Source organism: Triticum aestivum, chromosome 3A (genome assembly GCF_018294505.1).
Source record: "Triticum aestivum cultivar Chinese Spring chromosome 3A, IWGSC CS RefSeq v2.1, whole genome shotgun sequence".
Lineage (NCBI taxonomy): Eukaryota > Viridiplantae > Streptophyta > Magnoliopsida > Poales > Poaceae > Triticum > Triticum aestivum.
In genome coordinates this window covers 464,758,693-464,830,781 of record NC_057800.1, presented here as the reverse complement: position 1 = coordinate 464,830,781, position 72,089 = coordinate 464,758,693, and the positions used below count along the sequence as shown (strand labels likewise).

Below are 72,089 nucleotides of genomic sequence, written 5' to 3'. Positions count from 1 at the left end.
TTGATCTACCATGAGATCAGAGAGGCTAAACCCTAGAAGCTAGCCTATGGTATGATTGTATGTTGTCCTACGGACTAAAACCCTCCGGTTTATATAGACACCGGAGGGGGCTAGGGTTACACAAAGTCGGTTACAAGGAAGAAAATCTACATATTCGTACTGCCAAACGTGCCTTCCACGCCAAGGAGAGTCCCATCCAGACACAGGACGAAGTCTTCAATCTTGTATCTTCAAAGTCCAACAGTCCGGCCAAAGGATATAGTCCGGCTGTCCAGATACCCCCAAATCCAGGACTCCCTCAAGTTGGCTTACAATCGCCACTTCACACAATACAAGTTAAATATACATCATCCAGAATACAATCAAGGCACGACTACGGAACCAAAATAAAAGAAGAAAACCCCTAATGCTAGATCCCCGATTGCCCCAACTGGGCTCCACTACTGATCAACGGGAAACGAAACAAAACAACGATCAAGATCTTCATCGAGCTCCCACTTGAGCAGGGTTGCATCACCTGCACTAGTATCATCGGCACCTGCAACTGCTTGGAAGTATCTGTGAGCCACGAGGACTCAACAATCTCACACCTGCGAGATCAAGACTATTTAAGCTTATGAGTAGGAAAAGGGAGTGAGGTGGAGCTGCAGCACTAAGCATATATGGTGGCTAACATACGCAAATAAGAGCGAGAAGAGAAGCAACGCAACGGTCGTGAACTAGAAATGATCAAGAAGTGATCATGTGACTACTTAGTTTCAACCATAACACAAGAACCGTGTTCACTTCCCGGACTCCGCCGGAAAGAGACCATCACGGCTACACACGTGGTTGATGTATTTTAATTAAGTTAAGTGTCAAGTTTTCTACAACCGGATATTAACAAATTCCCATCTGCCCATAACTGCGAGCACGACTTTCAAAAGTTCAAAACCCTGCAGGGGTGTCCCAACTTAGCCCATCACAAGCTCTCACGGTCAATGAAGGATATTCCTTCTCCCAGGAAGACCCAATCAGACTCGGAATCCCGGTTACAAGACATTTCGACAATGGTAAAACAAGACCAGCAAAGCCGCCCGAATGTGCTGACAAATCCCGATAGGAGCTGCACATATCTCATTCTCAGGGCACACCGGATTGTCCAAGATTCCGGTAGGCCAACCCAGAGTTGCCCCTGGTGGCCACCGGCTGCTGACAGGTATGACCAACACTCAGAGGAGCATTAGCCCGGGGGTTTAAAATAAAGATGACCCTCGGGCTCCGGAAACCTATGGGAAAAGGCTTAGGTGGAAAATGGTAAAACCAAGGTTGGGCCTTGCTGGAGGAGTTTTATTCAAAGCGAACTGTCAAGGGGGTCCCACTCCCCCAACCGCGTAAGGAACGCAAAATCAAGGAACATAACACTGGTATGACGGAAACTAGGGCGGCAAGAGTGGAACAAAACACCAGGCATAAGGCCGAGCCTTCCACCCTTTACCAAGTATATAGATACATTAATTAAATAAGAGCTATTGTGATATCCCAACATATCCATGTTCCAACATGGAACAAACTTCATCTTCACCTGCAACTAGCAACGCTATAAGAGGGGCTGAGCAAAAGCGGTAACATAGCCAAACAACGGTTTGCTAGGAAAGGTGGGTTGGAGGCTTGACATGGCAATATGGGAGGCATGATATAGCAAGTGGTAGGTAGCGCGACATAGCAATAGAGTGAACAACTAGCAAGCAAAGATAGAAGTGATTTTGAGGGTATGGTCATCTTGCCTGAGATCCCGCAACGAAGAAGAACGAGTCCATGAAGAAGACAAACGGACATAGTCGAACGAATCCTCACAACTCCGAAACAACACCGAAGCTAACGAGAGAAGCAAGCAACATAGTAAACAACCATCACATAAACATAGCATGATGCATGTCCGGTTTAATGAGGTATGGCATGGCAAAGAGCACAAACAATACTACAAATTAAGTGGAGCTCAATATGCAACGAGTTGCATATTGATGAAACGCCACGTGACTTATTTAGTTCTCTCCCGTTTAAGTACTCAACAATATTAAATATTGGTTAGCATGGCAAGAGGTGAAGCATAATAAAACTATACTATCTAAGCAATTTAAATGAGGCTGGAACAAAAAAACAACAATTTCGGTAAATCCCCATAGGCATTTAGCAATTTAAAGCAACAACAATTTTAAAGATTTTAAATGTTATTATCATGATGCGGATGACATGTTCAAGTTTATGAAATTTTATGAAAATGTTGACATGAGCAGGTTAAGAGGCATTTGTCATCGTGGCAGAATCGAAAGGGGTGCCACGGCAACAAATCCGAAAATGATGTCACAGCAACATATCGGTTCCGATAGCTCATGGAGATACCGGTGCAAAAGGAAAAATGACGGGAGCGTGTTGAGCAAGACAGTGGGGTGCTCCTGACTGCCAGGTGTCCCACATGACGGTGGCAAGGAAACGAGGAACGTGCAAGGATCAAATCGGGCATGGTGCAAACACGGGGTTCATCTCATACATCACACAACATACGTTCACGGGCGTTGTCTCGGGTTATACCTTCAAAGCGTGCAAACAGGACAGTTCGAGTTCATCGAGGGAAGTAGAGGAAGTAGTCATTCCGCGATGGTAGTAGAAGTAGTGGTACTATTGGTCCTCGCCGGTAGTGGTACACGTTCGTTTTAAAGAGGTACTTGACGCATCTAAGGTTTTCGAAGGCGACGGTAGTGGAACTTGCTGAATCCGAGTTCTTCGAAGGTCGTCATCGAACTTGGTCAAAAAAACACGGCATGGGTAGACGTTCACTCGACAGTCTTTGGCAACGGTCATCGTACATGGTTCGTAGACGTTCGGGTCTTCCGTAGAGGTACTCAACACACTCCGGATGTGTAGTCGTACACGTACGTAGATGAACTTGGCGGGTCCTCAACGTCCTGGTACTTGGCGTTCGGTGCGGTACTTGTCGAGCAAGAGGCGAAGTCATTGTACTTGGCATATCCAAAGGGTACTTGGTCTTTGGTCATAGGTACTTAAAGGTCATCAATGTTACATGTGTGTACATTGGAGCGGGGACTTGGCGAAAAACCCCGAAGGCGCTGCTGGAGATGGTGGTGGAGCGCCCTACTCGTCCTTCGGGTCACCGGTGGCGGGGCCTGCTTGCCGAGGTCCGTCAACCGACGCGCGGGCGCATGGCGTGCTGCTGGTGATGCTTGTTGCATGCACACGCGAGGAGGAAGGAGAGGAGACCGGTTCAGTAGTGAGGAGGATGGAGGGGAGGCCCGGGCAGCGCATGGGGCTACTGTTGCTGCTCCGGCAAGCAGGCAGCGGGTTGAGGCACTCGGGATCCAGCGTCCAGATCAAGCGGGGCGAGGGAGCTGCAGCCGGGAGGCTTAGGCGATGGGCAGAGAGGCGTGACGAGGCGGAGCAAGGGCCGGCGACGAGGCAAGGCGACGAAGGGAGCCTGCGAGGGAGGAGAGGGAGACGAGCGCAGGGAGATGGGCGGCTCTGGTCCGTCGTCCGAGTCGCGGAGGACGGTGGGGAGGCATCACAGGCGTGCTGGTCAGGAGCTCGAGGTGACCGGGTTGGAGAAGGAGGGCAAGGTAGGGAGGACGAGGGGGAGAGGGAAAGAGGTGGCGGCGCTATGGACCAGGGAGGACGACGGCTGCGGGCGCGGGGCCTCGCTTCTCCCCCAGGCGATGCAAGGAAGAAGGAGGGGATCGAGGGAGCTGCGAGCGAGAGAGGTGGGGATCGAGCGTGGTGGCGGCGCTGGGACTGGGAGAAAGAGGCTGCGAGGGAGAGATGAGTGATCGGGCTAGGGTTAAGGTTAGGTGGGCCTGGTGCGGGAGGTTGGGTGGCCCAGGTGCAGATGGCCTAGGGATTAGGCAGGGGCACAGCTGGGCCTAGGGATGGGCCTTAGAGGCCGGCCTGCTGGGCTCTCTCCTCTCTCTCTCATTTACTTATTAAGCAGAAAGGAATTAGAGAGAAGAAGAAAAAACAGAGGATTACTGAAAGAATTTGGACATGCGGGTAATTTTCCTGGACTCACAAAAATGAGCTTGATCCCGGAAAAATAGAAGTGGGCACACGTGAGAAGTTGAATTCACACTCATTTGAATTTAATTCAAATGGTTTGAACTAGGACAAGGTTTAAGAGTGGCCAAAATATTGAGATTTTTGATGGAGCTCCGAAAAGTGAAGAAAGAATTTATGGGCAAAGTTTGGAGACCAAGAATTGAGATAACAAAGGCATGGGATATTTTGCAAGTGTGTTATGGTTAATTCCAAATAAATGGAATAATTTTATTATAGCTCCCTAATAGTATTGAGAGGCTTTAATATGTTATAAAGAGAAATCACAAGTGAATTCCCTTGATTTAAATGGACCAAAGATCCATGCAATTTATTTAGTTGAGTTTTAAAAAAATTAAACGACATGATGGCATGATGCAATGCAAAAAAATAGAGCAAGCAAAAAGAAACAAACGGTGATCACGAAATATATGGAAGGCAATTGGAGCATCGGTCTTGGGGCGTTACAACTCTCCTCCACTACAAGAGGATCTCGTCCCGAGATCTATGATGGCACCGGAGAGAAACGAAAGAGGAAGATAAGAGGTACAACTAAGTTTCTTCTTTGACAAATGAGTGAAACCAAAGAACCTTGAGAGGTTGAACACATTGAAAGAAAGAAAAATGACGATGATGAACAAAGGTGAAAACACTCCGTTAGAAAATAGGAACAAGGAACATTATGGGGACCTTGTAGGTTGAAAGACATAAGAAAAGGGTTGCAATGGACGAGAAGTACACGCAAGCACTCCGGTAGAAACGAGATGTACAAGGAACGATATGGATCAATTACAACAACACTCCGGTTGGAAATAGAAGGAATTGAACATGAACTTGGGAAGATTGGATGGTACTTGATGAAATCAACAACACACTGCCTCCGGAACTATTGAAAGAATGGCACAATGGGTAAGAAAGATTTCAGACAACACTCCGGTTGAGAAGGGAGGCAAAAACTTGACAGAATGGGAAGAACTTGAAAAGAGGGCACGACACTTCGATTGAATGGATAAGCAAAAGGAAAGAACATGATCTTGGCAAAATGAGATGATGGGACGAAAAGAGCAACGTCACCATGCCTCCGGAACGAATGAATGGAAAACTAGATGGTTGGAAAGAAAAAGAATGGAGAAGATGAATGACAACTCTCGCAAATAAAATTGAAAGAGCATGCTTACAAAGAAAAGGTTGAACAGAGTTGTTGGAAAACCAACAACGAAAAGAGTACGCTTGTTGTGGGCTTATGGAAAACATCTCAAAATCTTGAGGTAAAATTCTGCCACTGACGAAAACAATAGATTGGATTGATATGAACAAGAAGACGAGAAACTTAATTCACTGGGAGGATAAATGAAGAACTTGGGTCATTTATAAGCACCATAAATAGCAACAATCCTTGGGAAAGCTTTAGGTGAAATATAACCCAAGATAACTAAAAAGAAGAGATAGATGGGTGAAAGTGCAACTATCCCTAGGTGGTTTTGGTAATTCATAACAACATATATCTCATTGAGCTAATGCTATTCCAAGATGACTATTTCAGGAAAGCTCAATGATTGGCATGGCATGGATGTGAAAGTGGAACCCTCAAAATGCTAAGGACAAAGGATTGGCTCAAGCTCAAAAGCTCAAGACTCTTCATTTTATATTTTAGTGATCCAAGATCACATTGAGTCTTTAGGAAAAGCCAATACTATCAAGGAGGGATGAGGTGTTGCTTAATGAGCCTCTTGCTTCATGTGCTTAGTGATATGCTCCAAAACCCTCAACTACTTTCCCATATCCACATATGACCTAAACCCTAAGCCAAACTCGGTCCTACCGATTCTTTCTATCCGGCGCCACCGAGTTTCACTTGTCATAAGCCACTGCCAAACCCTAGCAATTCGGTTCTACCGATAGGGATCTCGGTCTCACCGAGATGGGATTGCAAACTCTCTGTTTCCCTTTCGTAACTTTTCGGTCTCACCGAAAGAGCGAATCGGTCCCACCGAGATTGCAGTGTAAACTCTTTGTTTCCTTTTTGTAACTTTTCGGTCTCACCGAAAGAGCAAATCGGTCCCACTGAGTTTACCTGACCAACTCTCTGGTTAGCTTATTACCAAACTCGGTCTCACCGAGTTTGTGTAATCGGTCTCACCGAGATTACGTTATACCCAAACCCTAACCATATCGGTCCTACCGAGTTGCATTTCAGTCCCACCGAAAATCTCTAACGGTCACTAGGTTTACCTTTTCGGTCCGACTGAGTTTGTTGATTCGGTCCCACCGAGATTGGAAAACTGTGTGTAAAGGTTGGATTTTGTGTGGAGGCTATATATACCCCTCCACCTCCCCTTCATTCGTGGAGAGAGCCATCAGACTAAGCCTACACTTCCAGCATCCTATTTCTGAGAGAGAACTACCTACTCATGTGTTGAGGCCAAGATATTCCATTCCTACCATATGAATCTTGATCTCTAGCTTTCCCCAAGTTGCTTTCCACTCAAACCTTCTTTCCACCAGATCCAAATCCTATGAGAGAGAGTTGAGTGTTGGGGAGACTATCATTTGAAGCACAAGAGCAAGGAGTTCATTACCTACACACCATTTGTTACTTCTTGGAGAGTGGTGTCTCCTAGATTGGCTAGGTGTCACTTGGGAGCCTCCGACAAGATTGTGGAGTTGAACCAAGGAGTTTGTAAGGGCGAGGAGATCGCCTACTTCGTGAAGATCTACCGCTAGTGAGGCATGTCCTTCGTGGGCGATGGCCATGGTGGGATAGACAAGGTTGCTTCTTCGTGGACCCTTCGTGGGTGGTTGCTTCTTCGTGGACCCTTCGTGGGTGGAGCCCTCCGTGGACTCGCGCAACCGTTACCCTTCGTGGGTGGAGCCCTCCATGGACTCACACAACCGTTACCATTCGTGGGTTGAAGTCTCCATCAACGTGGATGTAGGATAGCACCACCTATCCGAACCACGGGAAAAACATCCGTGTCTCCAATTGCGTTTGAATTCTCCAAACCCTTCCCTTTACATTCTTGCAAGTTGCATGCTTTACTTTCCGCTGCCAATATACTCTTTGCATGCTTGCTTGAATTGTGTGATGATTGCTTGACTTGTCCTACAATAGCTAAAATCTGCCAAGAACTAAAATTGGGAAAAGGTTAACTTTTTATTTGGTCAAGTAGTCTAATCACCCCCCCTCTAGACATACTTTCGATTCTACAAGTGGTATCAGAGCTTTGGTCTCCATTTGCTTTGATCTCCATAGCTTTTGGTGGTCATAGCCTTGGTTTCACAACCTAGGAGAGTATGGCGTCTAGCGAGGGAAATTATCACCGTAGAGGTCCTTACTTTGATGGTACTAATTTTGCTAGTTGGAAGCATAAAATGAAAATGCATATTCTTGGACATAACCCCGCCGTTTGGGCTACTGTGTGTGTTGGTTTGCAAGGTGACTTATTTGATGGGAAAGAACCAAACCGTGAAGCTACCGCGGATGAGTTGAAGATGTTGCAATACAATGCTCAAGCTTGTGATATTCTCTTCAACGGATTGTGCCCCGAAGAATTTAACAAAATCAGCCATCTTGAGAATGCAAAGGAAATTTGGGACACTTTGATTGATATGCACGAAGGTACCGACTCCGTCAAGGAATCCAAGTTGGATGTGCTTCAAAGTCAACTTGACAAGTTCAAAATGAAGGATGGTGAAGGTGTCGCTGAAATGTACTCTAGGCTTGCTCTCATCACAAATGAGATTGCCGGCTTAGGAAGTGAAGAGATGACCGATAGATTCATCATCAAGAAGATTCTAAGAGCCTTGGATGGAAAATATGATACCGTGTGCACATTGATCCAAATGATGCCCAATTACAAAGATCTCAAGCCAATGGAGGTGATTGGAAGAATTGTTGCTCATGAGATGTCACTTAAGGATAAAGAGGAACTTCACAACAAATCAAGTGGTGCCTACAAAGCCTCATGTGAAGCCCCTACATCATCAAGTGAGAAACAAAACTTCAATGAAGAATTGAGCTTAATGGTGAAGAACTTCAACAATTTCTACAAGAGTAGAAGCAAAGATAGAAGCTTCAAGTCAAGGTCCTACAATGACAAAAGATCTTCTAGTCGAGAGCGAAACTGCTACAGTTGTGGAAGACCCGGACACTATTCCAATGAGTGTACGGCTCCCTACAAGAGAAGAGAAGATTCTCCAAAAAGAAGAAGCAAAGAATCACCACCAAGAGAGAGAAGGAGTAGAGATGATCGTTATGAACGAAGATACTCACAGAGAAGCAAGGATTTGGAAAGGAAGGAAAAATCATCAAGGAGCTACACAAAACGAAGACATCAAGCTCATGTTGGTGAATGGGTATCCGGCTCCGACTCCGACAGCCACTCCGAGAGAAGTTATCACTCCGACTCCGAAGATACACAAGATGAAGGTGTTGCCGGTCTAGCACTTGTGTCAACCAACTCCTACAACATATTTGACTCACCAAATGAAGGAATTGGAAGATGCTTCATGGCCAAAGGTCCTAAGGTAACACACCCCGAGTATGTTGATTTCAATAGTGATGAAGATGACTTGTTAGGTGATGATTTGCTTGTTGACAACTCTAGTGATGAATACTATGATGAAACGTCAATTAATCATGCTAATCAAGATAAAACGAATGACAATGATAAGGAGAAGATTGAGGCTCTAACTAAAGAACTAAACACTCTTAAGTTAGCTCATGAAACTATCTTCGAAGATCATCGAGAACTTTTAAGAGCTCATGAGAAATTACGCTTTGAAAAGCTCAATCTTGAGCAAGAGCATGAGTTCTTAAAAGCAATCAATGATGATCTCCGCAAGAAAAGTTCTTCTTACATTGCCAAGCGTTTACTCTTGTCCACTTACATGCCTCAAGTCAAGTCTAGTAACAAGAACAAGAAAGATTCTTCCTCTAGCAGTAACAATGATCATGCTAAATCCAATATTGTTGCTTCTAGTAGTTCTCTTGATTCCACTAATGATTCTCTTAGCCAAGTTACACTTGAGCAAGAAAATAGCTTATTGAAGGGAATTATAGAGAAAGGAGTGTACAAAAGCCTTGCCGGGAGTAAGAAATTCGAGGAAATTGTGCGCAAGCAAGGAATGCACCGGAAGAATCAAGGTGTTGGTTTTGAACGAAAGTTCAATGCCAATGGAGTTGAGTGGGAAGAAGATCAATACCCCAAGACAAAGTTTGTTCCTCAACAAGAGAAGTATGATACTTCTTTCAAGGGGACACAAGCTCAAGATGATCTTCCACCACAAGACTACAAGCAAAAAGGCAAGGACAAGCTTCAAGAGGAAATTGATGCATTTGAAGAAGCTCCTAAGACCTTAGTCAAGTGGATTCCCAAGACTACTTCAAGTTCCACTTCATCAAGTACGACTACAACTCCAAGGATTCCCATCAAGATGGTGTGGATCCAAAAGAAGAAGAACTAGAGAGATCTTAAGGGTGACTCCGCCAACATACTTCACTCTTATCATTTTGGCAAGAACAAGTGCAATCAACTTCCACATCTTGCACTAGTTCAAGGAGTCACAAACCCTCTTGTTGGTAAGACAAGGGACAAGGTAACCTAAAAGTTTTCATGGACATCATCTTGTGTGTGCATCACTCTATGTCTATGGATATCCCTGTTTGTTCCTTGTGGGACTAACCCATGTAGGTATTGAAAGTGCAATTCACTCAAATGGATAGCTCCAAGTGATCTACATCAACATTGAGCATCCACATCTTCAACATCTACATGAAGTCATCATCGACAAAACCCGAGGTTAGTTCATCCCTCTAAGGGGGGATATCACATCTAGGGGGAGCTTTACTCTAAGACTTGAGCTAAAGCAACTCTAAAGATGTGAACACAACAATGCTTTATGTAAAAGTGGTAACCCCACTTGAGCTTAAACGATGAGTATGACCTATGATGAAGTGTTCTCACTTGACTCCTAAGTCAATATACTCATATATAGATGACCTTGTCATCGCAAATTGCTTGATAGATACTAGAATTGGTTGTGCATGCCTTGTCACATATTTCATTTGCCATCTTATTGTGTGAGCATGCTGGTTGCATATTTTACTCATTCGAGGACATCCACTTGTTGTTTTGATTGTTTGGTTTTATTTCCTTTTGCCAAGTGGATGGACAAGAATGCCTAAGAACCTCCTCTAGCTATCTATGCTTTTCTCGTCTCAAACTCTATTCATGCTACATCACAAAATTTGATCGTCAGATTCGAACCACTCTGTGTGAGGTGCGCTCGAAGTCCTCGATTCGTCATAGACTTAAACTTCCAAAACCTCTTTATGATTCTCGGTCTGACCGATACCCTACTTTCGGTCCTACCGAGATCATTAAGTTGATCTAGGTTTTCGATCTCGGTGCAACCGATTGAACCATTCGGTCACACTGAGTTGCAACAACTGTATACAGTTTTGCATCTCGGTGCCACTGAGTTGTTCCACTCGGTCACACCGACAGGGTCGGGCTATATATAGTCACGGGCAAAAATTTGGAAATTTCTCCGAACCCATTCGCCCGCGCGATAGCCTGCCCTGCCAACTTGGTCTCCGGATCCTCTCCTCACCGCCAGCCGCCTCCAGTCGCTGGTCTCCGTCGCCGTCAACGGAAATTCAACCCCGCCGTTGCCGCCGTAGCGAGTCTCCGCCGAACTAGGGTATGGACTCGATCTTTGTGCTATTCCCCAATCCGATTCTTAGCACATTGTGATCATCATGATTCTTGCCAGGTTTGTTAAACTTCTATCCAGTCAATGAACTCGTAGATTAGGTTTAATTCGAAAATTTTAGGGTTAGGTTTCCGCCGAAACCATCTCGGACCCACCGAGTTGAAAAACTTGGTTCCACCGATTTGGCTTATGCCATTGCACAAGTGAGACTCGGTCTGACCAAGAATTACTTATCGGTGTGACCGATTTTGGAACTCTGTGAAACCCTAGCAGTCTCGGTGCCACCAAACTGTGACTCGGTCTGACCGAGTTCACTAGTTTAGGTGCCAAAACTGCTTCGGTATTACCGAGTTTAGAAATCGGTAGATCCGAGATGCTTTCAGTGGGAAACTAAAACTAAGTTTTTGAATTATTCTTTTGCAAAAATCTCTGCATTTTGTGATGCTTATCCACTCTATCTCATCTATAACCTATTCACAGGGTCAGCAGTCAGAGTTTGCATCATGTCAGACCAAAGTGATAGCCAGAACTTGTCAGAGCAGCAAGTGCAGATGAGTGAGGGCACTAGTCCCTCAAGTTCCTCAGATGATGGCAGCAGGAGCACCCCTAGCAATCTGCCTAAAGCTGCCACAAGACAGAGAAAGAAGAGAACCTCAGACTCAGAAGATGAGGATTGTGTGGCAGAAGAGGAAGCAACTTCCAAGAGAGTTGAGCCAGCACAGGGCATAAAACCAGGGATGAAGATCAAAAGGCCAGCAAGCAGGCAGCCTATGTCAAAGGCCAGAGCTTCAACTGAGAAGCCCAGTCCCATTGAGCCAGTTGCTGCTGAAGGCAAGAAGAGGAAAGAAAGGGTGAAGAAAACTATAGCCAGAGTGCTTGGCAAGGCTTTCATCATGGAAGATGAGGAGGAAGAAGAAGAGGTAGCTGCACCAGCACCTAAGGCACCCAAGCTGATGGGTGATGCCATAAGAACAGGGGCAGCTGCTTCCAAGGCCAAGCCAGCTCCAAAGCCAAAGCCAAAGAGGAACACAAGAAGCATCCCAGCTACTGAGAAGAACAAGGCCCCAGTGCCTGAATCTGCAGAAGAAGAAGAAGAAGAGAATGTTCTTAGAAAGCTCAAGCCCAAGATCCCAGACCACAATGATGCTCATCCTGTGGCTAAGGATATGAAACTCAGGAGAGATTCAGGGCTCCGGAAGTGGAGAGAAGCAGACCCGTATGCTTCAAGGAGAAGGACTGCAGTTGACTACAGGTTTCACACCAAGGAGCAGCAAGACTTTTATGAGACAGTGCTGCTAGACAAGAAGCCAATTGTCTGTGATATGAGATGGGTTGATTGGCAATACATCAAGGACAACGAAGAGTACTACCCTGGAGTGCAGGACAGCTTCAAGGCATGTGGAGTAGAGGACTTTGTTGGGCAGAAGCTCACAAAGTGGAACGAGGAACTCATCATGCAGTTCTACTCCACAGCCCATTTCTATCCAGATGGCAAGATTGTATGGATGTCAGAGGGTACGAGGTACCAGTCTACAGTTGCTGAATGGGCTCAGCTGATTAATGCCCCAGAAGAGCATGACGATGACTTGGACATTTATGCCAAGAAGAAGATGGACCACAACTCAATGTCAAACATGTACAAGGAGATTCCAAATGAAGCACTTGATACGTTCAAGTTTGGCTCAGTACACTATCTTCTGTCAGGGCTGCCAACCATCAACTGGATTCTTAGGCACACCCTATTGCCCAAGTCTGGAGATCACAAGATGATCAGGGGCCACGCGATCAACTTGCTTCATATCTTTGACATGCCACAGAAATTCAAAGTCATGAGCCTTATGATCGAAACAATCAAGAGGACAGCAGCAGACCAGAAGAGGAGCTGTGGATATGCCCCACAGATTCAGGAGCTCATCAACTCTAAGATGGGCACGGGCAAATACTTATTGGACAAGGAGCACCTGCCCATCCGTCTAGACTTTGAAGATAATCAAGTGGTCATGATTGAGAATGAGCCATCATCTGCCCAAGCACAAGCCAAGAAGGAGAAGGCGAGGAAGGAGAAAGCTGCCAAGATGCCTACTCAAGAGGAGGCATCTGAATATTTCCTGAAAACCAAACAAGAGCAACTTGGTTACTTGATTGCATCCACCCTCCGGATTGAGCAAGGACTAGCCACCCTAACTCAGAACCAGGCAAGCTTAGAGAGGATCATGGAACAAAAGTTCTATGACTTGGATGTCAAAGTGACAGAGATTCAGACTGCAGTGGAGCAGCTCCAGGATGACATGCAAGAGAGGAGAGGCAAGACTACAACTGATGCCTTTGCCAGAGTGCCACGAGGTCCGAGGTCGTTTGCAGTGCCAGTTGCTGACCCCAGAGCCACCACGTCTGCACCAGCTACAGCCTCAGTTCCACCAGCTCCAGCGTCCACTTCGGCCTCGACTCCGACCACGTCTACAGAATGCTTCATCCTTGGAGTGCTCCGGACTCCACCACCACCTGAAGATCAAGCCTGAGTGTCGACTTAGCACTATGCATTTTCTAGGAACTTTTTGGTAACTTGTTGCCAAAGGGGGAGAAAATGTATAGATCATAGGCTTCGAGAGAGAGTGTTGCTTTTATTCTCTCTTGTTTTATTTGGTGGTTTTTCGAACTTTGTTTGCTTTTGTGTGAGATACTATGTCATTGCTCGTGAGACATTGATGATCATGTGTTTGATCATAAGCTACACTTAATGTTTGCTTAATATTATCATCTTATCTATCTTATGTGATCATTCACTATTCTTGGTGATGAGTTCATGTATTTCATTCTTATCATTTTAAGCGCTCCACCAAGATGTATGTGACATGGAAGAGTAACCCATGACTCTAACTCTTTGTGCATTTGCAGTCCAAAGCAAATTTTAAATATGCACAAATTTAGGGGGAGCTCTTACTTGTCACATACTTCTCAAAGCAACGATATATTTCATGATTATTATCATTTGTCGAAGCTTTGATCTATATGTTGTCATCAATTACCAAAAAGGGGGAGATTGAAAGTGCAACTATCCCTAGGTGGTTTTGGTAATTCATAACAACATATAGCTCATTGAGCTAATGCTATTCCAAGATGACTATTTCAGGAAAGCTCAATGATTGGCATGGCATGGATGTGAAAGTGGAACCCTCAAAATGCTAAGGACAAAGGATTGGCTCAAGCTCAAAAGCTCAAGACTCTTCATTTTATATTTTAGTGATCCAAGATCACATTGAGTCTTTAGGAAAAGCCAATACTATCAAGGAGGGATGAGGTGTTGCTTAATGAGCCTCTTGCTTCATGTGCTTAGTGATATGCTCCAAAACCCTCAACTACTTTCCCATATCCACATATGACCTAAACCCTAAGCCAAACTCGGTCCTACCGATTCTTTCTATCCGGCGCCACCGAGTTTCACTTGTCATAAGCCACTGCCAAACCCTAGCTATTCGGTTCTACCGATAGGGATCTCGGTCTCACCGAGATGGGATTGCAAACTCTTTGTTTCCCTTTCGTAACTTTTTGGTCTCACCGAAAGAGCGAATCGGTCCCACCGAGATTGCAGTGTAAACTCTTTGTTTCCTTTTTGTAACTTTTCGGTCTCACCGAAAGAGCAAATCGGTCCCACCGAGTTTACCTGACCAACTCTCTGGTTAGCTTATTACCAAACTCGGTCTCACCGAGTTTGTGTAATCGGTCTCACCGAGATTACGTTATGCCCAAACCCTAACCATATCGGTCCTACCGAGTTGCATGTTAGTCCCACCGAAAATCTCTAACGGTCACTAGGTTTACCTTTTCGGTCCAACCGAGTTTGTTGATTCGGTCCCACCGAGATTGGGAAACTGTGTGTAACAGTTGGATTTTGTGTGGAGGCTATATATACCCCTCCACCTCCTCTTCATTCGTGGAGAGAGCCATCAGACTAAGCCTACACTTCCAGCATCCTATTTCTGAGAGAGAACTACCTACTCATGTGTTGAGGCCAAGATATTCCATTCCTACCATATGAATCTTGATCTCTAGCTTTCCCCAAGTTGCTTTCCACTCAAACCTTCTTTCCACCAGATCCAAATCCTATGAGAGAGAGTTGAGTGTTGGGGAGACTATCATTTGAAGCACAAGAGCAAGGAGTTCATTACCTACACACCATTTGTTACTTCTTGGAGAGTGGTGTCTCCTAGATTGGCTAGGTGTCACTTGGGAGCCTCCGACAAGATTGTGGAGTTGAACCAAGGAGTTTGTAAGGGCAAGGAGATCGCCTACTTCGTGAAGATCTACCGCTAGTGAGGCATGTCCTTCGTGGGCGATGGCCATGGTGGGATAGACAAGGTTGCTTCTTCGTGGACCCTTCGTGGGTGGTTGCTTCTTCGTGGACCCTTCGTGGGTGGAGCCCTCCATGGACTCGCGCAACCGTTACCCTTCGTGGGTGGAGCCCTCCATGGACTCGCACAACCGTTACCCTTCGTGGGTTGAAGTCTCCATCAACGTGGATGTAGGATAGCACCACCTATCCGAACCACGGGAAAAACATCCGTGTCTCCAATTGCGTTTGAATTCTCCAAACCCTTCCCTTTACATTCTTGCAAGTTGCATGCTTTACTTTCCGCTGCCAATATACTCTTTGCATGCTTGCTTGAATTGTGTGATGGTTGCTTGACTTGTCCTACAATAGCTAAAATCTGCCAAGAACTAAAATTGGGAAAAGGTTAAGTTTTTATTTGGTCAAGTAGTCTAATCACCCCCCTCTAGACATACTTTCGATCCTACAATGGGTTGCAAAGGATCTCATGAACGAAGAGAAGATGATGGGTTTAAAATATGTCATTCTTGACAACTTATGAATCATGAAACACGAAGGGAAATTAACAAGAATGACATAACACCATCTCAAGAGATATGGTAGGAAGAAATGCACTTCGGAATGCAAGATGAAGAATGTTTGAACTCCTCAAAACAAGACATGTGTTGATCACCATGTTTAATTTTGAGTAAGCTTGGTGGAACTTAGCTTCAAGAGAAAATCTTGAGGACAATTGAAGAATGAAAGAAATCCTTGACGAACCATCATGTAGAGCCTCCATGAAGAACTCCGGTAATAAAAGGATGATAGAAAGAAAGAGAAGTTGAAAACACAAGGTGAAGCCTTGCAATGATTTAGATGGATCTTCGTGATGATGAAAGCTTGGAACTCTCGAAAAAGTATGAGGCACTTGAACCGAGAATTTACTCATCGTGAACAAACTCCGGAAGAATGAATCAATCACTTAGATGAAGCAAGAATAAAAATTATGTTATGCATATCCTTCACCAATTTAAATTGATGACAAGAAACGGGTTTGGCATACTACTTATTCACGTTGAAAGGATTAAGATAGATATAGCGTAAACTTGAGAAAGGTCCTCAACGAACCATCGGTAGGATTGGAAAGAACGAATAAATCTATATGATAACGAAGGAAGAGAAACTCTTGAACGAACCATCATAAGAACTGAACAAGAAAGTAGCAAAAGCACAATTCACCGGGAAGAATTGGAAAATGAATGAAGATACTTGCTAGGATTTAGATACAAGTGAACGAAGAGATCATGAGATGATTAGAGAATACTTGAGCGATGCACCGGTAAGATTGGAGAACGAGAGCTGAAAGCTGAGAATGAATAAACCCGAAATGATGGCCTTCGGAGAATCAAACTGAAAATACTTTTGAATTGCTCCATATGGGTGAAAAGAATTCTCACAATCGAAAACAATTATGAGAGGATGACATCAAGCTTGAACTACGCATCTCTGAGAGAACGGATAAGATTTGGAGGAAAACTCTTCTTCAGTCTTCAAAATCCAAGAATGATGACGAGAAACACCACCATAAATTGTTGAGACACTCTGGAATAATGAAGAATAGAAAGGTTGAACGAACGATGAAAAGAATTTGAAAGATCTTGGAGAAGGACATTTGACTGATGAAAATTTATTCTTACGTCAAACTTTAGAAGATTTGAGAATAGCTCCGAGAAAATAGAAGAGTCTGGTAAGATCCTGGGAAAAGACTTGTGGGTTAGGACCCACTCAAAAGAAAACACCATTGAACGGTTACTTGGAAGGGAGATTGCACCGGTTGATTTAAATGGCTTGAATGAGATAATATCCTCAAAAGAACTTGAACGAATGCAGAGTGGAAACACGAATCTTCGAGGTATCTTCAGCACTCCGGAACAATTGAATAACGAGAGGTGGATTATTAAGAAGTGCACCGGCATGAGAAAACATTTCAAATAAGGAAAGATATATGATCAACAAAGCTTGAATTGAATTCACCGGAGAAGAAAAGAATGACGAATGATGAACTTGAAGCTCCGTTAGAATCTTCATAGGAAACATCGGGTAAAACATTGAAAGAAAAGACTAAAGAGACTTCTCACAAATAAAAGGATACATGATTAAGAAATCTGAATCCTTGAAGAAACAAGGGTGGGAGGGTGGGAAAACAAAGACAACTTGGGATGGATGAAATGAACACCGTTGAGAAAACTGAGACTGGATCTTGCGGATGTTGAAGAATGATAGGACCCACTTGAAGAGAAAACACGTCGGTTGAAAAGGATTGACATGACAATCTCAATTATCATGAAGGATTAGTATTCACAAAGAAACATGAGAATACCGCTTAGGCAAGGTATGGAATCAACACTTGGCATTGAAGCAACTCGAATACCAGAAACCAAAACAAAACAAAGGATTGGCTTCCAGAATAAGCCGGAACAAACATATGATAGATCCCATATCGTATCATGTGTCTGTTAGAAAGAATTCCTACGTGATACTTGAATTCCCACTTATAAACTCCCAAAACTTTCTGGTTATGCAATCAGGTGTTGGGGATACAGGGGAAGCATAATATCTCACCCAAAACTAACAAATCCTACATCCAGCTGTATCCATCCTTCAACACATAACCAAGAAACCTTAGGAAATGATTTACCTCAACCTTCGAAAAGCATCCGTTATACGAGTTATGGAAATACTCTCGAACTCCTGCCCCAGTACTGGGTGGCGTCGAGGTTATCTCACCCACAACTGCATAAAAGAGATTTTCGATGTCGGCGAACTCAGGTATTCCAGAACTGCAACGATAAAATTGTGATGGCAACACCTCGGAGCTCAACTCCCCAGGACACTGCCACAACCCCTAAATGTCAGGAGGCACCAAGAACAATGTTCTCGTCACAAAACCATCGGAACGATTCCAAGATACCCACGTGATCCTAAAAAAATCCATGAAATTTGAGGAGAGAAAAGTCAAAACTTCTACGTTAGGAGGCCTCACCAGAGTGACGAAGGGACTGAGGAGTAAAAAGAATCCTACTCTCCGATATATATATAATCCTAAGACTCAAAACATTTGTTCTAGACTCAACAACGTCAGCGATTCGATCAAGCAGGGGGCTCCTAAGTCGGGGAAGGCTCTGATTACCAACTTGTAACACCCACGATGCGGCTATATCTCCCACGTGTCGGAGCACGACTTAGAGGCATAACCGCATAGTAGGCATGTCGCAAGAGGGGTAATCTTTACACATCCCATGTACTGAATAAGGAAGGGATAAAGAGTTGGCTTACAATCGCCACTTCACACAATACAAGTTAAATATACATCATCCAGAATACAATCAAGGCCCGACTACGGAACCAAAATAAAAGAAGAAAACCCCTAATGCTAGATCCCCGATTGCCCCAACTGGGCTCCACTACTGATCAACAGGAAACGAAACAAAACAACGATCAAGATCTTCATCGAGCTCCCACTTGAGCAGGGTTGCCTCACCTGCACTAGTATCATCGGCACCTGCAACTGCTTGGAAGTATCTGTGAGCCACGAGGACTCAACAATCTCACACCTGCGAGATCAAGACTATTTAAGCTTATGAGTAGGAAAAGGGAGTGAGGTGGAGCTGCAGCACTAAGCATATATGGTGGCTAACATACGCAAATAAGAGCGAGAAGAGAAGCAACGCAACGGTCGTGAACTAGAAATGATCAAGAAGTGATCATGTGACTACTTAGTTTCAACCATAACACAAGAACCGTGTTCACTTCCCGGACTCCGCCGGAAAGAGACCATCGCGGCTACACACGTGGTTGATGTATTTTAATTAAGTTAAGTGTCAAGTTTTCTACAACCGGATATTAACAAATTCCCATCTGCCCATAACTGCGAGCACGGCTTTCAAAAGTTCAAAACCCTGCAGGGGTGTCCCAACTTAGCCCATCACAAGCTCTCACGGTCAACGAAGGATATTCCTTCTCCCAGGAAGACCCAATCAGACTCGGAATCCCGGTTACAAGACATTTCGACAATGGTAAAACAAGACCAGCAAAGCCGCCCGAATGTGCTGACAAATCCCGATAGGAGCTGCACATATCTCATTCTCAGGGCACACCGGATTGTCCAAGATTCCGGTAGGCCAACCCAGTGTTGCCCCTGGTGGCCACCGGCTGCTGATAGGTTGGACCAACCCTCAGAGGAGCACTGGCCCGGGGGTTTAAAATAAAGATGACCCTCGGGCTCCGGAAACCCGAGGGAAAAGGCTTAGGTGGAAAATGGTAAAACCAAGGTTGGGCCTTACTGGAACGCAAAATCAACGAACATAACACTGGTATGACGGAAACTAGGGCGGCAAGAGTGGAACAAAACACCAGGCATAAGGCCGAGCCTTCCACCCTTTACCAAGTATATAGATGCATTAATTAAATAAGAGATATTGTGATATCCCAACATATCCATGTTCCAACATGGAACAAACTTCATCTTCACCTGCAACTAGCAATGCTATAAGAGGGGCTGAGCAAAAGCGGTAACATAGCCAAACAACGGTTTGCTAGGAAAGGTGGGTTGGAGGCTTGACATGGCAATATGGGAGGCATGATATAGCAAGTGGTAGGTAGCGCGACATAGCAATAGAGCGAACAACTAGCAAGCAAAGATAGAAGTGATTTCTAGGGTATGGTCATCTTGCCTGAGATCCTGCAAGGAAGAAGAACGAGTCCATGAAGAAGACAAACAGACGTAGTCGAACGAATCCTCACAACTCCGAAACGACACCGAAGCTAACAAGAGAAGCAAGCATCATAGTAAACAACCATCACGTAAACATAGCATGATGCAAAACCAAGTATGATGCATGTCCAGTTTAATGAGGTATGGCATGGCAAAGAGCACGAACAATACTACAAATTAAGTGGAGCTCAATATGCAACAAGTTGCATATTGATGAAACGCCATGTGACTTATTTAGTTCTCTCCCGTTTAAGTACTCAACAATATTAAATGTTGATTAGCATAGCAAGAGGTGAAGCATAATAAAACTATACTATCTAAGCAATTTAAATGAGGCCGGAACAACAAACAACAATTCCTGTAAATCCCCATATGCATTTAGCAATTTAAAGCAACAACAATTTTAAACATTTTAAATGTTATTATCATGATGCGGATGACATGTTCAAGTTTATGAAATTTTATGAAAATGTTGACATGAGCAGGTTAAGAGGCATTTGTCATCATGGGGGAATCGAAATGGGTGCCATGGCAATGAATCCGAAAATGATGTCACGGCAACATATCGGTTCCGATAGCTCATGGAGATACCGGTGCAAAAGGAAAAATGACGGGAGCGTGTTGAGCAAGATGGTGGGGTGCTCCCGACTACCGGGTGTCCCACATGACGGTGGCAAGGAAACAAGGAACGTGCAAGGATCAAATTGGGCATGGTGCAAACACGAGGTTCATCTCATACATCACACAACATACGTTCACGGGCGTCGTCTCGGGTTATACCTTCAAAGCGTGCAAACGGGACGGTTCGAGTTCGTCGAGGGAAGTAGAGGAAGTAGTCGTTCCATGATGGTAGTAGAAGTAGTGGTACTATTGGTCCTCGCCGGTAGTGGTACACGTTCGTTTTAAAGAGGTGCTTGACGCATCCGAGGTTTCCGAAGGAGATGATAGTGGAACTTGGTGAATCCGAGTTCTTCGAAGGTCGTCATCGAACTTGGTCAAAAAAAACACAGCGTGGGTAGACATTCACTCAACGGTCTTTGGCAATGGTCATCGTACACGGTTCGTAGACGTTTGGGTCTTCCGTAGAGGTACTCAACGCACTCCGGATGTGTAGTCGTACACGTATGCAGATGAACTTGGCGGGTCCTCGACGTCCTGGTACTTGGCGTTCAGTGCGGTACTTGTCGAGCAAGAGGCGAAGTCATGGTACTTGGCATATCCAAAGGGTACTTGGTCTTCGGTCATAGGTACTTGAAGGTCGTCAATGTTGCATGTGTGTACATTGGAGCGGGGACTTGGCGAAAAACCCCGAAGGCGCTGCTGGAGATGGTGGCGGAGCGCCCTACTCGTCCTTCAGGTCACCGATGGCGGGTCCTGCTTGCCGAGGTCCAACAACCGATGCGCGGGCGCATGGCATGCTGCTGGTGATGCTTGTTGCACGCACGCGCGAGGAGGAAGGAGAGGAGACCGGTTCAGCGGTGAGGAGGATGGAGGGGAGGCTTGGGCAGCGCATGAGGCTGTTGTTGCTGCTCCGGCAAGCAGGCAGCGGGTCGAGGCGCTCGGGATCCAGCGTCTAGATCGAGCGGGGCAAGGGAGCTGCGGCCGGGAGGCTCGGGCGATGGGCAGAGAGGCATGACGAGGCGAAGCAAGGGCCAGTGACGAGGCAAGGCGACGGAGGGAGCCTGCGAGGAAGGAGAGGGAGACGAGCGCAGGGAGATGGGCGGCTTTGGCGGTCGTCCGGATCGCGGAGGATGGTGGGGAGGTGTCGCAGGCCTGCTGGTCGGGAGCTCGAGGTGACCGGGTTGGAGAAGGAGGGCAAGGTAGGGAGGACGAGGGGGAGATGGAAAGAGGTGGCGGCGCTGTGGACCAGGGAGGACGACGGCTGCGGGCGCGGGGCCTCGCTCCTCCCCCTGGCAATGCAAGGAAGGAGGGGATCGAGGGAGCGCGAGCGAGAGAGGTGGGGATCGAGCGTGGTGGTGGCACTGGGACTGGGAGAAAGAGGCTGCGAGGGAGAGATGAGTGATCGGGCTAGGGTTAAGGTTAGGTGGGCCTGGTGCAAGGGGTTGGGCAGCCCGGGTGCAGATGGCCTAGGGATTAGGCAGGGGCATGGCTGGGCCTAGGGATGGGCCTTAGAGGCCGTCCTGCTGGGCTCTCTCCTCTCTCTCTCTCTCTTATTTACTTATTAAGCAGAAAGGAATTAGAGAGAAGAAAAAAATAGAGGATTACTGAAAGAATTTGGACATGCGGGTAATTTTCCTGGACTCGCAAAAATGAGCTTGATCCCGGAAAAATAGAAGTGGGCACACGTGAGAAGTTGAATTCACACTTATTTGAATTTAGTTCAAATGGTTTGAACTAGGACAAGGTTTAAGAGTGTCCAAAATATTGAGATTTTTGATGGAGCTTCGGAAAGTGAAGAAAGAATTTATGGGCAAAGTTTGGAGACCAAGAATTGAGATAATAAAGGCATGGGATATTTTGCAAGTGTGTTATGGTTAATTCCAAATAAATGGAATAATTAGCTCCCTAATAGTATTGAGAGGCTTTAATATGTTATAAAGAGAAATCACAAGTGAATTCCCTCGATTTAAATGGACCAAAGATCCATGCAATTTATTTAGTTGAGTTTTAAAAAAAATGACATGATGGCATGATGCAATGCAAAAAATATAGAGCAAGCAAAAAGAAACACACGGTGATCATGAAATATATGGAAGGCAACTGGAGCATTGGTCTTGGGGCGTTACACAACATTAGTCATAAAGAACTCACATACTTATTGCAAAAATCTACAAGTCATCAAAACCAAGCACTACACGCATGCTCCTAGGGAGATAGATTGGTAGGAAAAGACCATCGCTCGTACCCGACCGCCACTCATAAGGAAAGCAATCAAAGAACACCCCATGCTTCAAATTTTTCACATAACGTTTACCATACGTGCATGCTACGGGACTTGCCAACTTCAACACAAGTATTCAGCAATTTGACAATTACTCAACTAGCACACCTATAATATTACCACCCTTATATCTCAAAACCATCTATCAAGCATCCAACTTCTCTTAGCATTTAAAATTTATAACCAAAGTGAATTACCATGTTGTTCTAAAGGACTTTCAAAATGATATAAGTGAAGCATGAGAGATCAATTATTTATATAAAATAGAACCACCGCCGTGCTCTAAAAGATATAAGCGAAGCACTAGAGCAAAAATTATCCAACTCAAAACATATAAGTGAAGCACATAGAGTATTCTAATAAATTCTAATTCACGTGTGTCTCTCCCAAAAGGTGTGTACAGCAAGGATGATTGTGTTAAACTAAAAAGCAAATACTCAAATCATACAAGACGCTCCAAGCAAAACACATATCATGTGGCGAATAAAAATATAGCTCCAAGTAAAGTTACCGATGGACGAAGACGAAAGAGGGGATGCCTTCCGGGGCATCCCCAAGATTAGGCTTTTGGTTGTCCTTGGATTTTACCTTGGGGTGCATTGGCATCCCCAAGCTTAGGCTCTTGCCACTCCTTTTTCCATAATCCATCAAATCTTTACCCCAAACTTGAAAACTTCACAACACAGAACTTAAAAGGAAATCTTCGTGAGCTCCGTTAGTAAAAGAAAACAAACCACCACTTCAAGGTACTGTAATGAACTCATTCTTTATTTATGTTGGTGTTAAACCTACTGTATTCCAACTTTTCTATGGTTCATAAACTCTATTACTAGGCATAGATTCATCAAAATACACACGAAAAACAGAATCTGTCAAAAGCAGAACAGTCTGTAGTAATCTGTAGGTTTAGAATACTTCTGGAACCCCAAAAATTCTAAAATAAATTTCTTGACGTGAGGAATTTATCTATTAATCATCTTCAAAAATAATTAACTAAATATCACTCTCCAATAACAAGTGGCAGCAATTCTCGTGAGCGCTAAAGTTTATGTTTTTTACAGCAAGATCAAAAAGACTTTCCCCAAGTCTTCCCACCGGTTCTACTTGGCACAAACAGTAATTAAACACAAAAAACACGACCAAAACAGAGGCTAGATAAATTATTTATTACTAAACAGGAACAAAAAGCAAGGAATAAAAATAAAATTGGGTTGCCTCCCAACAAGCGCTATCGTTTAACGCCCCTAGCTAGGCATAAAAGCAAGGATAGATCTAGGTATTATCATCTTTGGTAGGAAATTCTTAAATACGACATCAATAACTCCTGGGAGTTTCTTTCTTTTTATTAATTATCAAACTCCTAGGCATGAAATCGAGAAAATCATTCGTAGCAAATGGTTCCTTAAGGATAGTGAGAAAGTTGGGGTGAACACATATGGATTTGAGGTCCGCATTTCCCTTACTAGAAGGTTCACCCTTATTTTTAGGAACATACATCAATTTGGAAATCTTAGCATTAGAAGGAGTATTTTTCATGGAAGAAAAGGCAGACCCTAGGTTGGTAATAATATCATCAATTTTATCAACCTAGGGTCTGCCTTTTCATTAACCATAGGTTCACGGAAGAAAAGGCAGACCCTAGTGGAATCTTGATCTATCTTTTCATTAACCATAGGTTCTTTTTCTTTAAAAAATTTAAGAGCAACTACTACCTTAGATCCGTATTGGGTAATTTGGTTATGGATCTTTCTATCCAAATTTACTCTATGGTGGCAACTTTATTTTCAATAATTTCAAGCCATTGTATCACGTGTTCCAAAGTTAAAATAGTTCCATTAACCAAAAGAGGTGGTGGGCCAAACAAATCTATCATAGCATTATAAGAATCAAAAGTATGGCCACCCAAAAAATTTCCTCCGGTAATGGTATCAAGAATATCTATTCCAAGGAGTGATGCCTACATAAAAATTGCGAAGAAGAACGGAAGTAGATTGCTTCCTAGTAGATCTATTTTGCGCATTGCAAATTCTGTACCAAGCATCTTTTAGATTTTCTCCCTCCCTTTGTTTAAAATTAAGAACTTCATTTTCGGGAAACAAAGGAGTAGATAAAGGACTAGCCATAATGATGAAGCAAGCGGAAAAGAGGCGAACAAAAAGAGAGGCCGAATAAAACGGCAAGGGTGAAGTGGGGGAGAGGAAAACGAGAGTCAAATGGCAAATAATGTAATGCAAAGGATAAGAGTTGTTATGGGTACCTGGTATGTCTTGACTTGGCGTAGATCTCCCCGGCAACGGCGCCAGAAATCCTTCTTGCTACCTCTTGAGCATGTGTTGGTTTTCCTTGAAGAGGAAAGGATGATGCAGCAAAGCAGCGTAAGTATTTCCCTCGGTTTTTGAGAACCAAGGTATCAATCCAGTAGGAGACCACGCGAGTTACCTCGTACCCACACAAACAAATAAGAACCTCGCAACCAACGCGATAAAGGGGTTGGCAATCCTTTCACGGCCACTTGCAAGAGTGAGATCTGATAGAGATAATAATAATAAGATAAATATTTTTGGTATTTTTATGATATAGATTGAAAGTAAAGATTACAAAATAAAATAGATTGGAAACTTGTATGATGGAAAATAGACCCGGGGGCCATAGGTTTCACTAGTGGCTTCTCTCAAGATAGCATAAGTATTACGGTGGGTGAACAAATTACTGTCAAGCAATTGATAGAATTGAGCATAGTTATGAGAATATCTAGGTATGGTCATGTATATAGGCATCACATCCGTGACAAGTAGACCAACTCCTGCCAGCATCTACTACTATTACTCCACACATCGACCGCTATCCAGCATGCATCTAGAGTATTAAGTTCATAAGAATAGAGTAACTCTTTAAGCAAGATGACATGATGTAGAGGGATAAACTCGTGCAATATGATATAAACCCCATCTTTTTATCCTCGATAGCAACAATACAATATGTGTCGTTTCCCTTTCTGTCACTGGGATCGAGCACCGCAAGATTGAACCCAAAACTAAGCACTTCTCCCATTGCAAGAAAGATCAATCTAGTAGGCCAAACCAAACTGATAATTCGAAGAGACTTACAAAGATAACCAATCATACATAAAAGAATTCAGAGAAGATTCAAATATTGTTCATAGATAAACTTGATCATAAACCCACAATTCATTGGATCTCGACAAACACACCGCCAAAGAAGTTATATCAAATAGATCTCCAAGAGAATCGAGGAGAACTTTGTATTGATATCCAAAGAGAGAGAAGAAGCCATCTAGCTAATAACTATGGACCTGAAGGTCTGAGGTAAACTACTCACACATCATCGGAAGGGCCATGGAGTTGATGTAGAGGCCCTCCATGATCAATGCCCCCTCCGGTGGAGCTCCGGAAAAGGCCCCAAGATGGGATCTCTTGGGTACAGAAGGTTGCGGCGATGGAAATACGGTTTTGTGGTGCTCCTGGATGTTTTCACGGTATGTGAATATATATAGGAGGAAGAAGTAGGTCAGTTGAGCCACGAGGGGCCCACGAGGGGGGAGGGCGCGCCCCCTGCCTCGTGGTCGCCTTGTTTGTTTCTTGACGTCCACTCCAAGTCCTCTGAATCACGTTTGTTCCAAAAATCATGCTCCCGAAGGTTTCATTCCGTTTGGACTCCATTTGATATCCCTTTTCTGCGAAACACTGAAATAGGCAAAAAATAACAATTTGGGCTAGGCCTCAGGTTAATAGGTTAGTCCCAAAAACAATATAAAAGTGTAAAATAAAGCCCATTAACATCCAAAACAGATAATATAATAGCATGGAATAATAAAAAAATTATAGATACGTTGGAGAAATATCGTTAACCATCAACACTTGATGCTATTTCTTGATTTTTACCTTCACCGATTTCAGCATCGCGAAGAGCTTGGGAATTACTTTCATCATCCCTTGCATATTATAGTTCATCACTAAGTTCTAGTAACTTGGTGGTAGCGACTAGAGAACTTTATCGATTACTATCTTATTTGGAAGATTAACTCCCACTTGATTCAAGCAATTGTAGTACCCAAACAATCTGAGAACATGCTCACTGGTTGAGCTATTCTCCTCCACCTTGTAGGCAAAGTACTGTCAGAGGTCTCATACCTCTCGACACGGGCATGAGTATGAAATACCAATTTCAACTCTTAGAACTTCTTATATGTTCTGTGGTGTTCAAAACGTTTTTGAAGTCCCGGTTCTAAGCCGTAAAGCATGGTGCACTAAATTATTAAGTAGTCATCATACCGAGCTTTGTTAAATGTTCATAACATGTGCATCTGCTCCTGCAATAGGTCTGTCACCTAGCGGTGCATCAAGGACATAATTCTTCTATGCAGCAATGAGGATAATCCTCAAATCACGGACCCAGTCCGCATCATTGCTACTATCATCTTTCAACTTATTTTTCTCTAGGAACATATCAAAAAATAAACGGGGAGCTACATCACAAGCTATTCATATACAACATAGATATGCAAAAACTATCAAGACTAAGTTCATGAAAAATTAAGTTCAATTAATCATATTACTTAAGAACTCCCACTTAGATATGTTGGGGAACGTTGCAGAAAACAAAAAATTTCCTACGTTTCACCAAAATCAATCTATGGAGTCAACTCGCAATGAGTGGAGAGTGCATCTACATAACCTTGTAGATCACGAGCGGAAGCATTCAAGAGAACGGGGATAATGGAGTCGTACTCGCCGTGATCCAAATCACCGATGACCAAGTGCCGAACGGACGGCACCTCCGCGTTCAACACACATACGGAGCGGATGACGTCTCCTCCTTCTTGATCCAGCAAGGGGAAAGGATAGGTTGATGAAGATCTAGCAGCGCGACGGCGTTGGTGGATGCAGCAATGATCGCAGCAGGGCTTCGCTGAGCTTCTGCGAGAGGGAGAGGTGTAGCAGGGGAGAGGGAGGCGCCAAGACTTGAGGTGCGGCTGCCCTCCCTCCCTCCCTTATATAGGCCCCCTGGGGGGCGCCGGCTCTGGAGATGGGATCTCCCAAGGGGGCGGCGGCCAAGGGGGGTGGAGTGCCCCCCAAGGCAAGTGGAGGCGCCCCCCACCCTAGGGTTTCCAACCCTAGGCGCAGGGGGCCCCAAGGGGGGCGCACCAGCCCACTATGGACTGGTTCCCCTCCCCACTTCAGCCCATGGGGCCCTCCGGGATGGGTGGCCCCACTCGGTGGACCCCCGGGACCCATCCAGTGGTCCCGGTACAATACCGGTGACCCCGAATCTTTCCCGATGGCCGAAACTACACTCCTATATATAATTCTTCACCTCCGGACCATTCCGGAACTCCTCGTGACGTCCAGGATCTCATCCGGGACTCCGAACAACTTTCGGATTACTGCATACTCATATCTCTACAACCCTAGCATCACCGAACCTTAAGTGTGTAGACCCTACGGGTTCGGGAGACACTTAGACATGACCGAGACGGCTCTCCGGTCAATAACCAACAGTGGGATCTGGATACCCATGTTGGCTCCCACATGCTCCTCGATGATCTCATCGGATGAACCACGATGTCGAGGACTTAATCAATCCCGTATTCAATTCCCTTTGTCAATCAGTACGTTACTTGCCCGAGACTTGATCGTCGGTATCCCAATACCTTGTTCAGTCTCGTTACTGGCAAGTCACTTTACTCATACCGTAATGCATGATCCCGTGATCAACCACTTGATCACATTGAGCTCATTATGATGATGCATTACCGAGTGGGCCCAGAGATACCTCTCCGTCATATGGAGTGACAAATCCTAGTCTCGATTCGTGCCAACCCAACAGACACTTTCGGAGATACCTGTAATGTACCTTTATAGTCACCCAGTTACGTTGTGATGTTTGGCACACCCAAGGCACTCCTATGGTATCCGGGAGTTGCACAATCTCATGGTCTAAGGAAATGATACTTCACATTCAGAAAAGCTACAGCAAATGAACTACACGATCTTTGTGCTATGCTTAGGTTTGGGTCTTGTCCATCACATCATTCTCCTAATGATGTGATCCCGTTATCAATGACATCCCCATGTCCATAGCCAGGAAACCATTGTAGGGTTTCGTAGTAATTTCAAAAAATTTCCTACGCGCACACAGGATCATGTGATGCATAGCAACGAGAGGAGAGTGTTGTCTACGTACCCTACGCAGACCGACTGCGGAAGCGATGACACGACGTAGAGGAAGTAGTCGTACGTCTTCACGATCCAACCGATCAAGCACCGAAACTACGGCACCTCCGAGTTCGAGCACACGTTCAGCTCGATGACGATCCCCGGACTCCGATCCAGCAAAGTGTCGGGGAAGAGTTCCGTCAGCACGACGGCGTGGTGACGATCTTGATGAACTACAGCAGCAGGGCTTCGCCTAAACTCCGCTACAGTATTATCGAGGAATATGGTGGCAGGGGGCACCGCACACGGCTAAGGAATTGATCACGTGGATCAACTTGTGTCAACTTGTGTGTTTAGAGGTGCCTCTACCTCAGTATATAAAGGAGCCAAGGGGGGAGGAGGCGCCGGCCAGGAGGAGGTGGCGTAGGAGGAGTCCTACTCCTACCGGGAGTAGGACTCCCCCCCCAATCCTATTCCAACTAGGATTCCCAAGGGGGAAAGAGGGAGAGGGGTGGCCGGCCACCTCTCCTAGTCCTAATAGGACTAGGGGAAGGGGGGAGGCGCGCAGCCCCCTTGGGCTGCCCCTTTCTCCTTTCCACTAAGGCCCATGATGGCCCATATGGCTCCCGGGGGGTTCCGGTAACCTCCCGGTAACCCGGTAAAATCCCGATTTCACCCGGAACACTTCCGATGTCCAAACATAGGCTTCCAATATATCAATCTTTATGTCTCGACCATTTCGAGACTCCTCGTCATGTCCGTGATCACATCCGGGACTCCGAACAACCTTCGGTACATCAAAATGCATAAACTCATAATATAACTGTCATCGTAACCTTAAGCGTGCGGACCCTACGGGTTCGAGAACAATGTAGACATGACCGAGACACGTCTCTGGTCAATAACCAACAGCGGGACCTGGATGCCCATATTGGCTCCTACATATTCTACGAAGATCTTTATCGGTCAGACCGCATAACAACATACGTTGTTCCCTTTGTCATCGGTATGTTACTTGCCCGAGATTCGATCGTCGGTATCCAATACCTAGTTCAATCTCGTTACTGGCAAGTCTCTTTACTCGTTCCGTAATACATCATCTCACAACTAACATATTAGTTGTAATGCTTGCAAGGCTTATGTGATGTGTATTACCGAGAGGGCCCAGAGATACCTCTCCGACAATCGGAGTGACAAATCCTAATCTCGAAATACGCCAACCCAACATCGACCATTGGAGACACCTGTAGTACTCCTTTATAATCACCCATTTACGTTGTGACGTTTGGTAGTACCCAAAGTGTTCCTCCCGCAAACGGGAGTTGCATAATCTCATAGTCATAGGAACATGTATAAGTCATGAAGAAAGCAATAGCAACATACTAAACGATCAGGTGCTAAGCTAATGGAATGGGTCATGTCAATCAGATCATTCTACTAATGATGTGACCTCGTTAATCAAATAACAACTCATTGTTCATGGTTAGGAAACATAACCATCTTTGATTAACGAGCTAGTCAAGTAGAGGCATACTAGTGACACTCTGTTTGTCTATGTATTCACACATGTATTATGTTTCCGGAAAATACAATTCTAGCATGAATAATAAACATTTATCATGATTATAAGGAAATAAATAATAACTTTATTATTGCCTCTAGGGCATATTTCCTTCAGTCTCCCACTTGCACTAGAGTCAATAATCTAGATTACACTGTAATGAATCTAACACCCATGGAGCTTTGGTGCTGATCATGTTTTGCTCGTGGAAGAGTCTTAGTCAACGGGTCTGCAATATTCAGATCCGTATGTATCTTGCAAATCTCTATGTCTCCCACCTGGACTAGATCCCGGATGGAGTTGAAGCGTCTCTTGATGTGTTTGGTCCTTTTGTGAAATCTGGATTCCTTTGCCAAGGCAATTGCACCAGTATTGTCACAAAAGATTTTCATTGGACCCGATGCACTAGGTATGACACCTAGATCGGATATGAACTCCTTCATCCAGACTCCTTCATTTGCTGCTTCCGAAGCAGCTATGTATTCCGCTTCACATGTAGATCCCGCTACAACGCTTTGTTTAGAACTGCACCAACTGACAGCTCCACCGTTTAATGTAAACACGTATCCGGTTTGCGATTTAGAATCGTCCGGATCAGTGTCAAAGCTTGCATCAACGTAACCTTTTACGGTGAGCTCTTTGTCACCTCCATATACGAGAAACATATCCTTAGTCCTTTTCAGGTATTTTAGGATGTTCTTGTTAGGTTTCGTAGTAATTTCAAAAATTTTCCTACGCGCACACAGGATCATGTGATGCATAGCAACGAGAGGAGAGTGTTGTCTACGTACCCAACGCAGACCGACTGCGGAAGCGATGACACGACGTAGAGGAAGTAGTCGTACGTCTTCACGATCCAACCGATCAAGCACCGAAACTACGGCACCTCCGAGTTCGAGCACACGTTCAGCTCGATGACGATCCCCGGACTCCGATCCAGCAAAGTGTCGGGGAAGAGTTTCGTCAGCACGACGGCGTGGTGACGATCTTGATGAACTACAGCAGCAGGGCTTCGCCTAAACTCCGCTACAGTATTATCGAGGAATATGGTGGCAGGGGGCACCGCACACGGCTAAGGAATCGATCACGTGGATCAACTTGTGTCAACTTGTGTGTTTAGAGGTGCCCCTGCCTCCGTATATAAAGGAGGAGAGGAGGGGAGGCTGGCCGGCCAAGGGGGGGAGGCGCAGGAGAGTCCTACTCCCTCTGGGAGTAGGATTCCCCCTCCAATCCTAGTCCAACTAGGATTCCTCGGAGGGGAAAAGAGGAGGAGGGGGCCGGCCACCTCTCCTAGTCCTAATAGGACTAGGGGGTGGCGCGCAGCCCATCTAGGGCAGCCCCTTCTCTTTTCCACTAAGGCCCACTATGGCCCAAATAGCTCCCGGGGGGTTCCGGTAACCCTCTCGGTATTCCGGTAAAATCCCGATTTCACCCGGAACACTTTCGATATCCAAATATAGGCTTCCAATATATCAATCTTTACGTCTCGACCATTTCGAGACTCCTCGTCATGTCCGTGATCACATCCGGGACTCCGAACAACCTTCGGTACATCAAAATGCATAAACTCATAATATAACTGTCATCGTAACCTTAAGCGTGCGGACCCTACGGGTTCGAGAACAATGTAGACATGACCGAGACACGTCTCCGGTCAATAACCAATAGCGGGACCTGGATGCCCATATTGGCTCCTACATATTCTACGAAGATCTTTATCGGTCAGACCGCATAACAACATACGTTGTTCCCTTTGTCATCGGTATGTTACTTGCCCGAGATTCGATTGTCGGTATCCAATACCTAGTTCAATCTCGTTACTGGCAAGTCTCTTTACTCGTTCCGTAATACATCATCTCACAACTAACATATTAGTTGTAATGCTTGCAAGGCTTATGTGATGTGTATTACCGAGAGGGCCCAGAGATACCTCTCCGACAATCGGAGTGACAAATCCTAATCTCGAAATACGCCAACCCAACATCGACCATTGGAGACACCTGTAGTACTCCTTTATAATCACCCAGTTACGTTGTGACGTTTGGTAGTACCCAAAGTGTTCCTCCGGTAAACGGGAGTTGCATAATCTCATAGTCATAGGAACATGTATAAGTCATGAAGAAAGCAATAGCAACATACTAAACGATCGGGTGCTAAGCTAATGGAATGGATCATGTCAATCAGATCATTCTACTAATGATGTGACCTCGTTAATCAAATAACAACTCATTGTTCATGGTTAGGAAACTTAACCATCTTTGATTAACGAGCTAGTCAAGTAGAGGCATACTAGTGACACTCTGTTTGTCTATGTATTCACACATGTATTATGTTTCCGGTAAATACAATTCTAGCATGAATAATAAACATTTATCATGATTATAAGGAAATAAATAATAACTTTATTATTGCCTCTAGGGCATATTTCCTTCAGTCTCCCACTTGCACTAGAGTCAATAATCTAGATTACACTGTAATGAATCTTACACCCATGGAGCTTTGGTGCTGATCATGTTTTGCTCGTGGAAGAGGCTTAGTCAACGGGTCTGCAACATTCAGATCCGTATGTATCTTGCAAATCTCTATGTCTCCCACCTGGACTAGATCCCGGATGGAGTTGAAGCGTCTCTTGATGTGTTTGGTCCTTTTGTGAAATCTGGATTCCTTTGCCAAGGCAATTGAACCAGTATTGTCACAAAAGATTTTCATTGGACCCGATGCACTAGGTATGACACCTAGATCGGATATGAACTCCTTCATCCAGACTCCTTCATTTGCTGCTTCCGAAGCAGCTATGTATTCCGCTTCACATGTAGATCCCGCTACAACGCTTTGTTTGGAACTGCACCAACTGACAGCTCCACCGTTTAATGTAAACACGTATCCGGTTTGCGATTTAGAATCGTCCGGATCAGTGTCAAAGCTTGCATCAACGTAACCTTTTACGATGAGCTCTTTGTCACTTCCATATACGAGAAACATATCCTTAGTCCTTTTCAGGTATTTCAGGATGTTCTTGACCGCTGTCCAGTGATCCATTCCTGGATTACTTTGGTACCTCCCTGCTAAACTTATAGCAAGGCACACATCAGGTCTGGTACACAGCATTGCATACATGATAGAGCCTATGGCTGATGCATAGGGAACATCTTTCATATTCTCTCTATCTTCTGCAGTGGTCGGGCATTGAGTCTTACTCAATTTCACACCTTGTAACACAGGCAAGAACCCTTTCTTTGCTTGATCCATTTTGAACTTCTTCAAAATTTTGTCAAGGTATGTGCTTTGTGAAAGTCCAATTAAGCGTCTTCATCTATCTCTATAGATCTTAATGCCTAATATGTAAGCAGCTTCACCGAGGTCTTTCATTGAAAAACTTTTATTCAAGTATCCCTTTATGCTATCCAGAAATTCTATATCATTTCCAATCAGTAATATGTCATCCACATATAATATCAGAAATGCTACAGAGCTCCCACTCACTTTCTTGTAAATACAGGCTTCTCCGAAAGTCTGTATAAAACCAAATGCTTTGATCACACTATCAAAACATTTATTCCAACTCCGAGAGGCTTGCACCAGTCCATAAATGGATCGCTGGAGCTTGCACACTTTGTTAGCTCCCTTTGGATCGACAAAACCTTCTGATTGCATCATATACAACTCTTCTTCCAGGAATCCATTCAGGAATGCAGTTTTGACATCCATTTGCCAAAAAATGCGGCAATTGCTAACATGATTCGGACGGACTTAAGCATCGCTACGGGTGAGAAGGTCTCATCGTAGTCAATTCCTTGAACTTGCCGAAAACCTTTTGCGACAAGTCGAGCTTTGTAGACAGTAACATTACCATCAGCGTCAGTCTTCTTCTTTAAAGATCCATTTATTCTCAATCGCTTGCCGATCATCGGGCAGGTCAACCAAAGTCCATACTTTGTTCTCATACATGGATCCCATCTCAGATTTCATGGCTTCTAGCCACTTTGCCGAATCTGGGCTCACCATCGCTTCTTCATAGTTCGTAGGTTCATCATGATCTAGTAGCATGACCTCTAGAACAGGATTACCGTACCACTCTGGTGCGGATCTTACTCTGGTTGATCTACGAAGTTCAGTAGTATCTTGATCTGAAGTTTCATGATCATTATCATTGGCTTCCTCACTAACTGGTGTAGGTGTCACTGAAACAGTTTTCTGTGATGAACTACTTTCCAGTAAGGGAGCAGGTACAGTTACCTCGTCAAGTTCTACTTTCCTCCCACTCACTTCTTTCGAGAGAAACTCCTTCTCTAGAAATGATCCATTCTTAGCAACGAATATTTTGCCTTCGGATCTGTGATAGAAGGTGTACCCAACAGTTTCCTTTGGGTATCCTATGAAGACACATTTCTCCGATTTGGGTTCGAGCTTATCAGGTTGAAGTTTTTTTTTACATAAGCATCGCAGCCCCAAACTTTAAGAAACGACAACTTTGGTTTCTTGCCAAACCACAGTTCATAAGGCGTCGTCTCAACGGATTTTGATGGTGCCCTATTTAACGTGAATGCGGCCGTCTCTAAAGCATATCCCCAAAATGATAGCGGTAAATCAGTAAGAGACATCATAGATCGCACCATATCTAGTAAAGTACGATTACGACGTTCGGACACACCATTACGCTGTGGTGTTCCGGGTGGCGTGAGTTGTGAAACTATTCCACATTGTTTTAATTGAAGACCAAACTCGTAACTCAAATATTTGTCTCCGCGATCAGATCGCAGAAACTTTATTTTCTTGTTACGATGATTTTTCCACTTCACTCTGAAATTCTTTGAACCTTTCAACTATTTCAGACTTATGTTTCATCAAGTAGATATACCCATATCTGCTCAAATCATCTTGTGAAGGTCAGAAAACAACGATGCTTGCCACGAGCAACAGCACTCATTGGATCGCATACATCGGTATGTATTATTTCCAACAAGTCAGTAACTCATTCCATTGTTCCGAAGAACGGAGTTTTAGTCATCTTGCCCAAAAGGCACGGTTCGCAAGTATCAAATGATTCATAACCAAGTGATTCCGAAAATCCATCTTTATGGAGTTTCTTCATGCGCTTTACACCGATATGACCCAAACGGCAGTGCCACAAATAAGTTGCACTATCATTATTAACTTTGCATCTTTTGGCATCAATATTATGAATATGTGTATCACTACGATCGAGATCCAATGAATCATTTTCATTGGGTGTGTAACCATATAAGGTTTTATTCATGTAAATAGAACAACAGTTTATTCTCTTACTTAAATGAATAACCGTATTGCAATAAACATGATCAAATCATATTCATGCTCAACGCAAACACCAAATAACATTTATTTAGGTTCAACACTAATCCCGAAAGAATAGGGAGTGTGAGATGATGATCATATCAATCTTGAAACTACTTTCAACACACATCATCACTTCACCCTTAACTAGTTTCTGTTTATTCTGCAACTCCCGTCTCGAGTTACTACTCTTAGCAACTGAACCAGTACCAAATACCGAGGGGTTGCTATAAACACTAGTAAAGCACACATCAAACACCTGTATATCAAATATACCCTTTTTCACTTTGCCATCCTTCTTATCCACCAAATATTTAGGGTAGTTCCGCTTCCAGTGACCATTTCCTTTGCAGTGTAAGCACTCAGTTTCAGGCTTTGGTTCAGCTTTGGGCTTCTTCGTGGGAGTGACAACTTGCTTGTCAATCTACTTGAAGTTCCCCTTTCTTTCCCTTTGCCCTTTTCTTGAAACTAGTGATCTTGTCAACCATCAACACTTGATGCTCTTTCTTGATTTCTACCTTCGTTGATTTCAACATCACGAAGAGCTCGGGAATCATTTTCATCATCCCTTGCATACTATAGTTCATCACGAAGTTCTACTAACTTGGTGATGGTGACTAGAGAATTCTGTCAATCACTATCTTATCTGGAAGATTAACTCCCACTTGATTCAAGCGATTGAAGTACCCATACAATCTGAGCACATGCTCACTAGTTGAGCGATTCTCCTCCATCTTTTAGCTATAGAACTTGTTGGAGACTTCATATCTCTCAACTCGGGTATTTGCTTGAAATATTAACTTCAATTCCTGGCACATCTCATATGGTCCATGACGTTCAAAACGTCTTTGAAGTCCCGATTCTAAGCCGTTAAGCATGGTGCACTAAACTATCAAGTAGTCATCATATTAAGCTAGCCAGACGTTCATAACTTCTGCATCTGCTCCTGCAATAGGTCTGTCACCTAGCGGTGCATTAAGGACATAATTCTTCTGTGCAGCAATGAGGATAAACCTCAGATCACGGATCGAATCCGCATCATTGCTACTAACATTTTTCAACACAATATTCTCTAGGAACATATCAAAATAAACATATGAGAGCAACAACGCAAGCTATTGATCTACAACATAATTTGCAAAATACTACCAGGACTAAGTTCATGATAAATTTAAGTTCAATTAATCATATTACTTAAGAACTCCCACTTAGACAGACATCTCTCTAGTCATCTAAGTGATCACGTGATCCATATCAACTAAACCATGTCCGATCATCACGTGAGATGGAGTAGTTTCAATGGTGAACATCACTATGTTGATCATATCTACTATATGATTCACGCTCGACCTTTCGGTCTCCATGTCCCGAGGCCATATCTGTATATGCTAGGCTCGTCAAGTTTAACCTGAGTATTCTGCGTGTGCAAAAACTGGCTTGCACCCGTTGTAGATGGACGTAGAGCTTATCACACCCGATCATCACGTGGTGTCTGGGCACGACGAACTTTCGCAATGGTGCATACTCAGGGAGAACACTTCTTGATAATTTAGTGAGAGATCATCTTATAATGCTACCGTCAATCAAAGCAAGATAAGATGCATAAAAGATAAACATCACATGCAATCAATATAAGTGATATGATATGGCCATCATCATCTTGTGCCTGTGATCTCCATCTCCGAAGCACCGTCATGATCACCATCGTCACCGGCGCGACACCTTGATCTCCATCGTAGCATCGTTGTCATCTCGCCAATCTTATGCTTCCACGACTATCACTACCGTTTAGTAATAAAGTAAAGCATTACATCGCGATTGCATTGCATACAATAAAGCGACAACCATATGGCTCCAGCCAGTTGCCGATAACTCGGTTACAAAACATGATCATCTCATACAATAAAATTCAGCATCATGCCTTGACCATATCACATCACAACATGCCCTGCAAAAACAAGTTAGACGTCCTCTACTTTGTTGTTGCATGTTTTACGTGGCTGCTACGGGCTTAAGTAAGAACCAATCTCACCTACGCATCAAAACCACAACGATAGTTTGTCAAATAGACTCCGTTTTAACCTTCTCAAGGACCGGGCGTAGCCATACTCGGTTCAACTAAAGTTGGAGAGACAGTCGCCCGCAAGCCATCTATGTGCAAAGCACGTCGAGGGAACCGGTCTCGCGTAAGCGTACGCGTAAGGTTGGTCCGGGTCGTCTCGTCCAACAATACCGCCGAAACAAAGTATGACATGCTGGTAGGCAGTATGACTTGTATCGTCCACAACTCACTTGTGTTCTACTCGTGCATATAACATCAACATAAGTAACCTAGGCTCGGATGCCACTGTTGGGTTTCATAGTAATTTCAAAAATTTTCCTACGCGCACACAGGATCATGTGATGCATAGCAACGAGAGGAGAGTGTTGTCTACGTACCCTACGCAGACCGACTGCGGAAGCGATGACACGACATAGAGGAAGTAGTCGTACGTCTTCACGATCCAACCGATCAAGCACCGAAACTACGGCACCTCCGAGTTTGAGCACACGTTCAGCTCGATGACGATCCCCGGACTCCGATCCAGCAAAGTGTCGGGGAAGAGTTCCGTCAGCACGACGGCGTGGTGACGATCTTGATGAACTACAGCAGCAGGGCTTCGCCTAAACTCCGCTACAGTATTATCGAGGAATATGGTGGCAGGGGGCACCGCACACGGCTAAGGAATTGATCACGTGGATCAACTTGTGTCAACTTGTGTGTTTAGAGGTGCCTCTACCTCAGTATATAAAGGAGCCAAGGGGGGAGGAGGCGCCGGCCAGGAGGAGGTGGCGTAGGAGGAGTCCTACTCCTACCAGGAGTAGGACTCCCCCCCCAATCCTATTCCAACTAGGATTCCCAAGGGGGAAAGAGGGAGAGGGGTGGCCGGCCACCTCTCCTAGTCCTAATAGGACTAGGGGAAGGGGGGAGGCGCGCAGCCCCCTTGGGCTGCCCCTTTCTCCTTTCCACTAAGGCCCATGATGGCCCATATGGCTCCCGGGGAGTTCCGGTAACCTCCCGGTAACCCGGTAAAATCCCGATTTCACCCGGAACACTTCCGATGTCCAAACATAGGCTTCCAATATATCAATCTTTATGTCTCGACCATTTCGAGACTCCTCGTCATGTCCGTGATCACATCCGGGACTCCGAACAACCTTCGGTACATCAAAATGCATAAACTCATAATATAACTGTCATCGTAACCTTAAGCGTGCGGACCCTACGGGTTCGAGAACAATGTAGACATGACCGAGACACGTCTCTGGTCAATAACCAATAGCGGGACCTGGATGCCCATATTGGCTCCTACATATTCTACAAAGATCTTTATCGGTCAGACCGCATAACAACATACGTTGTTCCCTTTGTCATCGGTATGTTACTTGCCCGAGATTCGATCGTCGGTATCCAATACCTAGTTCAATCTCGTTACTGGCAAGTCTCTTTACTCGTTCCGTAATACATCATCTCACAACTAACATATTAGTTGTAATGCTTGCAAGGCTTATGTGATGTGTATTACCGAGAGGGCCCAGAGATACCTCTCCGACAATCGGAGTGACAAATCCTAATCTCGAAATACGCCAACCCAACATCGACCATTGGAGACACCTGTAGTACTCCTTTATAATCACCCATTTACGTTGTGACGTTTGGTAGTACCCAAAGTGTTCCTCCGGCAAACGGGAGTTGCATAATCTCATAGTCATAGGAACATGTATAAGTCATGAAGAAAGCAATAGCAACATACTAAACGATCAGGTGCTAAGCTAATGGAATGGGTCATGTCAATCAGATCATTCTACTAATGATGTGACCTCGTTAATCAAATAACAACTCATTGTTCATGGTTAGGAAACATAACCATCTTTGATTAATGAGCTAGTCAAGTAGAGGCATACTAGTGACACTCTGTTTGTCTATGTATTCACACATGTATTATGTTTCCGGAAAATACAATTCTAGCATGAATAATAAACATTTATCATGATTATAAGGAAATAAATAATAACTTTATTATTGCCTCTAGGGCATATTTCCTTCAACCATGACTATCTGTTGATCAACGAGCTAGTCAACTAGAGGCTCACTAGGGACACATTGTGGTCTATGTATTCACACATGTATTACGATTTCCAGATAATACAATTATAGCATGAATAACAGTCAATTATCATGAACAAGGAAATATAATAATCATTTTATTATTGCCTCTAGGGCATATTTCCAACAGTCTCCCACTTGCACTAGAGTCAATCATCTAGTTACATTGTGATGAATCGAACACCCATGGAATTCTGGTGTTCATCATGTTTTTCTCTAGGCAGAGGTTTAGTCAACGGATCTGCTACATTCAGGTCCGTATGTACTTTACAAATCTCTATGTCTCCATTTTGAACACTTTCATGAATGGAGTTGAAGCGACGCTTGATATGCCTGATCTTCCTGTGAAACCTGGGCTCCTTGGCAAGGGCAATAGCTCCAGTGTTGTCACAGAAGAGAGTCATCGGGCCCGACGCATTGGGTATGACTCCTAGGTCGGTAACGAACTCCTTCACCCAGATTGCTTCGTGTGCTGCCTCCGAGGCTGCCATGTACTCCGCTTCACATGTAGATCCCGCCACAACGCTTTGCTTGCAACTGCACCAGCTTACTGCCCCACCATTCAAAATATACACGTATCTGGTTTGTGACTTAGAGTCATCCAGATCTGTGTCGAAGCTAGCATCGATGTAACCCTTTACGACGAGCTCTTCGTCACCTCCATAAACGAGAAACATTTCCTTGGTCCTTTTCAGGTACTTCAGGATATTCTTGACCGATGTCCAGTGTTCCATGTCGGGATTACTTTGGTACCTTCCTACCAAACTCATGGCAAGTTTTACATCAGGTCTGGTACACAGCATAGCATACATGATAGACCCTATGGCCGAGGCATAGGGGACGTCACTCATCTTTTCTCTATCTTCTGCCGTGGTCGGGCATTGAGCCATGCTCAATCTCGTACCTTGCAATACAGGCAAGAACACCTTCTTTGACTGATCCATTTTGAACTTCTTCAATATCTTGTCAAGGTACGTACTCTGTGAAAGACCAATGAGGCGTCTCGATCTATCTCTCTAGATCTTGATGCCTAATATATAAGCAGCTTCTCCAAGGTCCTTCATTGAAAAACACTTGTTCAAATAGGCCTTTATGCTTTCCAAGAATTCTATATCATTTCCCATCAACAGTATGTCATCCACATACAATATGAGAAATGCTACAGAGCTCCCACTCACTTTCTTGTAAATGCAGGCTTCTCCATAAGTCTGCATAAACCCAAACGCTTTGATCATCTCATCAAAGCGAATGTTCCAACTCCGAGATGCTTGCACCAGCCCATAAATCGAGTGTTGGAGCTTGCACACCTTGTCAGCATTCTTAGGATCGACAAAACCTTCCGGCTGCATCATATACAATTCTTCCTTAAGGAAACCATTAAGGAATGCCGTTTTGACGTCCATTTGCCATATCTCATAATCATAGAATGCGGCAATTGCTAACATGATTCGGACGGATTCAGCTTCGCTACGGGTGAGAAAGTCTCATCATAGTCAACCCCTTGAACTTGTCGATAACCCTTAGCGACAAGTCGAGCTTTATAGATGGTCACATTACCATCCGCATCTGTCTTCTTCTTAAAGATCCATTTATTTTCTATGGCTCGCCGATCTTCGGGAAAGTCAGTCAAAGTCCATACTTTGTTTTCATACATGGATTCTATCTCGGATTTCATGGCTTCTAGCCATTTGTCAGAATCTGGGACCGCCATTGCTTCTTCATAGTTCGAAGGTTCACCGTTGTCCAACAACATGATTTCCAAGACAGGGTTGCCGTACCACTCTGGTGCGAAACGTGTCCTTCTGGACCTACGAAGTTCAGTAGGAGCTTGATCCGAAGTATCTTGATCATCATCATTAACTTCCTCTCTAATCGGTGCAGGCACCACAGGAACATTTTCCTGAGCTGCGCCACTTACCGGTTCAAGAGGTAATACTTCATCAAGTTCTACCTTCCTCCCACTTATTTCTTTCGAGAGAAACTCTTTCTCTAGAAAGGACCCATTCTTGGCAACAAAGATCTTGCCTTCAGATCTGAGGTAGAAGGTATACCCAACAGTTTCTTTAGGGTATCCTATGAAGACGCATTTTTCTGACTTGGGTTCGAGCTTTTCAGGTTGAAGTTTCTTGACATAAGCATCGCATCCCCAAACTTTTAGAAACAGCAGCTTAGGTTTCTTCCCAAACCATAATTCATACGGTGTCGTCTCAACGGATTTCGACGGAGCCCTATTTAAAGTGAATGCGGCAGACTCTAAAGCATAGCCCCAAAATGATAGCGGTAAATCGGTAAGAGACATCATAGATCGCACCATATCTAATAGAGTGCGATTATGACATTCGGACACACCATTACGCTGAGGTGTTCTAGGTGGTGTTAGTTGTGAAACTATTCCACATTTTCTTAAGTGTGTGCCAAATTCGTGACTCAAGTATTCTCCCCCACGATCTGATCGCAAGAACTTGATTTTCCTGTCACGTTGATTCTCAACCTCACTCTGAAATTCCTTGAACTTTTCAAAGGTCTCAGACTTGTGTTTCATTAAGTAGACATACCCATATCTACTCAAGTCATCAGTGAGGGTGAGAACATAACGATAGCCACTGCGAGCCTCAACGCTCATTGGACCGCACACATCAGTATGTATGATTTCCAATAAGTTGGTTGCTCGCTCCATTGTTCCTGAGAACGGAGTCTTGGTCATTTTACCCATGAGGCATGGTTCGCACGTGTCAAATGATTCGTAATCAAGAGACTCTAAAAGTCCATCTGCATGGAGCTCCTTCATGCGTTTGACACCTATGTGACCAAGGCGGCAGTGCCACAAGTATGTGGGACTATCATTATCAACCTTACATCTTCTGGTATTCACACTATGAATATGTGTAGCATTACGCTCGAGATTCATTAAGAATAAACCATTCACCATCTGAGCATGACCATAAAACATATCTCTCATATAAATAGAACAACCATTATTCTCAGATTTAAATGAGTAGCCATCTCGAATTAAATGAGATCCTGATACAATGTTCATGCTCAAAGCTGGCACTAAATAACAATTATTGAGGTTTAAAACTAACCCCGTAGGTAAATGTAGAGGTAGCGTGCCGACAGCGATCACATCGACCTTGGAACCATTCCCGACGCGCATCGTCACCTCGTCCTTCGCCAGTCTCCGCTTATTCCGCAGCTCCTGCTTTGAGTTACAAATGTGAGCAACCGCACCGGTATCAAATACCCAAGAGCTACTACGAGTACTGGTAAGGTACACATCAATTACATGTATATCACATATACCTTTGGTGTTGCCGGCCTTCTTGTCCGCTAAGTATTTGGGGCAGTTCCGCTTCCAGTGACCACTTCCCTTGCAATAAAAACACTCAGTCTCGGGCTTGGGTCCATTCTTTGGCTTCTTCCCGGCAGCTTGCTTACCGGGCGCGGAAACTGCCTTGCCGTTCTTCTTGAAGTTCTTTTTACCCTTGCCTTTCTTGAACTTAGTAGTTTTATTCACCATCAACACTTGATGTTCCTATTTGATTTCTACATCCGCTGATTTCAGCATTGAATATACCTCAGGAATGGTCTTTTCCATCCCCTGCATATTGAAGTTCATCACAAAGCTCTTGTAGCTCGGTGGAAGCGACTGAAGGATTCTGTCAATGACCGTGTCATCCGGGAGATTAACTCCCAGCTGAGTCAAGCGGTTATGTAACCCAGACATTGTGAGTATGTGCTCACTGACAGAACTATTTTCCTCCATTTTACAACTAAAGAACTTGGCGGAGACTTCATATCTCTTGACCCGGGCATGAGCTTGAAAAACCATTTTCAGCTCTTCGAACATCTCATATGCTCCGTGTTTTTCAAAACGCTTTTGGAGCCCCAGTTCCAAGCTGTAAAGCATGCCGCACTGAATGAGGGAGTAATCATCAGCACGCTGCTACCAAGCATTCATAACGTCTTGGTTCTCTGGGATGGGTGCGTCACCTAGCGATGCTTCTAGGACATAATCTTTCTTGGCAGCTATGAGGATGATCCTCAGGTTCCGGACCCACTCCATATAGTTGCTGCCATCATCTTTCAGCTTGGTTTTCTCTAGGAACGCGTTGAAGTTGAGGACAACGTGGGCCATTTGATCTACAAGACATATTGTAAAGATTTTAGAGTAAGTTCATGATAATTGAGTTCATCTAATCAAATTATTCAATGAACTCCCACTCAGATAGACATCCCTCCAGTCATCTAAGTATAACATGATCCGAGTTAACTAGGCCGTGTCCAATCATCACGTGAGACGAACTAGTCAACATCGGTGAACATCTTCATGTTGATCGTATCTTCTATACGACTCATGCTCGACCTTTCAGTCTTCTGTGTTCCGAGGCCATGTCTGTACATGCTAGGCTCGTCAAGTCAACCTAAGTGTATCGCGTGTGTAAATCTAGCTTACACCCGTTGTATTCGAACGTTAGAATCTATCACACCCAATCATCACGTGGTGCTTCGAAACAACGAACCTTCACAACAGTGCACAGTTAGGGGGAACACCTTCTTGAAATTATTTCGAGGGATCATCTTATTTAAGCTACCGTCGTTCTAAGCAAATAAGATCTAAAACATGATAAACATCACATGCAATCAAATAGTGACATGATATGGCCAATATCATTTGCTCCTTTGATCTCCATCTTCGGGGCTCCATGATCATCGTTATCACCGGCATGACACCATGATCTCCATCATCATGATCTCCATCATCGTGTCTTCTTGAAGTTGTCTCGTCATCTATTACTTCTACTACTATGGCTAACGCTTTAGCAATAAAGTAAAGTAATTACATGATGTTTATGTTGACACGCAGGTCATAAATAAATAAAGACAGCTCCTATGGCTCCTGTTGGTTGTCATACTCATCGACATGCAAATCGTGATTCCTATTACAAGAACATGATCAATCTCATACATCACATATATCATTCATCATTCATCACAACCTTTGGCCATATCACATCACAAAACACTTGCTGCAAAAACAAGTTAGACGTCCTCTAATTGTTGTTGCAAATTTTTACGTGGCTGCTATAGGTTTCTAGCAAGAACGTTTCTTACCTACGCCAAAACCACAACGTGAATTGCCAATTTCTATTTACCCTTCATAAGGACCCTGTTCATCGAATCCGATCCGACTAAAGTGGGAGAGACAGACAACCGCCAGCCACCTTATGCAACTAGTACATGTCAGTCGGTGGAACCGGTCTCACGTAAGCGTACGTGTAAGGTTGGTCCGGGCCGCTTCATCCCACGATGCCGCCGAATCAAGATAATACTAGTAACGGCAAGCAAATTGACAATATCGACGCCCACAACTACTTTGTGTTCTACTCGTGCATAGTAACTACGCATAGACCTAGCTAATGATGCCACTGTTGGGGAACATTGCAGAAAACAAAAAATTTCCTACGTTTCACCAAGATCAATCTATGGAGTCAACTAGCAACGAGTGGAGAGTGCATCTACATACCCTTGTAGATCGCGAGCGGAAGCGTTCAAGAGAACGGGGATGATGGAGTCGTACTCGCCGTGATCCAAATCACCGATGACCAAGTGCCGAACGGACGGCACCTCCGCGTTCAACACACGTACGGAGCGGATGACGTCACCTCCTTCTTGATCCAGCAAGGGGAAAGGAGAGGTTGATGAAGATCCAGCAGCACGACGGCGTTGGTGGATGCAGCAATGATCGCAGCAGGGCTTCGCCGAGCTTCTGCGAGAGGGAGAGGTGTAGCAGGGGAGAGGGAGGCGCCAAGACTTGAGGTGCGGCTGCCCTCCCTACCCCCCTTTATATAGGCCCCCTGGGGGGGCGCCGGCCCTGGAGATGGGATCTCCCAAGGGGGCGGCGGCCAAGGGGGGTGGAGTGCCCCCCAAGGCAAGTGGAGGCGCCCCCCACCCTAGGGTTTCCAACCCTAGGCGCAGGGGGGCCCAAGGGGGGCACACCAGCCCACTATGGGCTGGTTCCCCTCCCCACTTCAGACCATGGGGCCCTCCGGGATGGGTGGCCCCACCCGGTGGACCCCCGGGACCCATCCGATGGTCCCGGTACAATACCGGTGACCCTGAATCTTTCCCGATGGCCGAAACTACACTTCCTATATATAATTCTTCACCTCCGGACCATTCCGGAACTCCTCGTGACGTCCAGGATCTCATCTGGGACTCCGAACAACTTTTAGATTACTGCATACTCATATCTCTACAACCCTAGCATCACCGAACCTTAAGTGTGTAGACCCTACGGGTTCGGGAGACACGTAGACATGACCGAGACGACTCTCCGGTCAATAACCAACAGCGGGATCTGGATACCCATGTTGGCTCCCACATGCTCCTCGATGATCTCATCGGATGAACCACGATGTCGAGGACTTAATCAATCCCGTATTCAATTCCCTTTGTCAATCGGTACGTTACTTGCCCGAGACTTGATCGTCGGTATCCCAATACCTTGTTCAGTCTCGTTACTGGCAAGTCACTTTACTCGTACCGTAATGCATGATCCTGTGATCAACCACTTGATTACATTGAGCTCATTATGATGATGCATTACCGAGTGGGCCCAGAGATACCTCTCCGTCATACGGAGTGACAAATGCCAGTCTCGATTCGTGCCAACCCAACAGACACTTTCGGAGATACCTGTAATGTACCTTTATAGTCACTCAGTTACGTTGTGACGTTTGGCACACCCAAGGCACTCCTATGGTATCCGGGAGTTGCACAATCTCATGGTCTAAGGAAATGATACTTGACATTCAGAAAAGCTACAGCAAACGAACGACACGATCTTTGTGCTATGCTTAGGTTTGGGTCTTATCCATCACATCATTCTCCTAATGATGTGATCCCGTTATCAATGACATCCCCATGTCCATAGCCAGGAAACCATGACTATCTGTTGATCAACGAGCTAGTCAACTAGAGGCTCACTAGGGACACATTGTGGTCTATGTATTCACACATGTATTACGATTTCCGGATAATACAATTATAGCATGAATAATAGACAATTATCATGAACAAGGAAATATAATAATCATTTTATTATTGCCTCTAGGGCATATTTCCAACAAGATAGACATCCCTCTAATCATCTAAGTGATCACGTGATTCATATCAACTAAACCATGTCTGATCATCACGTGAGATGGAGTAGTTTTCAATGGTGAACATCTCTATGTTGATCATATCTACTATATGATTCACGTTCGACCTTTCGGCCTCAGTGTTCCGAGGCCATATTTGCATATGCTAGGCTCGTCAAGTTTAACCCGAGTATTCTGCATGTGCAAAACTGGCTTGCACCCGTTGTATGTGAACATAGAGCTTATCACACCCGATCATCACGTGGTGTCTCAGCACGAAGAACTGTCGCAACGGTGCATACTTAGGGAGAATACTTATACCTTAAAATTTTAGTAAGGGATCATCTTGTAAAGCTACCGTCGTACTGAGCAAAATAAGATGCATAAAAGATAAACATCACATGCAATCAAAATATGTGACATGATATGGCCATCATCATCTCGTGCCTTTGATCTCCATCTCCAAAGTACCATCATGATCTCCATCGTTACCGGCATGACACCATGATCTCCATCATATTGATCTTTATCAACGTGTCGTCACATGGTCGTCTCGCCAACTATTGCTTTTGCAACTATTGCTATCGCATAGCGATAAAGTAAAGCAATTATATGGCGCTTGTATCTTATGCAATAAAGAGACAACCATAAGGCTCCTGCCAGTTGCCGATAACTTTAACAAAACATGATCATCTCATACAACAATTTATATATCATCATGTCTGGACCATATCACATCACAACATGCCCTACAAAAATAAGTTATACGTCCTCTGCTTTGTTGTTGCAAGTTTTACGTGGCTGCTATGGGCTAAGCAAAACCATTCTTACCTACGCATCAAAAACCACAACATAGTATAGTGATTGCTTCTTGATCTTCCGAAAGAACCCTGTTCATTGAAACCGATTCAACTAAAGTTGGGGAAATAGACACCCACTAGCCACCTGTGTGCGAAGCACGGCGGTAGAACCAGTCTCGCGTAAGCGTATGCGTAATGTCGGTCTGGGCCGCTTCATCCAACAATACCGCCGAATCAAGAATCAACTAGTAACGGCAAGCAATATGTATATACTCACACCCACAACTCCTTTGTGTTCTACCCGTGCATATAATATCTAAGCATAGACCTGGCTCGGATGCCACTGTTGGGGAACACAGTAATTTCAAAAAATAAATCCTACGCACACACAAGATCATGGTGATGCATAGCAACAAGAGGGGAGAGTGTTGTCTACGTACCCTCGTAGACCGTAAGCGGAAGTGTTATGACAACGCGGTTGATGTAGTCGTACGTCTTCACAACCGACCGATCCTAGTACCGAAAGTACGGCACCTCCGCGATCTGCACACGTTCGGCTCGGTGACGTCCCACGAACTCACGATCCAGCAGAGTTTCGAGGGAGAGCTTCGTCAGCATGACGGCGTGATGACAGTGACGATGATGCTACCGGAAGGGCTTCGCCCAAGCACCGCTACAATATGACCAATGTGGATTATGGTGGACGGGGGCACCACACACGGCTGAAAACAATCAACTTGTGTGTCTATGGGGTGCCCCCTGGACATGTATATAAAGGATGGAGGGAGGAGGAGGCTGGCCCTCATAAGGCGCGCCCAAAGTGTGGAGTCTTACTAGGACTCCCGAGTCCTAGTGGGATTCCACCTCCCACATGGAATAGGAAAAAGGGAAGGGAGAAGGAGAAGGAAGGAAGGGGGCGCCCCCTTTCCCCAGTCCAATTCAGACCAGTCCATGGGGAAGGGGCGCGGCCACCCTTGAGGCCTTTCTCTCCTTTCCCTTATGGCCCATTAAGGCCCAATACGAATTCCCGTAACTCTCCGGTACTCCGAAAAATACCCGAATCACTCGGAAACTTTCCGATTTCCGAATATAGCCTTCCAATATATCGATCTTTACGTCTCAACCATTTTGAGACTCCTTGTCATGTCCCCGATCTCATCCGGGACTCCGAACAAACTTTGGTACATCAAAACACATAAACTCATAATACCGGCCGTCACCGAATGTTAAGCGTGCGGACCCTACGGGTCCGAGAACTATGTAGACATGACCGAGACATGTCTCCGATCAATAACCAATTGCGGAACCTGGATGTTCATATTGGCTCCCACATATTCTATGAAGATCTTTATCGGTCAAACCGCATAATGATATACGTTGTTCCCTTTGTCATCGGTATGTTACTTGCCCAAGATTCGATCGTCGGTATCCTCATACCTAGTTCAATCTCATTACCGGCAAGTCTCTTCACTCGTTCCATAATGCATCATCCTGCAACTAACTCATTAGTCACAATGCTTGCAAGGCTTAGAGTGATGTGCATTACCGAGAGGGCCCAGATACCTCTCCGATACAGGGAGTGACAAATCCTAATCTCGATCTATGCCAACTCAACAAACACCGTCGGAGACACCTATAGAGCATCTTTATAATCACCCAGTTACGTTGTGACGTTTGATAGCACACAAGGTGTTCCTCCGGTATTCAGGGGTTGCATAATCTCATAGTCAAAGGAACATGTATAAGTTATGAAGAAAGCAGTAGCAATAAAACTGAACGATCATTATGCTAAGCTAACGGATGGGTATTGTCCGTCACATCATTCTCTAATGATGTCCGTCACATCATTCTCTAATGATGTGATACCGTTCATCCAATGACAACACATGTCCATGGCTAGGAAACTTAATCATCTTTGATTAACGAGCTAGTCAAGTAGAGGCATACTAGGGACACTCTGTTTGTCTATGTATCCACACATGTACTAAGTTTCCGGTTAATACAATTCTAGCATGAATAATATACATTTATCATGATATAAGGAAATATAAATAACAACTTTATTATTGCCTCTAGGGCATATTTCCTTCAAAATGCAAGCAAGGGAGCATGGGGCGAGCTTGTGAGGGGTGGTGGAGGCGATACTGGGGTAACAAAGGCACCCAAAAACATGAAGCTCATCATACGAGGGTAAGGTGCCGAAAAGAAGCTGGTGGGGTGCATAGTTCCAGCGAACACGACATGGACGTATGTTAAGTAGAAGATGCGGTGGCAAGTGCGTCGGGGCAAAACCGAGGAGGCATGTTAGCATGAAAGAGAAGGGTACGGACGCAATCATTGAGAGTGCATAGCACACATTCAGCGCAGCCATTCTGCTGAGAGGTATAAGGACATGTGAGGCGAAAGATGGTGCCATGTGATGCGAGAAGTGTGCGAATGGCAAGATTGACAAATTATTTCCCTTATCGGTTTGGAGTGCATGTATGGAATGACCAAAGTGTGTGGAGACGTAGGCATAGAAAGCCGTAAGAGTCGTGAGTGCATCAGACTTGCGACGTAAGGGAAACGTCCACACATAGTGTGAAAAATCATCTAAAATCACGAGGTAGTAAAGATAGCTAGTGTTGCTCGCACCAGAGATGTCCATATATCACTATGAAGTAATTGAAACGAAAAGGAAGAGATGGTGGTGGATGCACTAAACGGAAGATGAACATGTTTCCCGACACGGCAAGCATGACAAGTATGATCGTCGATCTTATTACATGTGAATGAGAAACTCTGAAGAATATGACAAAGTGCGGCTGCATTGGGATGACCTAAACAAGCACGCCAGAGGTCAACACCGGCGGAGAGGGCGACAGCGGAGGTGGAGGATGAGTGTGCAAGGTAGAGCTCGTCTGGGCTGTCACACCGGTGGAGAACCATCCGGGTACGGGCGTCCTTAACAGAAAAACCAATTTCGTCAAATTCAACAGTGGCGGGATTTTCACGAGTAAAAGAACGAGCATAAACAAGATTCTTGATTAGTGAAGGTGAGACAGGAATGTTAGACATAGATAATGGCATGGATGTGGAAGAAAAAGAACTATGACCGATATGTGTGATAGGTAAAAAAGTGATGTCGCCGACGATGATGCGAGTGGATGTGTTAACCAGATAGGAAGAGATGATGTTACCGGGATGTGATGACATGTGGGCGGTAGCGCCCTTGTCCATGTGCTGATCACTACCTTCGCCAGAGTTACTCGGTGAAGGAGCCGACTATAGCGCCGCAAGAGGAGCGGGATCCCAGGGCGTGGGGGTCAGCGGCTTTGGTGGGGGCGGCAGTGGGTAGCCACCCATCATGGGCTGTGCGGGCAGCGATGGGTAGCCGCAGCCGGGCGACTGTTCCGGTGCCAAAGAAGGCGCCTGATGGCCGGTCAGGCGCGGACCGAGGAGGCTCGATGCGGGGCCGCAAGGAACCGACGTGTGTTGGGCATGGACCACACCGGTCCACGGGTTGGGGCTGGCGAAAGGATTGGAGGCACCCGAGAGGGAGGAGTCCATGGCGACATCAGCAAATGGAGATGAGAAAAAAATGTGGTGGCTAAGAGCAACTCCAACGGGCCGATCCAAACGGACGACGATTCCGTCCGCTTTTTGTACGTTTGAGTCGGCCAGACGAACACGGATGCCCGCTTCGGCATTTGGGTCGGCGCCTGCGCCCAACGCTGGCCGATACCCATTTTGATGAAGCCAAAAAAATGAACGCATGCATATTAAAAAAAGATAAACATCATTAATTAAACATTAAAGCCGGCCACGAAGGCCGGCGAGAGTCCACGTGTCCACACATTTGCATTTAAAAAAACAGCCTAAACTACGAGGCGGCGCACTGCCCTAGGCGGCATCGTCGTTGTCCTCGGGGTCCGTGAGGTCGATGAGCGTCGGCGTCGGCCCGGCCCAAGCGAACGACGTGTTCCAGAGCGCCGCCATGTCGGGCTGTGCCGGCGCAGGCAATGTCGGGGTGGGGGGTGTGCGGCCGCCTGTGCAGCTGCGGCCTGGCGCGCCTCCTCCTCAGCCTCGCGCTGCTCCTCCTCGAGGTCGCGCTCGAGCATCTCCTCGTACTCACCGCGACGGCGCTCCTATGCCAGCCAGCACTGACGCCACATCTCGAGGTACGCCTGCTCCTGCGCCGGCGTCGCCCCCAGCCAAACCGGTGGCGCGGACACCCACTCGCGCAACACTCCATTTCAGGAGAAGCGCGCGATGGGCTCGGGCTACGGCTGCGGCTCCGGCTTGACGGGGGACGGCGGGGCCACCGGCGGCACCATAATGTCGCCCGCCGCGGAGAGGGCAAGGGCCTGCGTCATTGCCGCCTCGTAGCGGGCCTCCTCTTTCGCCTCCGCTCTGCGCCGCTCATCCTCCTCGCTCTCCCGGTAGACGATTGCAAGGGCCGCCTGGTCCTCCTCGCAGACGACGAGAGGCGTTGGCCTCCGGTCGACCTCGCGCACGCCCCGTCGCCTCGCCTCCTCGTGCTTGAAGGCGGACCACCTCGCCCAGTTGAGCGAGTCGGTTGCGTAGGCCTTGTCGAGGCGCTGCTCCGGCGTCAGCAGCGCCCGCCGGCGCCGCACCTCCTCCGCATGAGCACGAGCCGTCCGCGGCGCCGCCGGCACTGGGATCCTATCTGGATCCAGATGTCAGTCGTGCGGCAGCGTCATGTCCGGATACGGCAGAGGCTGGCGGTTCTGCCAGTGCCACTCCGCCTGGTGCACTGGCACGTTGACGCGCTGCCTCTGCCGGCGAGGCGCCGGTGGAGGTGGGAGGAACTCGGAGGGGAAAGGGGTGGCGGGGGACTTGCCCTTGGCCTTGCTGCCGCTGGCGCCGAAGAATAGGCCCATCTCGCTGTGGTTGTGGCGGCTAGGGTTTGCCGGCGACGAGGGAGCAAAGGTGGGCAGATGTGGACGGCCCTGCCGCACGGTCGGCTTAAAAAGGGACGAGCGCCGTCGCTGATGCGTGGGCCCGTCGTCATAAATTAAGCTGACCGCGTGGGCAGCGGGTAGTTGGACGGCTGCTATGTGAGGACACGGCAGATAGCGAGAAGACGCCGAAGCGTCCGTTCGGCGTCCGCGCCGACGCATTTGGGGCGTAAATTTGGGTCGCAAATGCGCCGGCACGGACGTGACGCGGACGTGATTTGGGTTTGGGTCGACGCGCTGGGCCGCCACTTTTGTCTGTGCCGACCCAAACAGACGCAGGCGGACGAAATGGATCGGCCCTTTGGAGTTGCTCTAAGGTTGATGAGGGTTAGGTTTTTTTGTGGCAGATGAGAAGGGAGGGAGGGAGGCAGCGGCGGCGGCTGCGATGGGGAGAGGAAAGGGCTGCGGCGGCAGCGGCAAGGTGCGGCGGCGGCGTGGGGAGGGAGAGAGGCAGCGGCGGCAAGGTGCGGCGGCGGCGTGGGGAGGGAGAGAGGCAGCGGCTGCAATGTGCGGCGGCGGCGTGGGGAGGGAGAAAGGCAGCGGCTGCAATGTGCGGCGGCGGCGTGGGGAGGGAGAAAGGCAGCGGCTGCGGTGCGAGGAAGAGGGGCCGGCGGCGGCGGCTGGAAGCAGCAGTGATGGCGGCAAGATGGGGCGGCGGTCTTGGGAGGGAGAGATGCAGCGGCAGCAGAAGGGCAGCGGCTGCGGTGAGAAGAAGAGGGGCCGACGGCGGATTACTCAAAAAGTCAAAATTGATGTTTTTGCAAACTATTAGCAAAACAGTAGTCTTTGTATGCATTCTCAAAGTATGCATGCAGCAACACGAAATTGGTGAGCTCACACGGTTCCCCAACTCAGATCGACGTGTAGAAGGGTGATCACAAGCAGAAGGCATGATCAAGTGAAGTACACACTTGTCTGATCTCCAAAAAAAAAAACAATTGAATCATTTCTCCTATGTCCATCTGGACGTGGTGTGGCGGGCGAATCCGCAAGAATCCAATGAATGTCATCTAGAGGGAGATTTTTGTTCTTGGAACTTTCCCCTTTTGCAAACATGACAAGAGAGTTTCTGCTCGTGCTTTGTGAGATTTGTGAACCGTGCGGTAGACACTAGTACACTGCACGCACAAGCAAAATTCTGTCTTTTTTGTGGGAATGGTACAAGCTGCAAAACCTTTTTGTTGCGTGAACACAACCGTGGTCCAGTATCTTCCTGGATCAACTTTTTCAATCGATCAGGCAGAATTTGCGACATATTGGGTGATCATATAGCCACACCAATCAAGTTCATAAATTGACACCCCCCGCCCCAGAGTGGTCTGCTCCTTTTCCGGTCTCACTTCATCGGTATTCTCTCTCTCTCTGTAATTTGCAGCTCGCGGCGCAACCATGGGAACTGGCCGCCTCGTGTTCCACCTCCTCCTCCTCTCCAACGTGCTCCTCCATGCCCTCCTCGCCACGCCCGCGGAGGGCCTTGTCCGCATCGCGCTGAAGAAGCGACCAGTCGACGAGAACGGCGTCGTCCTCGTCGCTGGCCGCCTCACCGGAGATGACGCCGAGGCAAAGGGCCACGTCGTGGCACTGAAGAACTACCACAACGCTCAGTACCACGGCGAGATCGGCATCGGAACGCCGCCGCAGAACTTCACCGTCATCTTCGACACAGGCAGCTCCAACCTCTGGGTGCCCTCCTCCAAGTGCTTCCTCTCGGTGCGCCCCGCCCGTGTTGGCTGCCGTGATTCAGGGTTCTACACAGTTTGGTTTATCATACTAACTAATCTGGAGTGCGCGTTTTGTGATTTATGCTGCAGATTGCATGCTACTTCCATGCGAGCTACAAGGCCAAGCGGTCCAGCACGTACAAGAAGAATGGTTTGTGCCTTGGCCCTTCCTATCGTAATCTCTTCTCAAGCTCCACAGTATTTTGTTTTTGTTGATTTTTCGATAAAGAGCATTTTTGTTAACACAAAATATAGTATCAAGCGGATATAAAGCATGATGAACAACACTCCATCTCTGCATAAATAAGATGCAAAACACTAACAAACTGACAGAAGAAGATAAAAAATGTGACATATCAACAACACTCGCAGAGGTTAGGCAAGGCCAAATGGGTCATGGCTCACCCAGCTCTGGAGATCCTCTTATTATAGCCAGCATACCAGCTAGTAGCAATCTTAACAGCCTGGCCCGCCCAACCATTTTGTGCAAGCTCCGCCACTGATCAGCAGTATAGTCATATACAACGGATACTATGCCTATGTTGAAGGAGGTGGTGGACCAATCTGAAGATTATACTACCACCCATGTTGGGTAAAGACCTCCTTGGCCACCCGTTCCAACCGCATACACCACCTTGAACAACGATTGGTGCTCCGTCCAGTGTAGCATAGACCACGCATGAAGCGAGTGTGTAAAACAGAAAATAAACCGCAAAGGACATGTGTTGTTGCCTACGAAAATCAAATCATTTCTGTATAGCCAAAGTGCCCATAATAAGGCATATTCTCCCACCCTTATTATGGTTCTGAACCTATCTAAAATTTCGTCCAACCAATGATCAAAATATTGGCAACACTTGTGGACGGATCCAAATTGGATGCTGTTTGGATGACTGGTCACGTGGAACGGACAAACTTGCATTGGAAAAAGTGATGTTTGATTGTCTTGGTGTGAGTGCAAAAGTTACATTTCTTGCTTCCTTGCCAGTTGCGTCGAGCGAGATTGTCTTTAGTTAGCACAACTCCACTCCAAAGATACCACATAAAGATTTAACTTTTAATAAAATCTTTGATATCCAAATTTTCTTGTTATTATCCACTGGGACCACTGAATGCGTGAATACGTAGTGCATAGAGTTGACTATGAAGAGCACATATGTAGTGAGGTTTCAGTGAAAAACGGCACATCCTTGTGTTAGGTTAATCGATTCCTAACATATTTTGCTATGACATAAGACGGAGGGCTAATCAAATCCTGCCTGAAAGAAATTTTCAGCGGAAATGAATTGAGCACATGCGCAAGAGTATCATTCTTATCACGCACAATGTGGTACAAAGATGGATATTTTTCTCGAAGGCTGGCATTTTTTGACCAGTTGTCCTCGCAGAAACGAATCTCTGGCTCGGCTTTTATTACGAAGAATCCAAAGAAAAAAAGATGTTTCCTCGTCGTCATTAAACCAACCCAAAAAGTGTGAGTCACCAGGTTTTCAATAGGCCCGGAACACGTCATTTTTCCCTACATACTTACTGCGTAGCTGGGTTTGCCAAACTTCATCCTCAATAAGTAGTTTGAACAACCATTTACTTAGTAAGTCGTCATTCTTGACCCGTAGGGGATGAATGTCAAGCCCACCTTGGTCTTTCGGTCTACAAACCACACTTTTATTTGGCCTGTTTGGACCTTTTATTTTCACTGTCCCTTGCCAAAAGAATCTGGATTCGAAATAATCAGCAAGTTCATTTTGGGAGTTGGACAAAAAGCATATAGAGAACCATATTTATGATGACAGAGTTGATCAAGACCAGTCGTCCTTCAACAGAGAGCAACTTGTCTTTCTAACTGCTCAACCGTTTCTCTAAGTGCTTCTCTACATGTTTCCACTCCACATTAGTGAGACGTCGATAATGAATCAGTATTCCTAAATATTTAATCAGAAATTGGCCTTGCGCACAACCAAACATGTCATCATACTCAGCCACCACCTCACCGGCTTCTCCAAAGCAAAATAATTCATTTTTATGGAAGTTAATTTTAAGGCCCAACATTTGCTCAAATGCTAAAAGCAATATTTTTAGATTTCGAGTCTTATCCAGGTCATGTACCATAAAAGGAATTGTATCATCGACATATTATAAAATAGAGAGGCCACCATCCACAAGGTGTGGTACTACTCCTGCAGTTTGACCATCCTGCTTGACACAATCAATTAGAATAGCCAACATATCATCAACGATGTTAAATAAAATTGGAGACATGGAATCACCTTGTTGTAGTCTTTTCGTCTGAAAGTAATGGCCTACGTCATTATTGACTTTGACAGCCACACTGCCTCCAGTAACAAAATTTTGGATCCACTATCGCCAATTATTGAAGAATCCTTTCATTATTAGGGCATGTTGAAGGAATGATTATTTGACCTAGTCATAGGCCTTTCTGAAGTCAATCTTGAAAACTACTCAACTAATGTTTTTTCGGTGCATCTCGTGAATGGTCTCATGTAGGATTACAGTTCCATCGAGTATATTTCTACCTTGCATGAAAGTCGTTTGAGATGGCCGGACGGCATGGTTAGCAACCGTGGTGAGCCCATTAGTAGCCACTTTGTTGAATTTTTTGAAGCTGGCTTTAAAGGGAATATGGGATGTACACCAGGAAGAAGAGCCTCGGAGTGAATATAGTCTTACTTTTTGAAATAAAATAAAACTTTATCTAATATCTGAATTTTTTATTCTAAGTTATTCAGATTTTAGCTACACATCAGAGAGACCAAATTTTCTTTTTTTTAAACATGAGACAAAATTTACTTTCAACTTCTTATCAATCTTTATGTTTTTAAAGGCCACCAGCGTTTTTGCACAAGCTAGTCAAAAATACAAATTATGTGTTCAAGTATTGATAGGGTGTTAAGCCAAAATAATTATCACTGGTACATATTTCTTGTTTGGCTGGATTATTTCATTGCTAGGGTGATATTGAGACTGCTTTATATTGTACTCTTTCAACGTTTAGCCAGCTTAGTCAATACATTATTCATTATTCACACATGTGATAGAATGGAGAAATTATAAACTAATAACATGAAAGAGTTTAGTGGTAGCCATTGATTTAGCTACTGTTTGCATCAAAAGTTATAGCTTTCCTCTTTTGTATAGTCTGCTAATAGAGAAATAAATAAGTACTACCAACTACCATCATAGCAGCAGCAACAACAATATTAATAATAAGATAATAATACCCCCTCCATTTCTGTATACAAGGCCACTTTCGTGTCAAACTTTGATTTATAATTTTGGTCAGCAAAATATAGATTATATGTTATCAAAAGTATATCATCGGAAAGTTCTTTCAAATGTGCATCCAATGACATAATTTTTGTGGCATATAACTCACTTTTTATTGATAAAATTAATGGTCAAATTTAGGCATATAGAATTAATGGTCACAGTTAGGCATAAAACTTTTATTGGGGCTCTGAAAAAATACTCCACCTAGAAACCCTCCGGAAATTTATTGGGAGAGCCCCAATAGCCATTTATTGGGAGAGTTTTTTTTTGTAATCCTTTGGAGATGCTCTAACACACTTTCCGTGCATGTTTCTTATATTAGGATCTTTTTAGCCAATTGGGCATTAGGCTTTTTTTTACATTAACTTGTAGCAAGCAGGCAAATTATGTTTAATTCGAGAATGTAATTTCTATTTCCCCTCTTGGCAGGAAAAATAGTTGCAATTCAGTATGGAACTGGTGCAATTTCTGGCTATGTTAGCCAGGACAATGTGCAAGTTGGTGATGTAGTTGTGAAAAATCAGGTTTATGCCTGCATCTGAATTGCACACTTATTTTATGCTATCTGATCCTGTGCATCCCATTTTAGAGTATACTAATTTCATTATGTTACCATGTTAGGATTTTATTGAAGCTACCAGGGAACCAAGTATTACTTTTATGGTTGCAAAATTTGATGGCATTTTTGGTCTTGGGTTTAAAGAAATCTCGAAAGGTGATGTTGTACCTGTCTGGTGAGCAAGTCTCTCCATCTAAATATCTTGTACATATTTGGTGGTGATGTCACCAGTAGATGTGAATATTTTACTTTATGCAAAATTTATGGTGTATTATTAAGATGCACATACCGCACTCAGGGTTATTCTGATTTATTGGCATATCTTACTTAAAATGTAGACCATATTCGTTATCCCTAACATCACAACAAAACCTGTAGGTATAACATGGTTAGCCAAGGCCTAGTTAGTAGCCCTATTTTCTCATTGTGGTTGAACAGACATGCCGGTGAAGGGCAAGGGGGAGAAATTGTGTTTGGAGGAATTGATCCTAATCATCATAACGGAGATCATACATATGTCCCTGTTACTAGGAAGGGATACTGGCAGGTGGATCTCTTTCACTTAGTTGAGTAATTTTAAAATTCAAAAGGTGGTAACTGATTTGTGCTGATAAATTTTGACTTGCTTTTTGCAGTTTGATATGGGTGATGTCTTGATTGGAGGAAATTCCACAGGTAGTAACCTCTGACCTATCAAAAAAGTACGCATGCCCAATGTACATGTATATAACAAAGTGTTTATAATATTTTTCTTATACTCTCTATGTACTAGGATTATGTGCGTCTCGCTGTGCAGCTATAGCAGATTCTGGAACTTCATTGCTTTCTGGTCCCACGGTATGGCTGTGACCTCTGTTTATCTTAATCTCCATAAACAAGGAAAATGGCTTCACAATATCAAGTCAGCACAATAAACATTTGTAGCAACCTAAAGGAGTTATTCCTTAACATAAGCTTTCGGTTCGAGTTTTACCTTTTAGCAGAGGAAATATGCATTGTAACAAGGTGTATGCTTTGATAAATTATATTTATAGACTCTATTTTGATTAAATTATGGTAATTACACCTGAAGGGCAAGCACTACGACATTAAAAAAATTGCATGATGCTCTTGAACTATTACAAATAAATTTAGTAACTAAAAACTTCTAAAAGCATGTGTGGATCAATAGGTACATTACAGAATGTGAAGATCAGTGAAATAGAACCTGGTAGACCATTTAAAGCATGATATGTGCATATCCTTATCTATGCTTTATAGTTTCTACTCTGGTGGGTGCATATTCCATTTTTAGATTAATCATTATGTGTATTAAACCTAGTGATTCAAGATTGAAATATGCAGGCGATAATTACTCAAATAAATGAAAAGATCGGTGCACCTGGGGTAGTCAGCCAAGAGTGCAAGGCCGTTGTTTCTCAGTATGGGCAACGGATCCTAGATCTGCTGTTAAAGGAGGTTCGAACATTTTCAGAGGAACCTTTTTTGTTTGATTAGTCCTATGTTAGGATTATAAATATATTGTTTTCGGGTCTATGATGCAGATGGATCCATCAAAAATATGCTCTTTAGTCGGTCTATGTACTCCAGATGGAACACAAGGTGTAAGGTAAGAGTTGGGAACTCTTGTACTTTTCACACTCATGCACATCTTACACAAATATATATGCAGCTAAATATATACTGACATATGTAACTGAGAGGAGGTGTGTCTATCACATGAATTATATATATTTTCATACATAGCCGAGAGAAGGGATCTAGAGAGCACCGTGCACAATAACACAAGTTGTAAACTGAACCAGAAAAAGATGGGACTGAAACATCGAGTAGTAAAGGAAAATCATTTGATAAAATTAAAAGAATACTTGTGCAAATAAGAGAGTAATTAGTGTGTGAGTAATTACAAAGTACAAGGTCCCCACTTATTTTCTCATCCATTTGATCAATCTTCTAGATGGTTTGGACTGATTAGATCAAAAAATGTTGCACCTTTCATGTCGATGTATAGACTTAGTATTTACACTTGCAATTAGCTGCAAATTAGTGGTCACTTGATTATGGATGATGCCAATGCAAGTACCAGAGTATTAAATTTATGGATTTTTTTTGGCCAAATTCAAAATCTGGCACTTCAAAAAAAAAGTCATTCTCAAAAAAAAAAGCCTCCATTGGGGATATGAGATTCGGCGTCGGGATTAGAACCAACAATGCAGAGCCGAGTTTATGTCTGCATGGCACTTTTGTGTTAGAAAATTATTTTTACCGTGGGTTCTCAAATTGGACCCAATTCTTTTGCTACAGTTTTGATTACCAAAACTTCACCAATTTTTTCCCTAACCGGCACTTAAGAAACATAGCTTAAGTGCATGAAGTCGGTTTCACGTCCTTTTTACTTTTCACATTGTTTTATTGATGTACCTTTCATATTATATACATTGTCTCCGCATGTAATGTGATGGCAGGGCTGGTAGTCGAAGTGTGCTAGATCATGAAGGTGGGAGATCAAATGATGTCATGTGCCATGCTTGTGAGATGGCTGTTGTATGGATGACGAACCAACTTGCAAAGAATCAAACTCAGGATCTTATTTTTAAGTACATTAATCAGGCATGTTTCCTAGTATATCTTGTAACACCAGTGAGAGAATCACATCGTAACACAGTTTTACAAACTTTGGCAAACTGATTCAACTTTGCAGCTATGTGACCGTATTCCTAGCCCTATGGGAGAATCATCTGTGGACTGCGGCAGACTTGCATCCATGCCTGACATCGCTTTCTCCATCGGGGGCAAACAGTTTGTGCTGACACCAGAGCAAGTACTGCTTTTCTATGGTTATTACATTGCGCATTTTCTGTGTGGAACTACATCCACATTAGCTATCATGTTTAGAATTTTAGCAAATACTGTCATTTTTTTTAAAACATTCGAGATGAAGATTATTCAGTCCTTTCATCCATGTTGTAGACTTGGTCCTATACTTTTCGAAATTAATACTCTTGGAAAGAACATATTAGACACACAGGCATGTAAGTTTCAGTAGACCAGTTCTCTTGCTAGGGTCTTTTTCATTTTCAAAAAATAAATGTAGACTAGTTCTCTTAGGGTTTCACACAGGCGTACTGACACTGATGTATGAAGCTAAGCATGATTTTGATTAAATTTTTTTTGCTTGTACATGAAAGTTTAAGAGACACACAAGGCTTATTACTCCACTCATAGAGTCATAGTTAAGACTGGTCATTCAGTTTTATGTTTGGTAACTGCAACTAAATTAGTACGACCGGAAAGGAAACAACAACCTGTGGAGACCATAGTGCACAAACTGGTGGCGAAGGTTACATATAGGGGACTGCTACAGCTATTACGTACTACTTACTTTCTTAGTCAAAATTCTGAGTGCTCTATGCAAGTGGTTGTCATACGTTCAGATTTGTATATTCTGTTTTTATTTGCAGTAAACTGAATTTGTTTCACTTTTGATTTCCGTTGTTAGTATATCCTGAAGATCGGTGAGGGGGATGCTACCCAGTGCATCAGCGGATTCACGGCCATGGACATTCCTCGTCCCCGTGGCCCTCTCTGGTAAAATTATGCACCCCTTATATTCTCAGAGCCTCTTGCTTTTATCCACGTTGACCCCATCTTAGTGTAGTACTCCCTACGTAAACTAATATAAGAGCGTTTAGATTACTAAAATAGTGATCTAAACACTTTTATATTAGTTTATGGAGGGAGTACTATTGAACTCTCATAACACAAACGGGTTATTAGTAATTAAGGTTTCTTCATCTGTGAGATTTATCTGCAGCCGTTGGAGTGCTAAACACCCTTGAAATACTGAAAGTAAATGCTCCACGAAACTGCTGTCCACGACTCTGACAGTGAGAACTTGCTGTCCTAGGATCCTGGGCGATATATTCATGGGAGCCTACCATACCGTCTTCGACTATGGCAACATGAAGATTGGGTTCGCGAAGGCGGCATAGGGTTCCCCCGTGGTGGGCGGATGAGCCGCAGAGCTGTCTAATCTTCAGGTCGGTTTGGTCTTGGGCATGCAAAGCATGTGTGTGCATATGTTACATGCTTAATAATGCTCGTATGATCCGAGATAATAATAAACCTGTCTGTTATGATTTGTCCAATATAATGAGGCAGGCTTTCATACTCATTAGTCACCGGCTTCCAGTATTTCGCAAGTGATTTTCACTAAGATCAAGATGGATAAAAACTAAAAGCCAGTATGATCAAGGTTCTAATCACCGGCTGCTTCTTCCGAAGCCATGATGATCAGTCCACATTTGGCTATCTCGTGATCCACAAAAACACTGAAGAAAACATGTCCTCTTCCCAAGGAAGGTAACAAGAAGGATGACAAATATTACTCCTTCTCTCCCGGATGAATAATCTTGAATCATCTCGAGGAGAACTTGACTCACTCACACACGAAAGAAAGCACGCATTCTTATCCTTTGTTGTAGTCGTGGTCGGTGGTCTTCTCTAATTGCCACCGGTGACCTTCCCGCCCGCGTCCCGCTTGGCGCGCTCGGCCCGCGCGAACGCCTTGCCGAGCATCTTGAGCTTGCGGCTCTCCGCCGTGATGACGCCGGTGGTGGACGCCGGCGCCTCCGCGAAGATGACCTGGTAGCCGTCCCCGTAGGAGTCCATGCCGTCGGCCATGAGCTGCCAGAAGAGCCCGCCCACCGTGGGGCCGCCCCTCCGCGCTGACTCGTAGATCTTGGCGTAGACCATGCCGAACTGCGCGTCCCGCTGGGCGCTGCTGAACCCGGGGTCCCTCTGCGACTTGCCGAACTCGGCGATCAGCAGCGGCTTGCGCAGCGTCCCCTGCGCGTCCGCGATGTGCGCGTCCAGCCACCTGCCCAGGAAGCTCCGCTGCGCCTGGTCGTCGGAGCTCGACAGCCACTGGTCCGGGTACGAGTGCACGGTGGCGAAGTCGATGCCGGGGACCTGGTTGTTGGCGATGAAATCGGTGCCCACCTGGCGCCCGGCCGGGTTCACGGAGGCGGCCCGGGACGAGGACGCGCCGTAGAAGCCCTCCAGGCCGGCCTCCAGCATGTGGTTGCCGTCGATGGACTTGACGTGCGCCGCCATCTCCCTGATCCACGACTGGATGGTCCGCCCGGAGAGGTCGGACTGGCACCGGGGCTCGTTCATCAGCTCCCACGCCAGGATCGTCGGGTCGTTCTTGTACGCCACCCCGGTCACCGTGTTCACCCTCGTCAGCACCGTCTTCCATGATGCAAAAGTAAAGTTGTCACGAGCGTGCCGGGAGTGCCAATAAAGAGATTCAGAGAGGTATCATCATGTCGCAGTGAGAGTCAGTAGGAGCACGGCCCAGCCGAGTGGTGTTTGACTAGTCGTCTGGTGTCCAGAAGCATCCATCTAACAGTATTCCCACGAATTAAAATTAAAAAAAAATCGTCGGAATACTGACACTCTCGGTGCCCCGGTGTAGACATACTACGTACTGAGCAGAGCAAAACAGTTAAGTAGTTACTCTACGTTATTTTGACCTTGGTGGTACTTGTCAATGGTGAATATTTATCCCCTGGAAGGGTTTCACGGTTATGTTTTCTAAAAAGTAATACTCCTACACCACAAAGCAAAAGCAAAAGCAAAAGCAAGAACAAGGATTGCCAACTATACTCCACAAAATCTTGTAATTTCTCCCACGTAATAATAAGAAGAAAACCAAGCATCTTTACTTCATCGAGAAAGGACCAAATAATGGTTAAATAAAGATGGTAAAATCTTGCAAAAAAACGTTGCAAATTACTCAAGATTTGTTCTTGTTTATAGTACCTTGACATGGTTCTTGTAGAAGCCCTTGACAAGAGAGTTGGTGAAGAAGTCATCTTCAGATCCGACGGCCTGCCCCCGCCCTCTTGCCCACTCTACATACTGCTTCTTCCCTCCAAAAGTGTCGTAGTTGTTCACAAGGCTCAGTATCACCTTAATCCCATTCTTCCTAGCCTCAGACAGCACAAAATCCAACCCCTGCACGCACAAACAACAACAGCAACAACAAACAAAAATCCTCTCAGGGAAACAGAATCATAGGCGAATTATATAGCAGCTGAAGGAAAGGAACCAAATGATCCAATAAACCGAATGTTTCAGAAAGTACAAGTTACGAAGAGAAAAGTTTAGCAAAATGCCGGCAAGGACCTTGAAGGTGTTCTCGTTGTAGCTGCCGGGGGCGTACTGCAGCGCATTGCTGCCGCCGTCGCTGAAGGCCCAGGTTCTGGCGACGGAGAGGCCGCGGGCCGCGGCCTGGCTGAGCGCGGAGGTGACCTTGCCCCTCTGCGCGGGGTCGGCGGCCATGGTCATGAGCCAGTAGGCGTTGAAGCCGTTGGCGTAGTAGGGGCTGCCGTTGATGACGAAGCGGGTGCCCTGCGCCCTCACGAACCCGCCTCCCGCAGCCTCCGCTTCTTGTCCTCCATGGACGCACAGCAGCACGAGCACGGACAGAGCAACTGGTGCTCCATGACGAAGCCTCATTTCTTCTGGGAGGTTTCGTGCTAGGTTGCGCACTCTGAAACTGGATGGCAGTGGCGGTGAGCTGAAGCTCAGTGGGTGCTTAAATAGACCAGAGCTTACAAGGCTTCGTTTCACAGTCGCGCCATTGAGTAAATCTCAGACTGTAGACGATGGAGACCCACTTGTCAGGGGGTCTTTGGTGTTCCATTTTGTGCACAGAGCTGTTTTTTGAGCTACAGTTTGGGTTCGTTACGCGGGTGGGGGTGGAGAGGGGGACATTAACTTCGTCGGTACCGGCGCATGGAAGCAATTTATTGGCACCTCACATGGGGTAGTGAAAAGGACACGATGGTAGAACAGTACGGTTTTGCGGTCCTCGGTAGGGTTTACCAAATCCATCTCAAGCCGAGAAGTGCATGGATGAACCCGGATATATATGAACTCATTTTAAAAAACACATTTTGCAATGTTAAAATTTAAAAAAAAATGCGTGCGGACATCTCCATATTCTATGTGTGTGCAGAAAGTTTCACAGAAAAACAACTTTTTTTTGTAGCCTGTGCAAAAAAGACAAAATTTTATGCCGTGAAACGCTATTTAGAAGCAGTAAAATTTATCTTTTTTACTGAGACAAAACAAAAATATTTTTTTACACAAAACTTTGTGCCGTGGACATACCTTTGCCAGTATGCATTTTTTTTAGAATTTTCGAACATTATGTCATCACGGTGCTGGCAGGGCGCGATGGCTTCAGTCCGCGGTGGGAAGTCTTGGATATGGCCAGTCGTGGTTTGCCGGCTGGATTTGATGGCTGGACGCTTGCGGCCTCCGCACAGTGCGGCTGACTAGGCGGCTCCTTGCTGTTCTCCGTCGACAGATGGTGATGCATTGCTGGAGGTTCGGTTGGTTAGGTATGGGTGTGGTGCGACGACATGGGGCGAAAGCTTGACTCCGGTTATGGCCGAAGCCGCGACGGTGGCGTTTGTGGGCGTCGCAATCTTTTTGAAGGTGTTGCCGTGGTGAAGCGCTCATCTCTATACCGACCCTTTCTTCAAGGGAAACCTCGGATCTGTGCATTCATGGATCGGATGATGACGGCATACTGCGTCATGCCGTTCTTGAGGGCTTCATCTTTGAAAGGAGAGGGGGGAGTCAGTTGGAGGGCCCCCCCGCCATAAAGACCACCGAATAGACCACCTGCTGCTCGTCATCGTTACCACGGGGGCCCGCCGCCGCAGCTCCGATTTCACAGCAACAAACAAACCAAAGCAATCCAACAAACACAAAAAAAAGAGCCGACTAATACAACCATTGTCGTGTTTCCGGCCTCGCTCACCACCGCCATCGTTGCCATAGAAGCCTTGTTGCCAACTCACCCTACTGGCACACCAGCCGCTACATAGTTCTTCGTAGCTCTCCATCGGAGCCGGTGTTGCGTCGTCCTGGACGCGAGTGGCTGAGTAATGGTGCAAATCTTCATTTATCTTCACATGACCCTTATGGAATGGGTTGGGTTGATACTTGTTTATGATCAAGTTAGAGTCGCTTGCTCGGGATTAATGACGCATGTGTGCTAGTTCGACGAAGCCCTCTTTAGAAAGGAGTGTGTGGGGTATACTATGTGTACCGCTCAACGGATTGTGACGGTTTTTGCCTGGTTTTCCGTTAACCAAATCTTTTTACCTTCGTTTCGAAAAAAAAGTCCACCGGTAAACTAATCCCACGTGCTTCACTCTTGTCCTTGAGCTAGTAATGTACGGTTGGTCGCGATGAAGATGAACTGCCCCGCCACGCTCGCGTCGCTCACTGCGTGAAGGTAGAAAAAGAAAAGAATAGCTGCAATTGGTCTGTAGCGACTCGCGTGTGATCTCTTCTAGTAATAGTATGTGGCCCTGATCGACTCCTGCTACCCTGTATGTGCATAACTGCATATCGCTCCATTTCAGTGTTTGAAGGTGCGATTCTGATAAAGACAGGCACCCTATCTGCAACGCCATTTGAGGAGCAATCATGAGTGCCTTCCTGAAACTTAGTTTGTTCCTCGGCTCTCAAGGAAGGAAGAGGTATTTTCGAGAAAGAAAAAAGGAAGGAAGAGGTGACGATGGCTTTGGATGTTCGTGCAGTAAGTGACGATGCTTAACTGCGGTGTGGCATACCTCTCTTTATTTGTCCCGTCTCTGCAAACGCTGAATCCGGCGTACTGTACGTACTAGCTGCGGTAAATATCGACACCGTGGTAGAGCACAGACGTCCTATTCTGAATTCCGTGTACATACATTTCCGCGCATGTGGAGGCACATGGACATGGGAGGTGGGAGGAAAGAGATAGCCGGTGGAACGACGTGCCGACCTCGTAGTACTAGCCCGTGACGATCAATGCAACCGACATGCCGCTCTTGGTTGCGCACCGGGTGCCCTAGTCCAAACTCCAAAGTGATAAAACACAGGCACCCCACTCTGTACGTAGCCGCGAGCAAATCCATGGCCTTCGCTTCTGCTTCGGCGCGTAAAAAAACTTGAACATCTGATGGGAGGACACGAGAGATTTTGGTACGTTGCGTTGCGTGGGTTGGAATCAAGAAGGTGGTGGTTACGCCGGAGCGGAGGTACCGCGCCGCATCTGGCCGCACAGCACATCAATGGCCCCGCCCCTTCCTCTTCTAGACCTCTACTGTACGCCCCCATGTGGAGAAGAGGAGTCCCGTGTCCTCCGTTCGCGGTGCCTCCTCCCTCCCACATATCTCTGCACCGCCCCGTCCGTCCGTCCGCCGCGCCGATAATAAGTGGGGGCCCTGCCGCATTGCATGCCCCTCCACCGACGCCTTCTTTTTTCCTTCGCCCATTTCCCACACTGCACACCTCGAGCTCTTTTCTTTCAGTCCCATCTTGTCGCGTGTGGCAATGCCCTTTTGAACCTTTTTATTCCAATCTTCCTGCGAGGCAGTAAGCGGCTGCTCGAACGTCGGCACCGGCAAATGGCGATGATCAGCAGATCAGAGGAGCCGTGGGCTTCCGGGTCTAGCAGCACATTCAAGTTTGTATGAACTTAATTATTATGGCCTGCTGGCAGATCTGGATGCAAAGGAATGACAAATTTTTTTGACAGATCAATCCAAGTCTCTCCTCCTGGAGGGTGCTACTTAAAACAGACCTTGTCCCCCTACAGCACAAAGTAGCTCACTTACACACATCTTAATTCCATGAGGTTTCCCTAAGAGAGGAATTGGTTTTTTTCGATAAAGGACATTTTATTAAATAAATATATCGAGGTGATACAATCGCATCGAAAGAAAGCCCGGCCTCTGCATAGCTAGATGCACACATCCAAAAAGTCGAGAGTGCCCTAAGAATAAAAATAATTCGGTACAAAGCAAAGCAAATAAATCATGTCGAGGCTAAGATGCGGCAGATCTTATCCGTAGATCACACCGCCATCCATGAGGGTAGAAAACCTCCCTGGCCGAACGCTCTAGCCGTGTAGACGCCATTATAAAAAGGTCCTTGTCCTCCGGCCTCTGCAGGATAGACCAAGTACGGAGCCATCGTGTACAAACATGAATAACCTGCATAGAGGATGAGACAGATTTGTTATTAAAGATCACATCATTCCTGGTAAGCCACAGTGCCCAGCATAAGGCCGCCGCTCCTACAAGAATATGTGCAGAAAATTGTTTATCAATACCCCGCAACCAGTTGCCGAACATATTACGGCACTACGTGGTGGGTATAAATTAGAAGCTACTTGAACTATGACCCAAACTACCCGAGCGAATTTGCACTCAAAGAATAAGTGTCTAATAGTCTCGTCATGTTGGCAAAAGACACATCTCTTAAACCATGTCAGTTTCGTCGTGCCAGATTATCTCTAGTTAGGATGACTCCTCTATGTAGAAACCAGAGGAAATCTTCACTCTTAGATGAATTTTGAGCTTCCACAATTTCCTGTTATCAACTGGAACGTCATAATGAACCATTGCATCATACATGAATTTGACAGAAAATTTGCCATTCTGATGCAAGTTCCATCAAAAAACGTCCGGCTCACCTGACAATTGAATGTCCTCCAGACGAGTGCGTAATTCATTCCATGTTGCCAGGCAAGGGCTAAGAAGGTCCCTATGGAAAGAAATATCAGGGTTTTGTTGTCCTAAAACTTGTTTGATCGTGACAAATTTATGTCCGACAATCCTGTACAAGCTCAGATATTGCACCATTAGTGGGTTGCTCCCTAGCCAGGTGTCTTCGTAGAATCGAACCTGAGAACCATCCCTAACCGAGAAGGTCCCAAATTGGAAAAAGAATTCCTTGGCCTTCATCACGCCACTCCAAAAATGTGAATCCCCGGGTTTCCAATGAACTTGAGAAATGGCATTGGATCTCACATACTTGTTGCGAATGATTTCCTGCCATACCCCATTCTCAGAGAGTAGTTTGTAAACCCACTTGCTGAGAAGAGCAATATTTTTTATCTCAAGGTCTTGAATTCCCAGCCCCCCTTGACTTTTAGGTCTGCATAATACGCTCCACCTAGCCAGTCGATATTTCTTGGATTCATTATCGCACTGCCAAAAAAATCTGGATCTAAAGTAGTCTAGTCGCTGGAGAACCCCTTCCGGTAGGTGGAAGAATGACAACATATATAGAACCATGTTGCTTAGGACAGAATTGATCAAGATCAAACGTCCCCCGTAAGACAAGAGTTTGTCCTTCCAACTGGCTAGACGTTTCTCAAGTCTCTCTTCCACATGTTTCCACTCAGTGATAGTTAAACACCGATAGTGTATGGGAATACCCAGATATCGAATCAGAAACTGCCCGAGCTGACATCCAAAAATCTTAGCATACTCAGGTGCTGATTCTGCAGCATCGCCAAAGCAAAAGAGTTCGTTCTTATGAAAATTGATTTTGAGACCAGAAAGTTCCTCAAAAGCACATAGGAGCAACTTGAGATTTCTTGCATTGTCTAGATCGTGATCCAAGAAAAGGATAGTGGCATCCGCATATTGTAGAATAGATAGACCATCTTCTACCAAGTGTGGAATGACATCACTGATTTGACCGTCCAGCTTAGCCCGCTCAACAAGGGTAGCTAGCATGTCGGCCACAATGTTAAACAAAATAGAAGAGGCGGGGTCCCCTTGGCGAAGCCCCTTCCTTGTCTGAAAATAGTTGCCAACGTTATCATTAACTTTTATGGCCGCACTGCCTCTAGAAACAAAGCTCTCTACCCAGCGACACCATTTTGGTGAAAACCCCTTCATGTGCAAAGTTTGCATCAGAAAGGGGCACTTAACTTTATCGTAGGCTTTTTCAAAATCTATTTTAAGAATGACACCATTCAACCTTTTTCGGTGAAGCTCATGTATAGTTTCGTGCAGGACGACCACTCCATCTAATATGTTGTGGCCTTGCATAAATGCTGTTTGAGTGGGCTTTACGACATGGTCAGCCACCCCGTTCAACTGATTAGTTGCGACCTTCGTAAAGATTTTAAAACCTACATTCAGAAGGCAAATCGGTCGATATTGTTGAATACGATTAGCCTCCTTAATCTTGGGCAATACGATCTTCTTCTTCATCACCACAGCAGTCTACTCCGCCTCTCGGGGTCGCCGGGATGTCTTCTTCATCACCGCAGCAGACTACTCCGCCTCTCGAGGGCGCCGGGATGGGCTTGGCGGCCGATGTTTCTCCTTCGCCGTTGAGGCGCAGCGGGCGTCATTACGTTAGGACTGACGGTTCAGCAGCCACCGATGAGGACTCTATGGTGAAGGCCATGCGTAGGACGACTGTCCGCAACCTCAACTTCGAAGGTACCCCTTCTTGCAAATCTTTTATGTCTTTTGATAAATCCAAATTTTCTTCAAATATCACTAGACTTGGAGTGTCACTAGGAGGTAATGAGAAAGAGGTAGATTTTTCGGTTAAGGCTCTTAAACAAGTCGAGTTCGACCGGCTTACAGTTTCTCCTAAATTGTCGAGTTTTGTTGACCCTCTCGTGTCAGATGAGGAGGATGAGGATGCTGATGCCAATCACAAAGGCAAGCTTCTCTCTCATTTTGTTAAAGACACGACTGAAGTAGACCTTGACGATACTGTACGCGACACTACGCTTTGTGAGCTTGTCGCGTTGGTGCGTAAGAACAAGTCTAACTCAACAAAGAAAAGAGGGCGCTCTTCTAAGAAGGCGAAGGTCTCTAAACAAAAAATTGGTTCAGCATGAGAGGCATGTTTTGGAATAGCAGAAGTCTTGGTGACTTGGCTAAACACAAACACATTGCCGATTGTATAAAGGATCATGCGTTGGACTCTGTAGCTATCACTGAGTCGGGCAAACGTGATTTTCCAACACGTACTCTCAACCACTTTTCAAGTGGTTTGGATTATGAATGGCACGTATTGCTGCCGACCGGGAGGTCCCGTGGAATATTGCTAGGTATTAACTCTACTTACTTGCAACTATTGTCCACGTCAAAGGGGGATTATCATATCAAATTCCACCTTCGAACCAAGTCCAACAACTTCCTTTGGAGTCTGGTGGTTGTATATGGCATTGCTCAAGAGGAGTTTAAGTCTGCATTTCTAAAAGAACTTGTTAACACCTGTCGAGACAATCCCCAGCCCATGTTAATTGGGGGGGGGGGATTTTAATATCCTTCGATATCAGTAGGAAAAAAACAATGACCGGTTTGATACTAGGTGGCCTTTCCTCTTTAATGCTGTTATTGACAGACTGGATCTGAGGGAGATCACGATGTATGGTCATCAGTATACCTGGGCCAATAACCGATCAGTGCCAACATTTGAAAAACTTGACCGAGTGATAGTTACCACCAACTGGGAATATAAATATCCCCTAGCATCGGTTTGAGCTCTAGAACATATTGAGGCCTTATCAGATCACGCTCCTTTGCTAACCGATTTTGGACAACCAATCCCAAGTTCTACCCGTCACCAATTTAAATTTGAACTGGATGGCTCACTAGAGAGGGATTTCATGACCTTGTTAAGTAAGTGTGGGCGTGTCAACCTCGTGGTAACACACCCATTCAATGATGGAACGATCGAATTCGCGCCTTGCGCCGATTCCTCCATGGATGGGCCAAGCATACTGCTGGCATTTACAAAAAAGAAA

At 45.2% G+C, this 72,089-nt stretch overlaps 2 protein-coding genes across 2 annotated transcripts; one reads left to right on the top strand and one right to left on the bottom strand.

Annotated features, from left to right (window-relative positions):
• Positions 1 to 54,165: 54,165 nt before the first annotated feature.
• Positions 54,166 to 62,624, top strand: LOC123061659 (aspartic proteinase oryzasin-1). The gene is made up of 13 exons (XM_044484839.1): positions 54,166 to 54,592; positions 54,694 to 54,754; positions 58,321 to 58,415; positions 58,513 to 58,625; positions 58,829 to 58,997; positions 59,086 to 59,125; positions 59,223 to 59,287; positions 59,795 to 59,908; positions 59,995 to 60,059; positions 60,916 to 61,060; positions 61,152 to 61,271; positions 61,950 to 62,038; positions 62,358 to 62,624. The coding sequence occupies exons 1-13, from the start codon at positions 54,272 to 54,274 to the stop codon at positions 62,440 to 62,442; spliced, it is 1,482 nt and encodes a 493-aa protein (XP_044340774.1). The 5' UTR covers positions 54,166 to 54,271; the 3' UTR covers positions 62,443 to 62,624.
• A 32-nt stretch (positions 62,625 to 62,656) lies between these two features.
• On the bottom strand, positions 62,657 to 65,039 carry LOC123061660 (mannan endo-1,4-beta-mannosidase 1). Its single transcript, XM_044484840.1, has 3 exons — positions 64,643 to 65,039; positions 64,277 to 64,471; positions 62,657 to 63,703 (listed from the first exon to the last, which is right to left on the bottom strand). Exons 1-3 carry the CDS (start codon positions 64,973 to 64,975, stop codon positions 62,954 to 62,956), a joined length of 1,278 nt encoding a protein of 425 aa, XP_044340775.1. The 5' UTR covers positions 64,976 to 65,039; the 3' UTR covers positions 62,657 to 62,953.
• Positions 65,040 to 72,089: the final 7,050 nt, after the last annotated feature.

Coding starts and splice junctions, on each gene's coding strand:
- LOC123061659 (XM_044484839.1), top strand. CDS start 54,272: ATGGGAACTGGCCGCCTCGTGTTCCACCTCCTCCTCCTCTCCAACGTG. Junction 61,272..61,949: donor TTGTGCTGACACCAGAGCAA/GTACTGCTTTTC, acceptor TTCCGTTGTTAG/TATATCCTGAAGATCGGTGA. Junction 62,039..62,357: donor CGTCCCCGTGGCCCTCTCTG/GTAAAATTATGC, acceptor TTGCTGTCCTAG/GATCCTGGGCGATATATTCA.
- LOC123061660 (XM_044484840.1), bottom strand. CDS start 64,975: ATGAGGCTTCGTCATGGAGCACCAGTTGCTCTGTCCGTGCTCGTGCTG. Junction 64,472..64,642: donor ACAACGAGAACACCTTCAAG/GTCCTTGCCGGC, acceptor TTGTGCGTGCAG/GGGTTGGATTTTGTGCTGTC. Junction 63,704..64,276: donor TCTACAAGAACCATGTCAAG/GTACTATAAACA, acceptor GCATCATGGAAG/ACGGTGCTGACGAGGGTGAA.